General features: G+C 46.6%; 1 long non-coding RNA gene across 1 annotated transcript; it reads right to left on the bottom strand.

The window, feature by feature from the left end:
* Positions 1 to 37,947: 37,947 nt before the first annotated feature.
* LOC132536219 (uncharacterized) lies at positions 37,948 to 46,456 on the bottom strand. The gene is made up of 3 exons (XR_009547879.1): positions 46,438 to 46,456; positions 42,408 to 42,471; positions 37,948 to 37,978 (listed from the first exon to the last, which is right to left on the bottom strand). It is a non-coding gene; the product is annotated as an uncharacterized LOC132536219 (long non-coding RNA).
* Between the last annotated feature and the right edge of the window lie 25,633 nt (positions 46,457 to 72,089).

Raw genomic sequence — 72,089 nt, 5'->3', positions numbered from 1 at the left:
ATGACTAATTGATTGACTGATTGATTGCCTCCAGGGTTATTGTCAGGGCTAGGGGCCTGCACCACGAACCCACTGCTCCTGCAGACCATGTTTTCCCCTTTGGCTGCCCTTGTTGCCTGAATTTTGTTGTGGTTATTCTTATCGTTGTTGTTGCTGTTACTGTCCTTGCATAGGACAGAAAGGGAGAGAGGAGTGGAAACACAGAAGGGTGAGAGAAAGGTAGACCCCTGCAGGTCTGCTTCACTAGATAAACAAAAAGCATGTACATTTATTTACAAAGTGGATACACCGACACATGTGTACATGTGTATTACCTGTATATTTTCTCTATGAGTTTATATATATATATATATGTATATATATATATATGTATGTATGTATTTATTTATTGCATCCAGGGTCACTGCCGGTGCTCAATACATATACCTGGAATCCACTGCTCCTGCAGACCATTTATTCTCCTTTTGCTGCTCTTGTTCCTTGATCACTGTTGTGCTTCTTCTTATTGTTGTTGTTGTTACTGTCCTTACATAGGACAGAGAGAAAGGGATAGGGGAGGGGAAAGTCAGAGGTGGAAGAGAAAGAACCCCTGAAGATCTGCTTCACCCCCTGTAAAGCTACTCCCCTGCAGGTGGGGGTCTGGGGGCCATACCACAGATCCTTCTGCCTGTCCCCTCGTTTCCTCCACCACCTCTTAACCCTCTGACATTCTGCCCAACCTCCCTGGATTTCCTTTTTACAGCAATATGACCTGTCTATTTTTTGAATCCTCAATATCCTGAGGATCAGTCTTGGAAATAGTGTCATGAGAAGACACAGGGGGATCTCTGGAATCAGAGAGCGCCTGGAACAGCAGCTGGGGCTCTAGAGCCAGGGCATGGTCCAACTACCCATCCACCCTCCACGGAGGCCACCTGCCTGCAACTTGGTTCTGCTCCCTCGCAAAAAGATTTTTCCCTTGTTTCACTGAGAAACAGGCATCACACAGGAGAGTCAGGCAGTGGAAAAAAAAAAAGCCTTTTTTTATTTTTTTACCCTACTGATGGACCAGCTTCTGGGAAGTACAGGTTTTGAACCTGAAAACGCTGTCTGCCTCTGCCTGTCTCTGAGTCCACTGGAGGAGCCACTGCCCCAGGCAGTCCTTGTGCTCAGAGTGGGGTGTTTTCGCCAGTCCTAGGCTTGCACAGCGCACTTGGGATTGGGTTGCCTGAGATCCAAATGTTACATTGTAGATTGTTTGCAGTTCCGGGTCCCCAGGACATTGGACAGACCCAACTCCTCTGGGGATACCCAGAGAAAAAGACTCTTCCCATCCTTAGTGCAAATGGAGTGGAGGGGGAGGGGAGAGATGTGCATGTGTGGGATACTCATGCCCAGGTGTGTGTGAGGGGCCCTGACAGGGGGTAGAAGGGGGTTGAGGGGCAGAAGGAGACTGTTTGGGGGGCAGGCTGCAGGCAGGGGAGCCCCTGCATAGGTGCAGGGCTGTGTGTGCCTGTGGTGGCAGGGCGTTAGGGCAGGTCCCCCTGCAGGATGGTGAAGATGGCAGCAGGGCCCCCAGGGCTGGAGGGCAGCAGCAGGCTGGCAGGAAAGGAGGCAAAAAGTAGATGACAGTTGGGGAGCTGGGGGACAGGGGGCAAGGGGAAAAGGGGGCATCCTTGCGGAGGAGGGGGAGGGGGCTGGACTGGAGAGTGGGTGGAGCTGGAGGCAGGCAGGTCCCAAGAATCAGGAACTGACAGGGCCAGATACCTGCAGCCACCCACTGGATAGCAGCTGCAGCAGCCAGAGCAGCAGCCCTGGCTTGCCTAGGCCAAGGGCCCTGAGTGAGTCCCTCTGAGGATGAGGAAGGGGACGGGGAGGGGTAGAGGGAGGGGGAGGAGGGCCGCTGTCAGCAGGCAACGGGGTCTACAGGGGCCTCCAATATGGAGGCCTGTGTCCAGGTGGCTGCCCGCCAGAACCGGGGCAGCTCAGGCCTCCCAGGGCCCTGGGGGGTGTCTGTGGGTTGGGGGCTGTCAGTCAGTCAGTCTGTCTGTGTGTCAGTGCACTTGCTTGGACAGGGGCCTGGCGGCCCTTGGACCCCAGCCCTGGGCTGTCAGATGCCGGCCCCGCCCCCAGACACGCCCCCACCGTGCCCCTTGCCTCACAGCCCTGCCCACCTGCACTGGCTGTTGCCTGGGTCTCTGGCTCTGGTGGCTGGCCACCACACCTCAGATCAAGTTCAGGGTGGGTGTCATGGCTGCTGCCACCACCAGTGCCTCCCTAGGGGTCAACTGGGTGGGCGGGGTCCTCGTGGCCTAGCAACCTCTCGAGCTGTCTGTGATGTCTCCCCCCCCCCAGGATTCTGTGCGCATGCGCACTGGCACTGGGCAGCCCAACTGTCCTGCCACTATGTCAGGCGGCAGCAACCAGACCCCTGGGCCCTGGCACAGAGGGACCGAAGAACGGGAGGACAGCGCTGACCGTCGACGGACCTCGGGGCTGGCAGCCAAGAGAGCAAAGGAGGAGGTGCGCCCAGGAGCCAGGGAACCGGGCTACAGCTACCTACATGCCTGCCTGCCTTGCTGGATGCCGGTATGCTACCTCTGTCCATGTGGGTTTCTCAGTTCCTCTCCTGTCCTCTCCTGTCCTCTACTGTTCTCTCCTGTCCTCTCCTGTCCTCTACTGTCCTCTCATGTCCTCTCCTCTCCTCTCCTCTCCTGTCCGCTCCTCTCCTCTTTTCTCTACTCACTTCCGGGTGCCCTGATCACCAGCTAGAGCGCTTTTGACATTTCACCTGTGACAGCTGCCCACACCCCCCCCTCCGCGTCCCTGACGTGACCCAGCTCACAGGCTCACCTGCTCACCCCACCCACACCCACACGCCCCACCACATTCCCTGGATCAGCTCCTCTGCCCTATTCAGCCAAACTGCCCAGTTGGCAACGTATCTGTGCAGGCTTGACTGTCTTTATCATTCAAGGTTATATCTCCTTTTGTACTTAGCTTGGTTGATTGTCGATGGATATTTGGATGGATGGATGGATGGATGGATGGAAGGATCGAGTGATGCACGGGTTGATCGATTGGTTTTGTAGAGGCAGAGAGCCATCTAGGGGTACTTGAGACCTCTGGCATAAGAGCCCTTGTCTTCTGTCGAATGTAAAACATTAACACCTCAATAAATAAATGAATAAATGTATTAAATAAACTGGGTTAAAAAAACGCGGTGTCTTTTCCCTTTCTGAATATGGTATGCTGTGAGGATCATAATAAGGAAAGCATTGTTCTGAGCAGCCCCTTGAAATATTGGGATATTTCATTTTGCCTTCTTCTTCTTCTTCATCATCTTTTTTTTTTTCTTTGCTTTCTATTATCTTGATTTATTTTTTGGAATGGACAGTCAAGAATTGAGAGACAAGGGAGGGATAGAGATTTTGAGAACCAGAGAGATACCTGCAGCACATCTGCACCACTTGTAAAGATTTCCCACTGCAGGTCGGAACCAGGGTCTTGAACCCAGGTCCTCCTACAGTTTAACATGAGTGCTTAACCAGGTGAGGCACCACCTGCTAAGCTTAATGTGACATTTTTTTAGCAATGAAAAGAAATTCTCTTGGCTAGGTAAGAAACAAATAAAATAAATATAAGTAAATAAAAGTGCTTTTACGTTTACACAGTGGAAACACACACTGGGACATATTCTTGTATAATACTTGTATTATTTATTTATTTATTTATTGCCACAAAGGGTTATTGCCATAGCGCAATGCCAGTACCACTAATCCACTGGTCCTCTGTTCCATTTTTCCCCTTTTGCTGCCCTTGTGGCTTGAATATTGTGGTTATTAATAATATTATTATTGTTGTTGTGATAGTTACTGTCCTTGCGGAGAACAGAGAAAAATGGAAAGAGGAGGTTAAAGAGAGATGGGGGAGAGAAAGATAGGCCCCCTGAAGATCTGCTTCACTAAATAAATAAAGCACATTTTCATTTGACTCAGTAGAAACACAGAGACACGTATACATGTATAATACCTGCATTTTTTATTTATGTATTCTTTATCTAATGACTAATTGATTGACTGATTGATTGCCTCCAGGGTTATTGTCAGGGCTAGGGGCCTGCACCACGAACCCACTGCTCCTGCAGACCATGTTTTCCCCTTTGGCTGCCCTTGTTGCCTGAACTTTGTTGTGGTTATTCTTATCATTGTTGTTGCTGTTACTGTCCTTGCATAGGACAGAAAGGGAGAGAGGAGTGGAAACACAGAAGGGTGAGAGAAAGGTAGACCCCTGCAGGTCTGCTTCACTAGATAAACAAAATCATGTACATTTATGTACAAAGTGGATACACCGACACATGTGTACATGTATATTACCTGTATATTTTCTCTATGAGTTTATATATATATATATGTATATATATATATATATGTATGTATGTATTTATTTATTGCATCCAGGGTCACTGCCGGTGCTCAATACATATACCTGGAATCCACTGCTCCTGCAGACCATTTATTCTCCTTTTGCTGCTCTTGTTCCTTGATCACTGTTGTGCTTCTTCTTATTGTTGTTGTTGTTACTGTCCTTACATAGGACAGAGAGAAAGGGATAGGGGAGGGGAAAGTCAGAGGTGGAAGAGAAAGAACCCCTGAAGATCTGCTTCACCCCCTGTAAAGCTACTCCCCTGCAGGTGGGGGTCTGGGGGCCATACCACAGATCCTTCTGCCTGTCCCCTCGTTTCCTCCACCACCTCTTAACCCTCTGACATTCTGCCCAACCTCCCTGGATTTCCTTTTTACAGCAATATGACCTGTCTATTTTTTGAATCCTCAATATCCTGAGGATCAGTCTTGGAAATAGTGTCATGAGAAGACACAGGGGGATCTCTGGAATCAGAGAGCGCCTGGAACAGCAGCTGGGGCTCTAGAGCCAGGGCATGGTCCAACTACCCATCCACCCTCCACGGAGGCCACCTGCCTGCAACTTGGTTCTGCTCCCTCGCAAAAAGATTTTTCCCTTGTTTCACTGAGAAACAGGCATCACACAGGAGAGTCAGGCAGTGGAAAAAAAAAAGCCTTTTTTTATTTTTTTACCCTACTGATGGACCAGCTTCTGGGAAGTACAGGTTTTGAACCTGAAAACGCTGTCTGCCTCTGCCTGTCTCTGAGTCCACTGGAGGAGCCACTGCCCCAGGCAGTCCTTGTGCTCAGAGTGGGGTGTTTTCGCCAGTCCTAGGCTTGCACAGCGCACTTGGGATTGGGTTGCCTGAGATCCAAATGTTACATTGTAGATTGTTTGCAGTTCCGTGTCCCCAGGACATTGGACAGACCCAACTCCTCTGGGGATACCCAGAGAAAAAGACTCTTCCCATCCTTAGTGCAAATGGAGTGGAGGGGGAGGGGAGAGATGTGCATGTGTGGGATACTCATGCCCAGGTGTGTGTGAGGGGCCCTGACAGGGGGTAGAAGGGGGTTGAGGGGCAGAAGGAGACTGTTTGGGGGGCAGGCTGCAGGCAGGGGAGCCCCTGCATAGGTGCAGGGCTGTGTGTGCCTGTGGTGGCAGGGCGTTAGGGCAGGTCCCCCTGCAGGATGGTGAAGATGGCAGCAGGGCCCCCAGGGCTGGAGGGCAGCAGCAGGCTGGCAGGAAAGGAGGCAAAAAGTAGATGACAGTTGGGGAGCTGGGGGACAGGGGGCAAGGGGAAAAGGGGGCATCCTTGCGGAGGAGGGGGAGGGGGCTGGACTGGAGAGTGGGTGGAGCTGGAGGCAGGCAGGTCCCAAGAATCAGGAACTGACAGGGCCAGATACCTGCAGCCACCCACTGGATAGCAGCTGCAGCAGCCAGAGCAGCAGCCCTGGCTTGCCTAGGCCAAGGGCCCTGAGTGAGTCCCTCTGAGGATGAGGAAGGGGACGGGGAGGGGTAGAGGGAGGGGGAGGAGGGCCGCTGTCAGCAGGCAACGGGGTCTACAGGGGCCTCCAATATGGAGGCCTGTGTCCAGGTGGCTGCCCGCCAGAACCGGGGCAGCTCAGGCCTCCCAGGGCCCTGGTGGGTGTCTGTGGGTTGGGGGCTGTCAGTCAGTCAGTCTGTCTGTGTGTCAGTGCACTTGCTTGGACAGGGGTCTGGCGGCCCTTGGACCCCAGCCCTGGACTGTCAGATGCCGGCCCCGCCCCCAGACACGCCCCAACCGTGCCCCTTGCCTCAGAGCCCTGCCCACCTGCACTGGCTGTTGCCTGGGGCTCTGGCTCTGGTGGCTGGCCACCACACCTCAGATCAAGTTCAGGGTGGGTGTCATGGCTGCTGCCACCACCAGTGCCTCCCTAGGGGTCAACTGGGTGGGCGGGGTCCTCGTGGCCTAGCAACCTCTCGAGCCCTCTGTGATGTCTCCCCCCCCCCAGGATTCTGTGCGCATGCGCACTGGCACTGGGCAGCCCAACTGTCCTGCCACTATGTCAGGCGGCAGCAACCAGACCCCTGGGCCCTGGCACAGAGGGACCGAAGAACGGGAGGACAGCGCTGACCATCGACGGACCTCGGGGCTGGCAGCCAAGAGAGCAAAGGAGGAGGTGCGCCCAGGAGCCAGGGAACCGGGCTACAGCTACCTACATGCCTGCCTGCCTTGCTGGATTCCGGTATGCTACCTCTGTCCATGTGGGTTTCTCAGTTCCTCTCCTGTCCTCTCCTGTCCTCTACTGTTCTCTCCTGTCCTCTCCTGTCCTCTACTGTCCTCTCATGTCCTCTCCTCTCCTCTCCTCTCCTGTCCGCTCCTCTCCTCTTTTCTCTACTCACTTCCGGGTGCCCTGATCACCAGCTAGAGCGCTTTTGACATTTCACCTGTGACAGCTGCCCACACCCCCCCTCCGCGTCCCTGACGTGACCCAGCTCACAGGCTCACCTGCTCACCCCACCCACACCCACACGCCCCACCACATTCCCTGGATCAGCTCCTCTGCCCTATTCAGCCAAACTGCCCAGTTGGCAACGTATCTGTGCAGGCTTGACTGTCTTTATCATTCAAGGTTATATCTCCTTTTGTACTTAGCTTGGTTGATTGTCGATGGATAGTTGGATGGATGGATGGATGGATGGATGGATGGATGGATGGATGGAAGGATCGAGTGATGCACGGGTTGATCGATTGGTTTTGTAGAGGCAGAGAGCCATCTAGGGGTACTTGAGACCTCTGGCCTAAGAGCCCTTGTCTTCTGTCGAATGTAAAACATTAACACCTCAATAAATAAATGAATAAATGTATTAAATAAACTGGGTTAAAAAAACGCGGTGTCTTTTCCCTTTCTGAATATGGTATGCTGTGAGGATCATAATAAGGAAAGCATTGTTCTGAGCAGCCCCTTGAAATATTGGGATATTTCATTTTGCCTTCTTCTTCTTCTTCTTCATCTTCTTTTTTTTTCTTTGCTTTCTATTATCTTGATTTATTTTTTGGAATGGACAGTCAAGAATTGAGAGACAAGGGAGGGATAGAGATTTTGAGAACCAGAGAGATACCTGCAGCACATCTGCACCACTTGTAAAGATTTCCCACTGCAGGTCGGAACCAGGGTCTTGAACCCAGGTCCTCCTACAGTTTAACATGAGTGCTTAACCAGGTGAGGCACCACCTGCTAAGCTTAATGTGACATTTTTTTAGCAATGAAAAGAAATTCTCTTGGCTAGGTAAGAGACAAATAAAATAAATATAAGTAAATAAAAGTGCTTTTACGTTTACACAGTGGAAACACACACTGGGACATATTCTTGTATAATACTTGTATTATTTATTTATTTATTTATTGCCACAAAGGGTTATTGCCATAGCGCAGTGCCAGTACCACTAATCCACTGGTCCTCTGTTCCATTTTTCCCCTTTTGCTGCCCTTGTGGCTTGAATATTGTGGTTATTAATAATATTATTATTGTTGTTGTGATAGTTACTGTCCTTGCGGAGAACAGAGAAAAATGGAAAGAGGAGGTTAAAGAGAGATGGGGGAGAGAAAGATAGGCCCCCTGAAGATCTGCTTCACTAAATAAATAAAGCACATTTTCATTTGACTCAGTAGAAACACAGAGACACGTATACATGTATAATACCTGCATTTTTTATTTATGTATTCTTTATCTAATGACTAATTGATTGACTGATTGATTGCCTCCAGGGTTATTGTCAGGGCTAGGGGCCTGCACCACGAACCCACTGCTCCTGCAGACCATGTTTTCCCCTTTGGCTGCCCTTGTTGCCTGAATTTTGTTGTGGTTATTCTTATCGTTGTTGTTGCTGTTACTGTCCTTGCATAGGACAGAAAGGGAGAGAGGAGTGGAAACACAGAAGGGTGAGAGAAAGGTAGACCCCTGCAGGTCTGCTTCACTAGATAAACAAAAAGCATGTACATTTATTTACAAAGTGGATACACCAACACATGTGTACATGTATATTACCTGTATATTTTCTCTATGAGTTTATATATATATATATATATATATATATATATATGTATGTATTTATTTATTGCATCCAGGGTCACTGCCGGTGCTCAATACATATACCTGGAATCCACTGCTCCTGCAGACCATTTATTCTCCTTTTGCTGCCTTTGTTCCTTGATCACTGTTGTGCTTCTTCTTATTGTTGTTGTTGTTACTGTCCTTACATAGGACAGAGAGAAAGGGATAGGGGAGAGGAAAGTCATAGGTGGAAGAGAAAGAACCCCTGAAGATCTGCTTCACCCCCTGTAAAGCTACTCCCCTGCAGGTGGGGGTCTGGGAGCCATACCGCAGATCCTTCTGCCTGTCCCCTCGTTTCCTCCACCACCTCTTAACCCTCTGACATTCTGCCCAACCTCCCTGGATTTCCTTTTTACAGCAATATGACCTGTCTATTTTTTGAATCCTCAATATCCTGAGGATCAGTCTTGGAAATAGTGTCATGAGAAGACACAGGGGGATCTCTGGAATCAGAGAGCGCCTGGAACAGCAGCTGGGGCTCTAGAGCCAGGGCATGGTCCAACTACCCATCCACCCTCCACGGAGGCCACCTGCCTGCAACTTGGTTCTGCTCCCTCGCAAAAAGATTTTTCCCTTGTTTCACTGAGAAACAGGCATCACACAGGAGAGTCAGGCAGTGGAAAAAAAAAAAAAGCTTTTTTTTATTTTTTTACCCTACTGATGGACCAGCTTCTGCGAAGTTCAGGTTTTGAACCTGAAAACGCTGTCTGCCTCTGCCTGTCTCTGAGTCCACTGGAGGAGCCACTGCCCCAGGCAGTCCTTGTGCTCAGAGTGGGGTGTTTTCGCCAGTCCTAGGCTTGCACAGCGCACTTGGGATTGGGTTGCCTGAGATCCAAATGTTACATTGTAGATTGTTTGCAGTTCCGGGTCCCCAGGACATTGGACAGACCCAACTCCTCTGGGGATACCCAGAGAAAAAGACTCTTCCCATCCTTAGTGCAAATGGAGTGGAGGGGGAGGGGAGAGATGTGCATGTGTGGGATACTCATGCCCAGGTGTGTGTGAGGGGCCCTGACAGGGGGTAGAAGGGGGTTGAGGGGCAGAAGGAGACTGTTTGGGGGGCAGGCTGCAGGCAGGGGAGCTCCTGCATAGGTGCAGGGCTGTGTGTGCCTGTGGTGGCAGGGCGTTAGGGCAGGTCCCCCTGCAGGATGGTGAAGATTGCAGCTGGGCTGGCCCAGGGCCCCCAGGGCTGGAGGGCAGCAGCAGGCTGGCAGGAAAGGAGGCAAACAGTAGATGACAGTTGGGGAGCTGGGGGACAGGGGGCAAGGGGAAAAGGGGGCATCCTTGTGGAGGAGGGGGAGGGGGCTGGACTGGAGAGTGGGTGGAGCTGGAGGCAGGCAGGTCCCAAGAATCAGGAACTGACAGGGCCAGATACCTGCACCCACCCACTGGATAGCAGCTGCAGCAACCAGAGCAGCAGCCCTGGCTTGCCTAGGCCAAGGGCCCTGAGTGAGTCCCTCTGAGGATGAGGAAGGGGACGGGGAGGGGTAGAGGGAGGGGGAGGAGGGCCGCTGTCAGCAGGCAACGGGGTCTACAGGGGCCTCCACTATGGAGGCCTGTGTCCAGGTGGCTGCCCGCCAGAACCGGGGCAGCTCAGGCCTCCCAGGGCCCTGGGGGGTGTCTGTGGGTTGGGGGCTGTCAGTCAGTCAGTCTGTCTGTGTGTCAGTGCACTTGCTTGGACAGGGGCCTGGCGGCCCTTGGACCCCAGCCCTGGGCTGTCAGATGCCGGCCCCGCCCCCGGACACGCCCCCACCGTGCCCCTTGCCTCAGAGCCCTGCCCACCTGCACTGGCTGTTGCCTGGGGCTCTGGCTCTGGTGGCTGGCCACCACACCTTAGATCAAGTTCAGGGTGGGTGTCATGGCTGCTGCCACCACCACTGCCTCCCTAGGGGTCAACTGGGTGGGCGGGGTCCTCGTGGCCTAGCAACCTCTCGAGCCCTCTGTGATGTCTCCCCCCCCCAGGATTCTGTGCGCATGCGCACTGGCACTGGGCAGCCCAACTGTCCTGCCACTATGTCAGGCGGCAGCAACCAGACCCCTGGGCCCTGGCACAGAGGGACCAAAGAACGGGAGGACAGCGCTGACCGTCGACGGACCTCGGGGCTAGCAGCCAAGAGAGCAAAGGAGGAGGTGCGCCCAGGAGCCAGGGAACCGGGCTACAGCTACCTACATGCCTGCCTGCCTTGCTGGATTCTGTTATGCTACCTCTGTCCATGTGGGTTTCTCAGTTCCTCTCCTGTCCTCTCCTGTCCTCTACTGTTCTCTCCTGTCCTCTCCTGTCCTCTACTGTCCTCTCATGTCCTCTCCTCTCCTCTCCTCTCCTGTCCGCTCCTCTCCTCTTTTCTCTACTCACTTCCGGGTGCCCTGATCACCAGCTAGAGCGCTTTTGACATTTCACCTGTGACAGCTGCCCACACCCCCCCTCAGCGTCCCTGACGTGACCCAGCTCACAGGCTCACCTGCTCACCCCACCCACACCCACACTCCTCACCACATTCCCTGGATCAGCTCCTCTGCCCTATTCAGCCAAACTGCCCAGTTGGCAACGTATCTGTGCAGGCTTGACTGTCTATCATTCAAGGTTATATCTCCTTTTGTACTTAGCTTGGTTGATTGTCGATGGATAGTTGGATGGATGGATGGATGGATGGATGGATGGATGGAAGGATCGAGTGATGCACGGGTTGATCGATTGGTTTTGTAGAGGCAGAGAGCCATCTAGGGGTACTTGAGACCTCTGGCATAAGAGCCCTTGTCTTCTGTCGAATGTAAAACATTAACACCTCAATAAATAAATGAATAAATGTATTAAATAAACTGGGTTAAAAAAAACGCGGTGTCTTTTCCCTTTCTGAATATGGTATGCTGTGAGGATCATAATAAGGAAAGCATTGTTCTGAGCAGCCCCTTGAAATATTGGGATATTTCATTTTGCCTTCTTCTTCTTCTTCTTCTTCTTCTTCATCTTTTTTTTTTTCTTTGCTTTCTATTATCTTGATTTATTTTTTGGAATGGACAGTCAAGAATTGAGAGACAAGGGAGGGATAGAGATTTTGAGAACCAGAGAGATACCTGCAGCACATCTGCACCACTTGTAAAGATTTCCCACTGCAGGTCGGAACCAGGGTCTTGAACCCAGGTCCTCCTACAGTTTAACATGAGTGCTTAACCAGGTGAGGCACCACCTGCTAAGCTTAATGTGACATTTTTTTAGCAATGAAAAGAAATTCTCTTGGCTAGGTAAGAAACAAATAAAATAAATATAAGTAAATAATAGTGCTTTTACGTTTACACAGTGGAAACACACACTGGGACATATTCTTGTATAATACTTGTATTATTTATTTATTTATTTATTGCCACAAAGGGTTATTGCCATAGCGCAGTGCCAGTACCACTAATCCACTGGTCCTCTGTTCCATTTTTCCCCTTTTGCTGCCCTTGTGGCTTGAATATTGTGGTTATTAATAATATTATTATTGTTGTTGTGATAGTTACTGTCCTTGCGGAGAACAGAGAAAAATGGAAAGAGGAGGTTAAAGAGAGATGGGGGAGAGAAAGATAGGCCCCCTGAAGATCTGCTTCACTAAATAAATAAAGCACATTTTCATTTGACTCAGTAGAAACACAGAGACACGTATACATGTATAATACCTGCATTTTTTATTTATGTATTCTTTATCTAATGACTAATTGATTGACTGATTGATTGCCTCCAGGGTTATTGTCAGGGCTAGGGGCCTGCACCACGAACCCACTGCTCCTGCAGACCATGTTTTCCCCTTTGGCTGCCCTTGTTGCCTGAACTTTGTTGTGGTTATTCTTATCGTTGTTGTTGCTGTTACTGTCCTTGCATAGGACAGAAAGGGAGAGAGGAGTGGAAACACAGAAGGGTGAGAGAAAGGTAGACCCCTGCAGGTCTGCTTCACTAGATAAACAAAAAGCATGTACATTTATTTACAAAGTGGATACACCGACACATGTGTACATGTATATTACCTGTATATTTTCTCTATGAGTTTATATATATATATATATATATATATATATATATATATGTATTTATTTATTGCATCCAGGGTCACTGCCGGTGCTCAATACATATACCTGGAATCCACTGCTCCTGCAGACCATTTATTCTCCTTTTGCTGCTCTTGTTCCTTGATCACTGTTGTGCTTCTTCTTATTGTTGTTGTTGTTACTGTCCTTACATAGGACAGAGAGAAAGGGATAGGGGAGAGGAAAGTCAGAGGTGGAAGAGAAAGAACCCCTGAAGATCTGCCTCACTCCCTGTAAAGCTACTCCCCTGCAGGTGGGGGTTGGGGGCCATACCGCAGATCCTTCTGCCTGTCCCCTCGTTTCCTCCACCACCTCTTAACCCTCTGACATTCTGCCCATCCTCCCTGGATTTCCTTTTTACAGCAATATGACCTGTCTATTTTTTGAATCCTCAATATCCTGAGGATCAGTCTTGGAAATAGTGTCATGAGAAGACACAGGGGGATCTCTGGAATCAGAGAGCGCCTGGAACAGCAGCTGGGGCTCTAGAGCCAGGGCATGGTCCAACTACCCATCCACCCTCCACGGAGGCCACCTGCCTGCAACTTGGTTCTGCTCCCTCGCAAAAAGATTTTTCCCTTGTTTCACTGAGAAACAGGCATCACACAGGAGAGTCAGGCAGTGGAAAAAAAAAAAGCCTTTTTTTATTTTTTTACCCTACTGATGGACCAGCTTCTGGGAAGTACAGGTTTTGAACCTGAAAACGCTGTCTGCCTCTGCCTGTCTCTGAGTCCACTGGAGGAGCCACTGCCCCAGGCAGTCCTTGTGCTCAGAGTGGGGTGTTTTCGCCAGTCCTTGGCTTGCACAGCGCACTTTGGATTGGGTTGCCTGAGATCCAAATGTTACATTGTAGATTGTTTGCAGTTCCGGCTCCCCAGGACATTGGACAGACCCAACTCCTCTGGGGATACCCAGAGAAAAAGACTCTTCCCATCCTTAGTGCAAATGGAGTGGAGGGGGAGGGGAGAGATGTGCATGTGTGGGATACTCATGCCCAGGTGTGTGTGAGGGGCCCTGACAGGGGGTAGAAGGGGATTGAGGGGCAGAAGGAGACTGTTTGGGGGGCAGGCTGCAGGCAGGGGAGCCCCTGCATAGGTGCAGGGCTGTGTGTGCCTGTGGTGGCAGGGCGTTAGGGCAGGTCCCCCTGCAGGATGGTGAAGATGGCAGCAGGGCCCCCAGGGCTGGAGGGCAGCAGCAGGCTGGCAGGAAAGGAGGCAAAAAGTAGATGACAGTTGGGGAGCTGGGGGACAGGGGGCAAGGGGAAAAGGGGGCATCCTTGCGGAGGAGGGGGAGGGGGCTGGACTGGAGAGTGGGTGGAGCTGGAGGCAGGCAGGTCCCAAGAATCAGGAACTGACAGGGCCAGATACCTGCAGCCACCCACTGGATAGCAGCTGCAGCAGCCAGAGCAGCAGCCCTGGCTTGCCTAGGCCAAGGGCCCTGAGTGAGTCCCTCTGAGGATGAGGAAGGGGACGGGCAGGGGTAGAGGGAGGGGGAGGAGGGCCGCTGTCAGCAGGCAACGGGGTCTACAGGGGCCTCCACTATGGAGGCCTGTGTCCAGGTGGCTTCCCGCCAGAACCGGGGCAGCTCAGGCATCCCAGGGCCCTGGTGGGTGTCTGTGGGTTGGGGGCTGTCAGTCAGTCAGTCTGTCTGTGTGTCAGTGCACTTGCTTGGACAGGGGCCTGGCGGCCCTTGGACCCCAGCCCTGGGCTGTCAGATGCCGGCCCCGCCCCCGGACACGCCCCCACCGTGCCCCTTGCCTCAGAGCCCTGCCCACCTGCACTGGCTGTTGCCTGGGGCTCTGGCTCTGGTGGCTGGCCACCACACCTCAGATCAAGTTCAGGGTGGGTGTCATGGCTGCTGCCACCACCACTGCCTCCCTAGGGGTCAACTGGGTGGGCGGGGTCCTCGTGGCCTAGCCACCTCTCGAGCCCTCTGTGATGTCTCCCCCCCCAGGATTCTGTGCGCATGCGCACTGGCACTGGGCAGCCCAACTGTCCTGCCACTATGTCAGGCGGCAGCAACCAGACCCCTGGGCCCTGGCACAGAGGGACCGAAGAACGGGAGGACAGTGCTGACCATCGACGGACCTCGGGGCTGGCAGCCAAGAGAGCAAAGGAGGAGGTGCGCCCAGGAGCCAGGGAACCGGGCTACAGCTACCTACATGCCTGCCTGCCTTGCTGGATTCCGGTATGCTACCTCTGTCCATGTGGGTTTCTCAGTTCCTCTCCTGTCCTCTCCTGTCCTCTACTGTTCTCTCCTGTCCTCTCCTGTCCTCTACTGTCCTCTCATGTCCTCTCCTCTCCTCTCCTCTCCTGTCCGCTCCTCTCCTCTTTTCTCTACTCACTTCCGGGTGCCCTGATCACCAGCTAGAGCGCTTTTGACATTTCACCTGTGACAGCTGCCCACACCCCCTTCCGCGTCCCTTACGTGACCCAGCTCACAGGCTCACCTGCTCACCCCACCCACACCCACACGCCCCACCACATTCCCTGGATCATCTCCTCTGCCCTAATCAGCCAAACTGCCCAGTTGGCAACGTATCTGTGCAGGCTTGACTGTCTTTATCATTCAAGGTTATATCTCCTTTTGTACTTAGCTTGGTTGATTGTCGATGGATATTTGGATGGATGGATGGATGGATGGATGGAAGGATCGAGTGATGCACGGGTTGATCGATTGGTTTTGTAGAGGCAGAGAGCCATCTAGCGGTACTTGAGACCTCTGGCATAAGAGCCCTTGTCTTCTGTCGAATGTAAAACATTAACACCTCAATAAATAAATGAATAAATGTATTAAATAAACTGGGTTAAAAAAAACGCGGTGTCTTTTCCCTTTCTGAATATGGTATGCTGTGAGGATCATAATAAGGAAAGCATTGTTCTGAGCAGCCCCTTGAAATATTGGGATATTTCATTTTGCCTTCTTCTTCTTCTTCTTCTTCTTCTTCTTCTTCTTCTTCTTCTTCTTCTTCATCATCTTTTTTTTTTCTTTGCTTTCTATTATCTTGATTTATTTTTTGGAATGGACAGTCAAGAATTGAGAGACAAAGGAGGGATAGAGATTTTGAGAATCAGAGAGATACCTGCAGCACATCTGCACCACTTGTAAAGATTTCCCACTGCAGGTCGGAACCAGGTTCTTGAACCCAGGTCCTCCTACAGTTTAACATGAGTGCTTAACCAGGTGAGGCACCACCTGCTAAGCTTAATGTGACATTTTTTTAGCAATGAAAAGAAATTCTCTTGGCTAGGTAAGAAACAAATAAAATAAATATAAGTAAATAAAAGTGCTTTTACGTTTACACAGTGGAAACACACACTGGGACATATTCTTGTATAATACTTGTATTATTTATTTATTTATTTATTTATTTATTTATTGCCACAAAGGGTTATTGCCATAGCGCAGTGCCAGTACCACTAATCCACTGGTCCTCTGTTCCATTTTTCCCCTTTTGCTGCCCTTGTGGCTTGAATATTGTGGTTATTAATAATATTATTATTGTTGTTGTGATAGTTACGGTCCTTGCGGAGAACAGAGAAAAATGGAAAGAGGAGGTTAAAGAGAGATGGGGGAGAGAAAGATAGGCCCCCTGAAGATCTGCTTCACTAAATAAATAAAGCACATTTTCATTTGACTCAGTAGAAACACAGAGACACGTATACATGTATAATACCTGCATTTTTTATTTATGTATTCTTTATCTAATGACTAACTGATTGATTGATGGATTGCCTCCAGGGTTATTGTCAGGGCTAGGGGCCTGCACCACGAACCCACTGCTCCTGCAGAACATGTTTTCCCCTTTGGCTGCCCTTGTTGCCTGAACTTTGTTGTGGTTATTCTTATCGTTGTTGTTGCTGTTACTGTCCTTGCATAGGACAGAAAGGGAGAGAGGAGTGGAAACACAGAAGGGTGAGAGAAAGGTAGACCCCTGCAGGTCTGCTTCACTAGATAAACAAAAAGCATGTACATTTATTTACAAAGTGGATACACCGACACATGTGTACATGTATATTACCTGTATATTTTCTCTATGAGTTTATATATATATATATATATATATATATATATATATATATATATATGTATGTATTTATTTATTGCATCCAGGGTCACTGCCGGTGCTCAATACATATACCTGGAATCCACTGCTCCTGCAGACCATTTATTCTCCTTTTGATGCTCTTGTTCCTTGATCACTGTTGTGCTTCTTCTTATTGTTGTTGTTGTTACTGTCCTTACATAGGACAGAGAGAAAGGGATAGGGGAGGGGAAAGTCAGAGGTGGAAGAGAAAGCACCCCTGGAGATCTGCTTCACCCCCTGTAAAGCTACTCCCCTGCAGGTGGGGGTCTGGGGGCATACCGCAGATCCTTCTGCCTGTCCCCTCGTTTCCTCCACCACCTCTTAACCCTCTGACATTCTGCCCAACCTCCCTGGATTTCCTTTTTACAGCAATATGACCTGTCTATTTTTTGAATCCTCAATATCCTGAGGATCAGTCTTGGAAATAGTGTCATGAGAAGACACAGGGGGATCTCTGGAATCAGAGAGCGCCTGGAACAGCAGCTGGGGCTCTAGAGCCAGGGCATGGTCCAACTACCCATCCACCCTCCACGGAGGCCACCTGCCTGCAACTTGGTTCTGCTCCCTCGCAAAAAGATTTTTCCCTTGTTTCACTGAGAAACAGGCATCACACAGGAGAGTCAGGCAGTGGAAAAAAAAAAAGCCTTTTTTTTTTTTTTACCCTACTGATGGACCAGCTTCTGGGAAGTACAGGTTTTGAACCTGAAAATGCTGTCTGCCTCTGCCTGTCTCTGAGTCCACTGGAGGAGCCACTGCCCCAGGCAGTCCTTGTGCTCAGAGTGGGGTGTTTTCGCCAGTCCTAGGCTTGCACAGCGCACTTGGGATTGGGTTGCCTGAGATCCAAATGTTACATTGTAGATTGTTTGCAGTTCCGGCTCCCCAGGACATTGGACAGACCCAACTCCTCTGGGGATACCCAGAGAAAAAGACTCTTCCCATCCTTAGTGCAAATGGAGTGGAGGGGGGGGGAGAGATGTGCATGTGTGGGATACTCATGCCCAGGTGTGTGTGAGGGGCCCTGACAGGGGGTAGAAGGGGGTTGAGGGGCAGAAGGAGACTGTTTGGGGGGCAGGCTGCAGGCAGGGGAGCCCCTGCATAGGTGCAGGGCTGTGTGTGCCTGTGGTGGCAGGGCATTAGGGCAGGTCCCCCTGCAGGATGGTGAAGATGGCAGCTGGGCTGGCCCAGGGCCCCCAGGGCTGGAGGGCAGCAGCAGGCTGGCAGGAAAGGTGGCAAACAGTAGATGACAGTTGGGGAGCTGGGGGACAGGGGGCAAGGGGAAAAGGGGGCATCCTTGTGGAGGAGGGGGAGGGGGCTGGACTGGAGAGTGGGTGGAGCTGGAGGCAGGCAGGTCCCAAGAATCAGGAACTGACAGGGCCAGATACCTGCAGCCACCCACTGGATAGCAGCTGCAGCAGCCAGAGCAGCAGCCCTGGCTTGCCTAGGCCAAGGGCCCTGAGTGAGTCCCTCTGAGGATGAGGAAGGGGACGGGGAGGGGTAGAGGGAGGGGGAGGAGGGCCGCTGTCAGCAGGCAACGGGGTCTACAGGGGCCTCCACTATGGAGGCCTGTGTCCAGGTGGCTGCCCGCCAGAACCGGGGCAGCTCAGGCCTCCCAGGGCCCTGGGGGGTGTCTGTGGGTTGGGGGCTGTCAGTCAGTCTGTCTGTGTGTCAGTGCACTTGCTTGGACAGGGGCCTGGCGGCCCTTGGACCCCAGCCCTGGGCTGTCAGATGCCGGCCCCGCCCCCGGACACGCCCCCACCATGCCCCTTGCCTCACAGCCCTGCCCACCTGCACTGGCTGTTGCCTGGGTCTCTGGCTCTGGTGGCTGGCCACCACACCTCAGATCAAGTTCAGGGTGGGTGTCATGGCTGCTGCCACCACCAGTGCCTCCCTAGGGGTCAACTGGGTGGGCGGGGTCCTCGTGGCCTAGCAACCTCTCGAGCTCTCTGTGATGTCTCCCCCCCCCAGGATTCTGTGCGCATGCGCACTGGCACTGGGCAGCCCAACTGTCCTGCCACTATGTCAGGCGGCAGCAACCAGACCCCTGGGCCCTGGCACAGAGGGACCGAAGAACGGGAGGACAGCTCTGACCGTCGACGGACCTCGGGGCTGGCAGCCAAGAGAGCAAAGGAGGAGGTGCGCCCAGGAGCCAGGGAACCGGGCTACAGCTACCTACATGCCTGCCTGCCTTGCTGGATGCCGGTATGCTACCTCTGTCCATGTGGGTTTCTCAGTTCCTCTCCTGTCCTCTCCTGTCCTCTACTGTTCTCTCCTGTCCTCTCCTGTCCTCTACTGTCCTCTCATGTCCTCTCCTCTCCTCTCCTCTCCTGTCCGCTCCTCTCCTCTTTTCTCTACTCACTTCCGGGTGCCCTGATCACCAGCTAGAGCGCTTTTGACATTTCACCTGTGACAGCTGCCCACACCCCCCCTCCGCGTCCCTGACGTGACCCAGCTCACAGGCTCACCTGCTCACCCCACCCACACCCACACGCCCCACCACATTCCCTGGATCAGCTCCTCTGCCCTATTCAGCCAAACTGCCCAGTTGGCAACGTATCTGTGCAGGCTTGACTGTCTTTATCATTCAAGGTTATATCTCCTTTTGTACTTAGCTTGGTTGATTGTCGATGGATAGTTGGATGGATGGATGGATGGATGGATGGATGGATGGAAGGATCGAGTGATGCACGGGTTGATCGATTGGTTTTGTAGAGGCAGAGAGCCATCTAGGGGTACTTGAGACCTCTGGCACAAGAGCCCTTGTCTTCTGTCGAATGTAAAACATTAACACCTCAATAAATAAATGAATAAATGTATTAAATAAACTGGGTTAAAAAAAAACGCGGTGTCTTTTCCCTTTCTGAATATGGTATGCTGTGAGGATCATAATAAGGAAAGCATTGTTCTGAGCAGCCCCTTGAAATATTGGGATATTTCATTTTGCCTTCTTCTTCTTCTTCTTCTTCTTCTTCTTCATCTTCTTTTTTTTTCTTTGCTTTCTATTATCTTGATTTATTTTTTGGAATGGACAGTCAAGAATTGAGAGACAAGGGAGGGATAGAGATTTTGAGAACCAGAGAGATACCTGCAGCACATCTGCACCACTTGTAAAGATTTCCCACTGCAGGTCAGAACCAGGGTCTTGAACCCAGGTCCTCCTACAGTTTAACATGAGTGCTTAACCAGGTGAGGCACCACCTGCTAAGCTTAATGTGACATTTTTTTAGCAATGAAAAGAAATTCTCTTGGCTAGGTAAGAAACAAATAAAATAAATATAAGTAAATAAAAGTGCTTTTACGTTTACACAGTGGAAACACACACTGGGACATATTCTTGTATAATACTTGTATTATTTATTTATTTATTTATTGCCACAAAGGGTTATTGCCATAGCGCAGTGCCAGTACCACTAATCCACTGGTCCTCTGTTCCATTTTTCCCCTTTTGCTGCCCTTGTAGCTTGAATATTGTGGTTATTAATAATATTATTATTGTTGTTGTGATAGTTACTGTCCTTGCGGAGAACAGAGAAAAATGGAAAGAGGAGGTTAAAGAGAGATGGGGGAGAGAAAGATAGGCCCCCTGAAGATCTGCTTCACTAAATAAATAAAGCACATTTTCATTTGACTCAGTAGAAACACAGAGACACTTATACATGTATAATACCTGCATTTTTTATTTATGTATTCTTTATCTAATGACTAATTGATTGACTGATTGATTGCCTCCAGGGTTATTGTCAGGGCTAGGGGCCTGCACCACGAACCCACTGCTCCTGCAGACCATGTTTTCCCCTTTGGCTGCCCTTGTTGCCTGAACTTTGTTGTGGTTATTCTTATCACTGTTGTTGCTGTTACTGTCCTTGCATAGGACAGAAAGGGAGAGAGGAGTGGAAACACAGAAGGGTGAGAGAAAGGTAGACCCCTGCAGGTCTGCTTCACTAGATAAACAAAAAGCATGTACATTTATTTACAAAGTGGATACACCGACACATGTGTACATGTATATTACCTGTATATTTTCTCTATGAGTATATATATATATATATATATATATATATATATATATGTATGTATGTATTTATTTATTGCATCCAGGGTCACTGCTGGTGCTCAATACATATACCTGGAATCCACTACTCCTGCAGACCATTTATTCTCCTTTTGCTGCCTTTGTTCCTTGATCACTGTTGTGCTTCTTCTTATTGTTGTTGTTGTTACTGTCCTTACATAGGACAGAGAGAAAGGGATAGGGGAGAGGAAAGTCATAGGTGGAAGAGAAAGCACCCCTGAAGATCTGCTTCACCCCCTGTAAAGCTACTCCCCTGCAGGTGGGGGTCTGGGGGCCATACTGCAGATCCTTCTGCCTGTCCCCTCGTTTCCTCCACCACCTCTTAACCCTCTGACATTCTGCCCAACCTCCCTGGATTTCCTTTTTACAGCAATATGACCTGTCTATTTTTTGAATCCTCAATATCCTGAGGATCAGTCTTGGAAATAGTGTCATGAGAAGACACAGGGGGATCTCTGGAATCAGAGAGCGCCTGGAACAGCAGCTGGGGCTCTAGAGCCAGGGCATGGTCCAACTACCCATCCACCCTCCACGGAGGCCACCTGCCTGCAACTTGGTTCTGCTCCCTCGCAAAAAGATTTTTCCCTTGTTTCACTGAGAAACAGGCATCACACAGGAGAGTCAGGCAGTGGAAAAAAAAAAAGCCTTTTTTTATTTTTTTACCCTACTGATGGACCAGCTTATGGGAAGTACAGGTTTTGAACCTGAAAACGCTGTCTGCCTCTGCCTGTCTCTGAGTCCACTGGAGGAGCCACTGCCCCAGGCAGTCCTTGTGCTCAGAGTGGGGTGTTTTCGCCAGTCCTAGGCTTGCACAGCGCACTTGGGATTGGGTTGCCTGAGATCCAAATGTTACATTGTAGATTGTTTGCAGTTCCGGCTCCCCAGGACATTGGACAGACCCAACTCCTCTGGGGATACCCAGAGAAAAAGACTCTTCCCATCCTTAGTGCAAATGGAGTGGAGGGGGAGGGGAGAGATGTGCATGTGTGGGATACTCATGCCCAGGTGTGTGTGAGGGGCCCTGACAGGGGGTAGAAGGGGGTTGAGGGGCAGAAGGAGACTGTTTGGGGGGCAGGCTGCAGGCAGGGGAGCCCCTGCATAGGTGCAGGGCTGTGTGTGCCTGTGGTGGCAGGGCGTTAGGGCAGGTCCCCCTGCAGGATGGTGAAGATGGCAGCAGGGCCCCCCGGGCTGGAGGGCAGCAGCAGGCTGGCAGGAAAGGAGGCAAAAAGTAGATGACAGTTGGGGAGCTGGGGGACAGGGGGCAAGGGGAAAAGGGGGCATCCTTGTGGAGGAGGGGGAGGGGGCTGGACTGGAGAGTGGGTGGAGCTGGAGGCAGGCAGGTCCCAAGAATCAGGAACTGACAGGGCCAGATACCTGCAGCCACCCACTGGATAGCAGCTGCAGCAGCCAGAGCAGCAGCCCTGGCTTGCCTAGGCCAAGGGCCCTGAGTGAGTCCCTCTGAGGATGAGGAAGGGGACGGGGAGGGGTAGAGGGAGGGGGAGGAGGGCCGCTGTCAGCAGGCAACGGGGTCTACAGGGGCCTCCACTATGGAGGCCTGTGTCCAGGTGGCTGCCCGCCAGAACCGGGGCAGCTCAGGCCTCCCAGGGCCCTGGGGGGTGTCTGTGGGTTGGGGGCTGTCAGTCAGTCAGTCTGTCTGTGTGTCAGTGCACTTGCTTGGACAGGGGCCTGGCGGCCCTTGGACCCCAGCCCTGGGCTGTCAGATGCCGGCCCCGCCCCCAGACACGCCCCCACCGTGCCCCTTGCCTCACAGCCCTGCCCACCTGCACTGGCTGTTGCCTGGGTCTCTGGCTCTGGTGGCTGGCCACCACACCTCAGATCAAGTTCAGGGTGGGTGTCATGGCTGCTGCCACCACCAGTGCCTCCCTAGGGGTCAACTGGGTGGGCGGGGTCCTCGTGGCCTAGCAAACTCTCGAGCTCTCTGTGATGTCTCCCCCCCCAGGATTCTGTGCGCATGCGCACTGGCACTGGGCAGCCCAACTGTCCTGCCACTATGTCAGGCGGCAGCAACCAGACCCCTGGGCCCTGGCACAGAGGGACCGAAGAACGGGAGGACAGCGCTGACCTTCGACGGACCTCGGGGCTGGCAGCCAAGAGAGCAAAGGAGGAGGTGCGCCCAGGAGCCAGGGAACCGGGCTACAGCTACCTACATGCCTGCCTGCCTTGCTGGATGCCGGTATGCTACCTCTGTCCATGTGGGTTTCTCAGTTCCTCTCCTGTCCTCTCCTGTCCTCTACTGTTCTCTCCTGTCCTCTCCTGTCCTCTACTGTCCTCTCATGTCCTCTCCTCTCCTCTCCTCTCCTGTCCGCTCCTCTCCTCTTTTCTCTACTCACTTCCGGGTGCCCTGATCACCAGCTAGAGCGCTTTTGACATTTCACCTGTGACAGCTGCCCACACCCCCCCCTACGCGTCCCTGACGTGACCCAGCTCACAGGCTCACCTGCTCACCCCACCCACACCCACACGCCCCACCACATTCCCTGGATCAGCTCCTCTGCCCTATTCAGCCAAACTGCCCAGTTGGCAACGTATCTGTGCAGGCTTGACTGTCTTTAGCATTCAAGGTTATATCTCCTTTTGTACTTAGCTTGGTTGATTGTCGATGGATAGTTGGATGGATGGATGGATGGATGGATGGATGGAAGGATCGAGTGATGCACGGGTTGATCGATTGGTTTTGTAGAGGCAGAGAGCCATCTAGGGGTACTTGAGACCTCTGGCATAAGAGCCCTTGTCTTCTGTCGAATGTAAAACATTAACACCTCAATAAATAAATGAATAAATGTATTAAATAAACTGGGTTAAAAAAACGCGGTGTCTTTTCCCTTTCTGAATATGGTATGCTGTGAGGATCATAATAAGGAAAGCATTGTTCTGAGCAGCCCCTTGAAATATTGGGATATTTCATTTTGCCTTCTTCTTCTTCTTCATCATCTTTTTTTTTTCTTTGCTTTCTATTATCTTGATTTATTTTTTGGAATGGACAGTCAAGAATTGAGAGACAAGGGAGGGATAGAGATTTTGAGAACCAGAGAGATACCTGCAGCACATCTGCACCACTTGTAAAGATTTCCCACTGCAGGTCGGAACCAGGGTCTTGAACCCAGGTCCTCCTACAGTTTAACATGAGTGCTTAACCAGGTGAGGCACCACCTGCTAAGCTTAATGTGACATTTATTTAGCAATGAAAAGAAATTCTCTTGGCTAGGTAAGAAACAAATAAAATAAATATAAGTAAATAAAAGTGCTTTTACGTTTACACAGTGGAAACACACACTGGGACATATTCTTGTATAATACTTGTATTATTTATTTATTTATTTATTGCCACAAAGGGTTATTGCCATAGCGCAGTGCCAGTACCACTAATCCACTGGTCCTATGTTCCATTTTTCCCCTTTTGCTGCCCTTGTGGCTTGAATATTGTGGTTATTAATAATATTATTATTGTTGTTGTGATAGTTACTGTCCTTGCGGAGAACAGAGAAAAATGGAAAGAGGAGGTTAAAGAGAGATGGGGGAGAGAAAGATAGGCCCCCTGAAGATCTGCTTCACTAAATAAATAAAGCACATTTTCATTTGACTCAGTAGAAACACAGAGACACGTATACATGTATAATACCTGCATTTTTTATTTATGTATTCTTTATCTAATGACTAATTGATTGACTGATTGATTGCCTCCAGGGTTATTGTCAGGGCTAGGGGCCTGCACCACGAACCCACTGCTCCTGCAGACCATGTTTTCCCCTTTGGCTGCCCTTGTTGCCTGAACTTTGTTGTGGTTATTCTTATCATTGTTGTTGCTGTTACTGTCCTTGCATAGGACAGAAAGGGAGAGAGGAGTGGAAACACAGAAGGGTGAGAGAAAGGTAGACCCCTGCAGGTCTGCTTCACTAGATAAACAAAAAGCATGTACATTTATTTACAAAGTGGATACACCGACACATGTGTACATGTATATTACCTGTATATTTTCTCTATGAGTTTATATATATATATATATATGTATATATATATATATATATGTATGTATGTATTTATTTATTGCATCCAGGGTCACTGGCGGTGCTCAATACATATACCTGGAATCCACTGCTCCTGCAGACCATTTATTCTCCTTTTGCTGCTCTTGTTCCTTGATCACTGTTGTGCTTCTTCTTATTGTTGTTGTTGTTACTGTCCTTACATAGGACAGAGAGAAAGGGATAGGGGAGGGGAAAGTCAGAGGTGGAAGAGAAAGAACCCCTGAAGATCTGCTTCACCCCCTGTAAAGCTACTCCCCTGCAGGTGGGGGTCTGGGGGCCATACCGCAGATCCTTCTGCCTGTCCCCTCGTTTCCTCCACCACCTCTTAACCCTCTGACATTCTGCCCAACCTCCCTGGATTTCCTTTTTACAGCAATATGACCTGTCTATTTTTTGAATCCTCAATATCCTGAGGATCAGTCTTGGAAATAGTGTCATGAGAAGACACAGGGGGATCTCTGGAATCAGAGAGCGCCTGGAACAGCAGCTGGGGCTCTAGAGCCAGGGCATGGTCCAACTACCCATCCACCCTCCACGGAGGCCACCTGCCTGCAACTTGGTTCTGCTCCCTCGCAAAAAGATTTTTCCCTTGTTTCACTGAGAAACAGGCATCACACAGGAGAGTCAGGCAGTGGAAAAAAAAAAAGCCTTTTTTTATTTTTTTACCCTACTGATGGACCAGCTTCTGGGAAGTACAGGTTTTGAACCTGAAAACGCTGTCTGCCTCTGCCTGTCTCTGAGTCCACTGGAGGAGCCACTGCCCCAGGCAGTCCTTGTGCTCAGAGTGGGGTGTTTTCGCCAGTCCTAGGCTTGCACAGCGCACTTGGGATTGGGTTGCCTGAGATCCAAATGTTACATTGTAGATTGTTTGCAGTTCCGGCTCCCCAGGACATTGGACAGACCCAACTCCTCTGGGGATACCCAGAGAAAAAGACTCTTCCCATCCTTAGTGCAAATGGAGTGGAGGGGGAGGGGAGAGATGTGCATGTGTGGGATACTCATGCCCAGGTGTGTGTGAGGGGCCCTGACAGGGGGTAGAAGGGGGTTGAGGGGCAGAAGGAGACTGTTTGGGGGGCAGGCTGCAGGCAGGGGAGCCCCTGCATAGGTGCAGGGCTGTGTGTGCCTGTGGTGGCAGGGCGTTAGGGCAGGTCCCCCTGCAGGATGGTGAAGATGGCAGCTGGGCTGGCCCAGGGCCCCCAGGGCTGGAGGGCAGCAGCAGGCTGGCAGGAAAGGAGGCAAACAGTAGATGACAGTTGGGGAGCTGGGGGACAGGGGGCAAGGGGAAAAGGGGGCATCCTTGTGGAGGAGGGGGAGGGGGCTGGACTGGAGAGTGGGTGGAGCTGGAGGCAGGCAGGTCCCAAGAATCAGGAACTGACAGGGCCAGATACCTGCAGCCACCCACTGGATAGCAGCTGCAGCAGCCAGAGCAGCAGCCCTGGCTTGCCTAGGCCAAGGGCCCTGAGTGAGTCCCTCTGAGGATGAGGAAGGGGACGGGGAGGGGTAGAGGGAGGGGGAGGAGGGCCGCTGTCAGCAGGCAACGGGGTCTACAGGGGCCTCCACTATGGAGGCCTGTGTCCAGGTGGCTGCCCGCCAGAACCGGGGCAGCTCAGGCCTCCCAGGGCCCTGGTGGGTGTCTGTGGGTTGGGGACTGTCAGTCAGTCAGTCTGTCTGTGTGTCAGTGCACTTGCTTGGACAGGGGCCTGGCGGCCCTTGGACCCCAGCCCTGGGCTGTCAGATGCAGGCCCCGCCCCCGGACACGCCCCCACAGTGCCCCTTGCCTCAGAGCCCTGCCTACCTGCACTGGCTGTTGCCTGGGGCTCTGGCTCTGGTGGCTGGCCACCACACCTCAGATCAAGTTCAGGGTGGGTGTCATGGCTGCTGCCACCACCAGTGCCTCCCTAGGGGTCAACTGGGTGGGCGGGGTCCTCGTGGCCTAGCAACCTCTCAAGCCCTCTGTGATGTCTCCCCCCCCAGGATTCTGTGCGCATGCGCGCTGGCACTGGGCAGCCCAACTGTCCTGCCACTATGTCAGGCGGCAGCAACCAGACCCCTGGGCCCTGGCACAGAGGGACCGAAGAACGGGAGGGCAGCGCTGACCGTCGACGGACCTCGGGGCTGGCAGCCAAGAGAGCAAAGGAGGAGGTGCGCCCAGGAGCCAGGGAACCGGGCTACAGCTACCTACATGCCTGCCTGCCTTGCTGGATGCCGGTATGCTACCTCTGTCCATGTGGGTTTCTCAGTTCCTCTCCTGTCCTCTACTGTTCTCTCCTGTCCTCTCCTGTCCTCTACTGTCCTCTCATGTCCTCTCCTCTCCTCTCCTCTCCTGTCCGCTCCTCTCCTCTTTTCTCTACTCACTTCCGGGTGCCCTGATCACCAGCTAGAGCGCTTTTGACATTTCACCTGTGACAGCTGCCCACACCCCCCCTCCGCGTCCCTTACGTGACCCAGCTCACAGGCTCACCTGCTCACCCCACCCACACCCACACGCCCCACCACATTCCCTGGATCAGCTCCTCTGCCCTATTCAGCCAAACTGCCCAGTTGGCAACGTATCTGTGCAGGCTTGACTGTCTTTATCATTCAAGGTTATATCTCCTTTTGTACTTAGCTTGGTTGATTGTCGATGGATATTTGGATGGATGGATGGATGGATGGATGGAAGGATCGAGTGATGCACGGGTTGATCGATTGGTTTTGTAGAGGCAGAGAGCCATCTAGGGGTACTTGAGACCTCTGGCATAAGAGCCCTTGTCTTCTGTCGAATGTAAAACATTAACACCTCAATAAATAAATGAATAAATGTATTAAATAAACTGGGTTAAAAAAACGCGGTGTCTTTTCCCTTTCTGAATATGGTATGCTGTGAGGATCATAATAAGGAAAGCATTGTTCTGAGCAGCCCCTTGAAATATTGGGATATTTCATTTTGCCTTCTTCTTCTTCTTCTTCTTCTTCTTCTTCTTCTTCTTCTTCTTCTTCTTCTTCTTCATCTTCTTTTTTTTTTTCTTTGCTTTCTATTATCTTGATTTATTTTTTGGAATGGACAGTCAAGAATTGAGAGACAAGGGAGGGATAGAGATTTTGAGAACCAGAGAGATACCTGCAGCACATCTGCACCACTTGTAAAGATTTCCCACTGCAGGTCGGAACCAGGGTCTTGAACCCAGGTCCTCCTACAGTTTAACATGAGTGCTTAACCAGGTGAGGCACCACCTGCTAAGCTTAATGTGACATTTTTTTAGCAATGAAAAGAAATTCTCTTGGCTAGGTAAGAAACAAATAAAATAAATATAAGTAAATAAAAGTGCTTTTACGTTTACACAGTGGAAACACACACTGGGACATATTCTTGTATAATACTTGTATTATTTATTTATTTATTTATTTATTGCCACAAAGGGTTATTGCCATAGCGCAGTGCCAGTACCACTAATCCACTGGTCCTATGTTCCATTTTTCCCCTTTTGCTGCCCTTGTGGCTTGAATATTGTGGTTATTAATAATATTATTATTGTTGTTGTGATAGTTACTGTCCTTGCGGAGAACAGAGAAAAATGGAAAGAGGAGGTTAAAGAGAGATGGGGGAGAGAAAGATAGGCCCCCTGAAGATCTGCTTCACTAAATAAATAAAGCACATTTTCATTTGACTCAGTAGAAACACAGAGACACGTATACATGTATAATACCTGCATTTTTTATTTATGTATTCTTTATCTAATGACTAATTGATTGACTGATTGATTGCCTCCAGGGTTATTGTCAGGGCTAGGGGCCTGCACCACGAACCCACTGCTCCTGCAGACCATGTTTTCCCCTTTGGCTGCCCTTGTTGCCTGAACTTTGTTGTGGTTATTCTTATCACTGTTGTTGCTGTTACTGTCCTTGCATAGGACAGAAAGGGAGAGAGGAGTGGAAACACAGAAGGGTGAGAGAAAGGTAGACCCCTGCAGGTCTGCTTCACTAGATAAACAAAAAGCATGTACATTTATTTACAAAGTGGATACACCCACACATGTGTACATGTATATTACCTGTATATTTTCTCTATGAGTATATATATATATATATGTATATATATATATATGTATGTATGTATGTATTTATTTATTGCATCCCGGGTCACTGCCGGTGCTCAATACATATACCTGGAATCCACTGCTCCTGCAGACCATTTATTCTCCTTTTGCTGCTCTTGTTCCTTGATCACTGTTGTGCTTCTTCTTATTGTTGTTGTTGTTACTGTCCTTACATAGGACAGAGAGAAAGGGATAGGGGAGGGGAAAGTCAGAGGTGGAAGAGAAAGAACCCCTGAAGATCTGCTTCACCCCCTGTAAAGCTACTCCCCTGCAGGTGGGGGTCTGGGGGCCATACCGCAGATCCTTCTGCCTGTCCCCTCGTTTCCTCCACCACCTCTTAACCCTCTGACATTCTGCCCAACCTCCCTGGATTTCCTTTTTACAGCAATATGACCTGTCTATTTTTTGAATCCTCAATATCCTGAGGATCAGTCTTGGAAATAGTATCATGAGAAGACACAGGGGGATCTCTGGAATCAGAGAGCGCCTGGAACAGCAGCTGGGGCTCTAGAGCCAGGGCATGGTCCAACTACCCATCCACCCTCCACGGAGGCCACCTGCCTGCAACTTGGTTCTGATCCCTCGCAAAAAGATTTTTCCCTTGTTTCACTGAGAAACAGGCATCACACAGGAGAGTCAGGCAGTGGAAAAAAAAAAAAGCATTTTTTTATTTTTTTACCCTACTGATGGACCAGCTTCTGGGAAGTACAGGTTTTGAACCTGAAAACGCTGTCTGCCTCTGCCTGTCTCTGAGTCCACTGGAGGAGCCACTGCCCCAGGCAGTCCTTGTGCTCAGAGTGGGGTGTTTTCGCCAGTCCTAGGCTTGCACAGCGCACTTGGGATTGGGTTGCCTGAGATCCAAATGTTACATTGTAGATTGTTTGCAGTTCCGGCTCCAGCCACTGAGGTCTCTACCTCCTTCCCACTTGTCCATGTTCCATGGGCCAGAGCAAGGACATGGCTGAGTCTGCTGTCAGCCCAGGAGGAGACAGTAGCAGAGACTAAAGATGGCGCATTTCCGATTTCTGGATGGCTATTACTGTGATCAGCACATTTCACTGCAAAATTCAAGGTGACACCTCTACTACCATAGGACCTCAGCTACTAGCCTTTTACTCCTTAGCCCAGCACTTCCCAGACAGATGCCAAGTGTGGGGACAAATGGTCATGGAATAGCCACACATTATGCTGACACTGGTATCTGTGCAACATGTGCACGTCAGAAGGTCACAGGTCAAAACTGGCCTCCTGGGGAAATGAAGGTCACTGTTCAACCTGACTGCCCTTTCTCTTTTTAGGATGATTTAGTGCTACACTGTCTACTAAGAACTTCAGAAAATATAACATTCAATGAATGGTCTTTCAAAGAGAAGTGACATTTTTAAACAATCAAGTGCACATTTTCCAAAATAAAAAGTACAAAATTTCTAAAATGTCAGAATATGCTTTTATCATAGTTAAAAAATGAAAACCTGTGTACACTACTACCACACCTGAAAATTATACAAGTTTAAGGTCGGGAGTCGGGCGGTAGCACAGTGGGTAAAGCACAGGTGGCACAAAGCAGAAGGACGAGTGTAAGGATCCCAGCTCCCCACGTGCAGTGGAGTCTATTCACAAGTGGTGAAGCAGGTCTGCAGATGTCTATCTTTCCCTCCTCATCTCTGTCTTCCCCTCTTCTCTCCATTTCTCTCTGTCCTATCCAACATCAACAAGAATACCAACTACAACTAAACATGGGCACAAAAGAATAAATAAATAAAAAGTTAAAAAGCTCAGAAAGGCAATAAAAAAGATAGAAACAGGGAGACGGGTAGTAGAGCAGTGGGTTAAGGGCATGTGGCTGAAATGCAAGGAGTGGCGTAATGATCTGGGTTCTAGACCCCAGCTCCCCACCTGCAGGGGAATCACTTCACAGGCGGTGAAGCAAGTCTGCAGGTGTCTTTCTGTCCCCCTCTCTGTCTTCACCTTCTCTGTCCATTTCTCTCTAACCTATCTAACAAGGACAACAACAATAATAACTACAAAAATAAACACAACAAAGGCAACAAAAGGGAAAATAAAAAATTTTTAAATGCACCTTAAAAAATCTTCTTTAAAAAAAGATGGAAACAATTATTTCAGTCCCAAATCACTGAGCATGGGAGTTTTTTTTTTTTAATATTTTTCAATAGTGACGCACATTTTTATGCTACTTATAAATACAATCAACATTAGAGTTTCTTTTGCACCTCCTAGATAGTAAATGAACAAGTGTAATATTTTTATGTATTTATTGACTACCTGTACTTTTTCTGTACCCTATTCATAATATTTGAAATCCTCTAGAGGCCAATGTGTCATTTTCTTCTTGATGTTTTATTGTTGTCGTTAATGCTATGGATTCTGCTCATTAGCTATAGGACTCTATCATCATTATCAGCTATTCATTTTATTCATATATAATTTATATATCATTTATGTCATTTTTTATTAGCTACAGGACTCTAACATCATAATCAGCTGTCTTTACTTTATTTATTCATTTTGAATGTATGTAGAGACAAAGATGAAAAACCGAGGTGCAGAATTGTTCTACTATTTGTAAAACTTTCCCCCCTCCCCGCCTCACGGGTGGAGACTGGGGTTGGAACCAAAGTTACCAACATGGCAACTTAAGTGCTCTACTGGGTGATACACAAACTGCCCACTTTTCTCAATTTTTAAGAACTTCCCATAGTCTTGAATACTCAGATTGTCTCCAGGCATGTCACTCATCTGACTTCCTTATCTTTCACTGTCCCTGCTGGGGAGCCAGCATAATGGTTCTGCATGTCACAGGCTTTCATGCCTGAGGCTCTGAAGTCCCTGGTTCAATTATCAGCTCCACCATAACCTGGAGCTGAGCAGTGCTCTGTTTTTTCTTTTTCTTTCTCTCTCATTAAAAATATAAATTACATATTTATATTTTTAGGGTGCAGGCAGTGGCACACCTGGTTGAGCGCATATGTTACAGTGCACAATGACCCAGGTGCAAGCCTCTGGTCTCTGCCTGAGGTGGGGAAAGCTTCAAGAGCAGTGAAGCGGGGCTACAGGTGCCTCTCTGTCTCTCGCCTTCTCCATCTCCCCCACCCCTCTAGATTTCTCTCTGCCCTGTCCAATAATAAGTAAATAGTCTGTTAAAAACATATATATGCACTTTAATTTCTAATATTAAATTGTATGCTAATCTCAAGACACACAGCTATGCTTATATAGCTATATAGTTGGTAAGTCAAAATATGGAACCAACCTAAAACAGACAACTAGATAACTATGTTAGAATGGGGCATGGCTGGTGATGCACACAGCTGACACTGCTCTTACCATACACAGGAACCTGGGTTTGAGCCCCTGCTCCCCACCAGCAAGAAGAATGTTTAATGAGTGGTGAAGTACGTTTAAAAGTCCATCTCTCTCTTTTTTCTCTTTTTATTTAATTACCCCCCCAAGATAATTGCTGGGGCTCAGTGCCTGTACTACAAATCCACTGTTCCTGGAGGCTATTTTTTCCTTTTGTTGCCCTTGTTGTTTATCTTTGTTGTAGTTAATATTATTGTTATTTCTGTCATTGTTTTTGGACAGGACAAAGAGAAATTGAGAGGAGAAGACAGAGAGGGGGAGAGAAACACAGACACATGCAGACCTGCTTCATCCCCATGTAAAGTGACCCTTCTGTAGGTTGGGAGTGGGTGGCACCAATGTAGATTCCTAAACTGGTCCATGAACTTCCTACCATGGGATCTTAACCCACTACACCTGTCCCCTTCCTTTTTTTCTTCCCAATCACCTCTTAATTTCTCTCTGTTCTAACCCATAAAACAGAAAAATAATGACCATTACTCATTCTACCACACCACTGATAAACTTGGTGATAATAAATAATAATAATAATTTCAGGTATATAGTTAATAGAAAAATATTTTCTAATTTAAAAAAAGAGATAGCACCATGTCCTTTTGGACAAGGAATATAGAAAACTGAAACAAATGAACTTGGAAAAAAGTGAAAGAAACAGCAGCAGCCAAGCTAACTTCTAAGATTTTGTGAAAACTATGGTTGTTCCTCTTGTGGACAGCAGTACAGAACTTTGGCAATAGGTCTGGTGTCACATCATGGCTGTGCATCTTATAATCTTATAAAGCATTACTAAATCCCTAATACAAATGTTAAAAAAGATATTTAGTTATAACTATCATTTTCCTCCTTTATGCCTCTGGTCTTTTTAAAACAGTTTTTGCAGTTTTAACTCAGGAAGACTAAGTGCCATTGCAAAGCAGAATAAATTTAAACCTGTAAGTTATAAAAATGAAAACAACAGAAAATAACTACATATCATACTCAATCAGAAAATACCTTGGGAAGGAAAAAAGACATGCACAGAGCCAGAACAATCTCTACTTATACTAATATGAAAACAGAAAAGAGAAGCATGAAAAGTTGTTTGTGGCTACTAGTGATTTTACAACTGCGTAGTATCAGACACGACTTTTTCCTCTGAGAGAGGAAAGAAAGCACACATCTTCTGCCCACCAGAAGCCACAATTCAAGTGTAAACAAGCATAATGTTAGCAACATTCAAGCAGCAGTGATTCTAAAGAGTTACTGATGAGCTTCAAACCAATGGCAGTCATGATGCTGAGAGTACCATGACGAAAGGAATTCTAGTGGGTCTGAAAAGAGAAGAGTACCAAGCCTCCTTTAAAGGACACTTAGACTTTGATGAAAGCATAATAAAGGGAGGAAAAGCACAGGTGTCTCAATGAGTTCCATGAAGCTTTCCTGACATGGTAAACTAACCTCCAAACCCAGCTTCAGCTCACAACAGCTACATGGCAGCACTCAGGGCTGCTCCTTGCTCCTTCAGGTCCCTGCACCAAACCTTGGTGCTACAAGTCCATTTTGCAAACACAACTGCAGCGACTGGGAGGCATCATAGTGGTTATACAAAAGGTTTTCATGCCTGAGGCTCTGGAGTCCCAGTGGAACCTCTGGCATGACCACAAGCAAAGCTCAGAGGTGCTCTGGTTGTTTTTAAAAGCAGAATTACTGTGACCCAGGAGGGAGCTCAGAAGTCAGAAAGCAGGACCTGCAAGCAGAGGATCCTGAATTTGGTTCCAGCACTGAATGTGCCAGAATGATGCTCTGGTATGTTCTCTTGAGAAGAATTTGACACAAAGAAGTCACTGTTCCAGCAGGTGTAGAGAGCACATTGGTTCTGCAAAAATACTCTCACACCTGACACTCCAAAGTCCCAGGCTCAGCAGCTCATACCATCATAAAATGAGCCAGAGTTGAGCAGTGCTCTGGTAAAACAAACAAACAAACAAATAATACAGAGAGACAGAGAGAAGGAGTGAGGAATAATAAAGAAAAGGGAATTTATAATAAAGAAAAGTAATATCCATGATGTAGAAAACTGAATTTTCACTAATTTGTAAAGAGCAGCTATGCCTATAACTGGCATCTAAAGTCAACCTATCCTCATTCCAAGACACTGTTTTGCAAATGCTACCTGTGAAAAACAGTTTAAAATAATGTGGAAAATGAACCCTTTAACACACATAGTTCACCAAGTAGAGCAGGCTGCCCAGAATTGGGCCCTGGCCCTACATGGGAAGAGAATGGACCAGGAGAAGTTTGAATGTAGTCAGTACACCATCTGTCTCTCTTCACCTCTCTTGTCCCTCTGTCTGAATGAAAAAAGCAGCCTAGAAGTGGTGAAATCAAGCATACAGGAGGTCCTAGATCCACAAAGTTAATAATGCTTGAAGTATAAATGCAGCACAATTCCACTTAACTAGAGAGGGACATTCACTGATGGAATGAAAAACCATAAATGTAAATAAAGCCCTCACACTTCAGGATTATGCAGTACATAAAACAATCTTAAATGTTTCTTAGAACACTGAGTTCCTTAGCAAAAACTTCTCATACAACTATGTGTATGTGTATATATACAGATACACACTTCCTTACAAGCTGAGATTCATTCATGATGCTACCTAATCAAGGATGGTTTTTGTATTGCTACAGCCTTTGAATATTTCCTATGACTAATAGCACTAAGTTAATACTTTAAATTCTTGGAGATAAAATAATTCTAGCAGAGACACCAGATGTACTGCAAAACCTTTCTAGAAGCGATTTCAGAAGAGTATTAATCCTTACTGTGTTAGGGCATTCATAGTCCAGAATAAATGGAGTTTTCTCATGTGTGCCTGGAATGGTATTCTAATCTTTTTTTTTAAATTAATTTTATTTATTTTTTGAGAGCAATGCAGAGAGAGAGACACACACACACAGAGAAACACCAGAGCACTGCTCAGTTCTGGCTTATGGTGGCATGGGGGATTGAACCTGGGACTTAGGAGCCTCAGGCATGAGATTCTGTTTGCATAACCATTATGCTCTCTCCCCCACCCGGTATTATTAACTTTAAGAGAAAGGAAACAACAGTAACTCACTCCCTGGCCCATTTTGGAAAAGGTTGTTACCCACTAGATGATGAGACAAGGACCGGCAGAGTAATTGAATTCCAGCCAAAGCCAAATGGGCAAAATCTAAAACACATGAGGTATTTGTAAAATTAAGAACAATACATTTAGGGAAATAAAAATAAATGACTGAGAGGCTATTACTATGCACTATATACTGATCTAAAAACTGTATTCTACATAACTTCAGTTTAATCCTAACAATACATAAGTGAGCCACCTGAATTAGGAAAGTAACATCTGTCCATAAAATCTAGTTTAAATTAAGGACAGTAGAAGTTCTTTGTGTGGAAAACTAGAGTTTAGTGCTTAGTCCCCAGAGTCTGCAGATGGGGTGCAGGGAGTTCAGTGGACTCCGGTGGAAGACAAGGTGTTGCAACACATTTTGAAAAAGGGAAGATATCAATTTCTGAAACACTGGTTTATGAATCTACCTCAACTCAAAACAGCCTATTGTTAATCTTCAAAATTCCTTTCAGTTTTTTTTTCTACTTGAGAAAGAATGATTTAAAAATAGTAGTTATCAAGTGGGCACAATTTCTCCCCGTCTCTGACAGTCACCTGCACACTGACTCGACAGCCATCTTAGCCTTTCTGCCACCCTTGGGCAGAGTGGGTATCTCCAGCACCCACTCTTCCTCTTCCTGTTACAGCACAAGGCCTGGTCTTGTTGCAACAGGCCAAGCCCAGTCTAAATTCTGCCTTGTATCTGGCTTTTTTCTTGCTAATTTTTTTAAATGAAGGGAAAGGGCATTTAAAAAATATAATTATTGGTTTATTCCCTTTTGTTGCCCTTTTTGTTTTATTGTTGTAGTTAATGTTGATGTTGTTGTGGGATACAACAGAGAGAAATGGAGAGAGGAGGGGAAGACAGAGAGGGGGAGAGAAAGATAGACACTGGCAGAATTGCTTCACTGACTGTGAAGAGACTCCCCTGCAGGTGGGGAGCCAGGGCCTTGAAACTCTTCCTTATTTCTTAAGTTCCATCTATAAGTGAGATTGCCAAATACTCATCTTTCTCCTTCCAACAAATGGTACTAAACATGGCCACCTGAAGTTCCATACAGCAGGACGCAAGAGGATGATTTCTCCATCTTCAATGGGTGAGTAGACTTCCCTTGTGTATATGGACCACAAGCATTTAAAACACTCCCCTCTGTTAACCTTCGGGGTTGCTCCCGGATTTGGACCCACCTGTGCACTCATCACTTTGGAGACCTATTTGTCTCCTTTTGCATGGCAGTTTTTTAATTCCTCTGCTTATTTCCTTTCTGTGTGTGCCTAAGTTGGGCGCACGCTCGTGCGCGCGCGTGTGTGTGTGTGTGTGTGTCTGTGTATGTGTATTTCCCACAGCTAGAAGGCATTGCTGTCTCAACTTACCTGACACCAACATTTCATTCAAATGCTTCTAATGTAACATTGACTCTGACTGGCCCGCTCTGGGCTTCCAATGTGGGAAAGGGCCCACAGTCCCTGTGTGACACAGTGTCTATCTGTCTGCAATCACAAGGCCAGCACTGCCACCTGGTCTCTCTTTAGTGGGGATCAGTCAGATTCCTCTCTTTGACATCAAATGGGCCAGATTCCTTAGTTCTCATTTCTTTTGTTTTTTTATACTTTCCTTCTCTTCCCTCCTTCATGTCTCTCTCCCTCTCCCTCTCTCTCTTCCTCTCTCTCTCTCTCTATATATATATATTTGTATACTGCCACATGTATTTATGACCAGAAAGCACCTCATCAATACCCTTTGCTACCTTGTGTGAGTTGAGTAACTATTGCAAAGTTACCAGTCACCAGCAGACTCTAGCAAGTGTTCAGACTGGTCAGGACAGGCAATGCAGACAGGTTGTTTATGGTGACTTCTCAACTGAAGTTGAACAGCCAAGGTTTTAACACAATGGCTCCCTTAATATTCTGTGATGTCTGAACTTAATCCACTGTGGGAGCCTGGACTTGTCGGTCCTCTAGCTACAGCCTGAGCCTTTCACGAACAGGAGGTGATGAACACCTTGCTGCTTTCAGAAATTCCAAAAGGGACCAGGGTGAATCTGGGATAACAGAGAGTACATGTTCTCCAGCATGAAGACTGAGTACAAATCCCTGGGCCCTTTACAAGGGGAAATGCGAGGATTTATGATATGTATACATTTCACTTTCTTGCACTCTGGTCTGGTAAGAGACACAGTGCACAGAGACAGAGTCCTGTGTGAGAGAGGCTCCAGAGACAAAGAGGAGGAGCCACTATCTACCTACAGCCACTGAAAAATAAACACCCTCCCTAGCAGTGAGCTGGGTCTGATTTCACAACAGGAAGTGTCCCCAAGTTGGACTGTGGGTGGGTCTTGGTCCCTGCCTGTACCACCCCCTCACCCCTACAGGTGGCTTTCAATGTCAGGAGCCACATCAGGATGGCAGTCATGGGCCCAGAGGGGACACTTGCAGAATGGCTGGGGTTCACCAGTGCTCCCTGCTGGTTCCTACTCAGTGTCTGGGCCTGAGGACACACTGACCTGAGTTCTCCTCAGAGGTCTGCTCCAGATGGCAGGGCTCTGCGATGATGGGGACAGAAGTGGAGTCTTGTGGTCTCCGGCTCAGCAGCTCAATAGTTGGCAGCTCACTCATTTCCTATCCACAGTCTTGTTGATGCCCTACAGCGAGAACAGTCAACATGCAGACTCAGGCTGAAGAATGGTACCAATCAGGCCAACTCACCTTAAGCTAGTGCCCACATGGTGCCTTAGGTCCTCCCACTGGGCCTCAGGATGGAGCCACTGTGTCTGTGGGAGGATCACTGCACTCAGCCAGGGAAACCCTACAGAAAGCAGGTGCCCAGGCATAGAAATTGCTGAGTCCATGGGAGCAGGCTTCCCAGGTTCCCTTGCTTAGAATGCAGACATCCCTTGGTACAGGGTGCAATAGGAACTTTATATTACGTGATATCTGGGGTGACATTGCACTGGGTTTGTCTTTCTTCCAGTAGAGGAGGGAGATAGATCAAAAATAACAACAAGAGGCTGGGAGGTGGGGCACCAGGCTGAGTGCACACATGACCATGTGCAAGGATCTGGGTTTGAGTCCAAGTTCCCAACATGCTTAGAGATGAAACACGCTGCAGGTGTCTATCATTCTCTATTCTCTTTTTTCCCCTCCAATATATCTTTATTCAATAAAATAGACAAAAAAAAAAAGGAAAATGACTGACAGGACCAGTGAATTCATGGTGCCAGTAACCAGCTCCACTGAGTTACAGGATAGCAGAGAGAGAGAGAGGGAGAAAGATAAAGATAGGGAGAGGGAGAGGGAGAGAGAGAAAAGCAGCAACACAACACTGACAATTATTTCCATCATGTGATGAGGATTAAGCTTGAACCTGGATCTGGCACAGGAAAAGCAGGTGACTGTGCAGTAAGAGGGCTCTTCTCCTGGGCCCATTAGTAACTTCTGATAGGATCGTGCCTGAGAACACTCCTGCTCATCCATGCCCAATACCATTGAGAGCTTTATATCTATGGCAGATTATTGTCAGTTCTGACACTAAATGTGTCCTTCTTTAGAAAAGATTTGATTTATTATTTCTTGTGAATAAAGATAAGAGATATTGAGAGGAGAGATAGGGGGTAGAGAGATAGACTGGAGCCTGTAGTTCTGTTTCACTGTCCATCAAGGTTCCCTGTTGCAGGTGGGGGCTAGGGACTTGAACCTGGATGCTTGTGCACTGTAATCTGTGCGCTCTACCAGATATGCCACTGCCTGTAAACTTACATTGCCCTTCTAAACTGTTCCTTTACAGAGATCTGTTAAGAAGTCAAACAAATGAAGGTAGGAACACTGATGGCTGCTGTGATTAAATAACTGCAATGCATTGTGTGGAATTGCTCTGCTCACTATACTGACACATGAGGTCAGTCTAAGAGACTTTAAATGTTTCTTTTCTTTTATTATTTACTTAACTGCTATGTCTTGTGACCCACTATTCCAGAAGATCTTTTCTTTTGAATCCTTTAAAAAGAGACAAGGTGGCCGGGCGCTAGTGCAGCAGGTTAAGTGCACATGGTGTGAAGCTCTAGGACTGGCCTAAGGATCCGGGTTCGAGCCCCTGGCCCATAAGTGGAGAAGCGGGTCTGAAGGTGTATGTCTTTCTCTGCCCTCTCTCTCTTCCTCTCCTCACTAGATTTCTCTCTGTCCTGTCTAACAACAATGATAGTAATAACAAAAACTATTATAATAACAATAAAGAACAAGAGCAACAAAAGAGGAAAATAGCCTCTAGGAGCAGTGGATTCATAGTGCAGAGCACAGAGCCCCAGCAATAGCCCTGGAGGCAGAGAAAGAGAGAGAGAGACAGAGGTTTTGAGATAAGAGATCCAGGCTCACTGCAAGCCTCCACTGATCATGGAGTCTCCCCTCTGTGCTGTTTGAGCTGATCTGATGTGCACCTAGGGTGTGAACCTGGGGCTACCTACACAATAAAATGAACTTTGCTGTGGGAGCTCTGTGCCAGTCCTAGAGTGTCCTTCTCCTTGTCAGGGCTACAAAAGAACAGCAGGCACCTTGCTCTATGCTCCCATCCCACTGCTCCTCCCAGCCCATGAAGTCACCAAAGAGAGAACACAGGGGACTGAAAACCCAGAAGCCAAGTACAAAGCCAGAGCTGACACAGGGAGTAACTGTGCATAAAAACAGTGGCTAGTACTTCATGCTCAGGATTGCTTTCCCTTGCCCTTCCCAAATTAGAGAAAGACAGTTTGCTGTGGTGTGGATTTGAGTTTTAAAAATGTGGTACATTTCTTTTTCTTTTTTTTTCCTAAAATGTTTTCTTAAAGACATTTTAAATTATTTATTTATTTATTTCCTTTTTCTTGCCCTTGTTGTTTTTATTGTTGTAGTATTTATTATTGTTGATGTTGTCATTGTTGGATAGGATAGAGAAATGGAGAGAGGAGGGGAAGACAGAGAGGGGGAGAGAAGGACAGACACCTGCAGACCTGCTTCACTACCTGTGAAGTGACTCCTTTGTAGGTGGGACGGTTCATTTCTTAATGAGAGAAAGAGAGAGAGTAGAGAAAGGAGGAGGAGGAGAAGGAAAGAAAGTTGCAGAACATCATTCTGGATGGGTGCCCCGACCAGCAGGGCGGTGAACAGGGGCTAGGAACCTAAAAAACCTGCAATGAAAGGGACACAAGACACGAACAACGAAGCAAGACAGGTTTCTGATCAAGCTGCAAAATTTGATTGTGTTCACAGGCATTATAAGGCTTTAGGGAAGGAGAGGGAATGCTGGAGGAGGGGGAGGGGGAGCAAACTTCAAAGCAGAATGTTCCTTGCAACAAATGGCAGAAACCAAACTGTGTGTTGACTCACTTGATTACTGATAAATGGTTTACCTGAGGGAAAATGGCCTGCCCATGGGGGAATTAACACTTGTCTCCAGGGATTCCATTGTCTCAAAGCTTATCATCTATTAAGCAGAGAAATGGCTCCTGGCAGATGGGCACTGAGGATGCTGCACTAAGCAGCTCACAGTCCTCTGACATTGCTCTAGCTTGCAGTCTGGGAAATGGAGCTCATTTCTGAGGTATAGAGAGGAAAGTATCTTTCAACTCTGATCTTCTTGAGAATTTAACTTGGACTGTAAATGCACATCACTAAGAGGGCTGGGAACTCAGTCTGAGAAACACCAAGTGTAGGTGTTCAGCACATGAACACCTGAGCCTGGACACTAGCCTCTCGCTATGTTCAAATGCTGAGGACAATTTCCCATGGAACCGGGGTTCAAGAAATACTTCTGTGTAGACTCAGAGGTGTGACCTCATTTGAAAGGAGTCTCAGAAATACAAGGGCCTTTTTTGTAAAGAAATATACTAGCAAGGGCAACCAAAAGGAATAAATAAATAAATAGACTAGCGGAATCCCATACTGAAAATAAAAAGCTGTGAGGAATAGAGAGTGTAATCTGTATTTCTTTAAACATCAAGAAAGAAAGACATGATTAGTGAAGTAAATGAATAAATCAATTAACATTTTTTTCTTTTCCTGTTTTTTTTTTTTGCCTCCAGGGTTATTTATTCCTTGGGCTTAATAAGAATCCACATTTTCTGGCGGCCTATTTTTTAATTTTATTGGATAATACAGAAATTGAGAGTGGAGAGAGAGGGAGAAAGATGGACACAACTGCAGACCAGCTTCCACTATTGTGAAGCAACCCCCCTGAGGTGGGGAGTGGGATAAACCTTGATTCTTGCATAGGTCCTTGTGCTGACTACTATGTGTGCTTAACAGGGTACAGCGCCAGCCCCCTCAACATATATGTTTTTTAATTTTTTATTATCTTTATTTATTTATTGATGGGATAAAGACAGTCAAAAATTGAGAGGGAAAGGGGTGATATGCAGGAAGACACCTGCAGCACAGCTTCACCACTCATGAAGCTTTCCCCCTGTAGGTGGGGAACAGGGGCTTGAACCTGAGTCCTTTAGCATTGTAACATGTGCTCTCTAATGGGTGTGCCACCACCCAGCCTCTCTCTCAAAACATTTTTTCAAGACAGCACTTCTTGGTGAAAAAAAATAGAGAGAAGACTTCACCTCTCTGGCTAGCAACCATCAAGCATGGCTAGAGGTGCAGAGGTGCAGGTCTGAGGTTTGTTTTTTTTTGTTTTGTTTTGTTTTTTCCTGAGAACATGTAGCCGAAAATGTGGAAAGGGAATGAAAAAGACACTGGGAACAGGTGAATTTGGGACAGGGGTATTGATGCCTTTACATTGTACAATGCCTGTTTTCTATTTTCATTATTTTAATAAAGCATTTTACCTAAAACAAATTACACTGTGATGACAAAATGAATAGAAAGACCCAACAACTATATTGTTCCCAAGATTTACAAATTGGTATATTCTTCAGTGTATTAAAGAAAACTTTTAGGAAGTCAGGTTTGACTTTTGTGCCACAGTAAGGGCTGGTCAGGATGGATGAAATGTGTGAAGACAATAAAGCTGAATACTAAACAGCAGCTATTGAGAGAGTTTTGAACTGCTATTTTAAATCTAACCATCCTAACTTAGAATATCTTGACACTTACCCATCAATGTGTCTGGAGTCTCATTTTCCTTAGAAGTCAGACACATCTAATGCTGTGCAGGAACCTTGAATTAAAAAAAAAAAAAAAAAAAAACTGGAGTTACAACCCACCTTTCACAAGATCTACTTGAAGAAAACTTGTTTTTAGCTTCCCTAAGGTTCACAAAGAATGAATCAACTAAAAATATAAATTCTTTTAGCTCCACAGACTTCACTATGGTTGGAGAGTAAACATTGCTGATTTCATTAACTCTTTAACTGAATGCATAAGAACAATATATGTTTAAAAGACTAATGTCAACACTTGTATTTCTTCTTGCAGTGTGACTGTTTCCTTGTAAATGAGAGATATATATTCTAGCATCTTTGCAAATCAAGTTTAAATATGTATCATAGTTTAAAATATTTTCTTGCAAGGAAATATATTGTATCTACATAGCAGTCAAAGTGCTCCTTATTGTAGGGGCGAGGAGTAAATGCCTTGAAAGTGTGAGCAACTTTCAAGAGTAGAGACCATGTCTCGAATGATCTAGAATTAATGTTAACTAGGCAAAAAACTGAGGTGGTAATTACTAGGCAGAGGGTCCCAGGACAGGCAGGGAGTAGGGATGAGGACATCTCCTTGGTTGGAGAGAGGGGAGAGAGTTTAGGGAATCATTCCAGCCAGATGGGTGCTGGGTATGCCGTCTCTCTGTTTCTCTATCCTTGCCTTTGCCTCTGTCTCCATATATATAAAATCAGGCATCTCATAAAAAATATTTTAAAAGATAAATATAGCTCTGAGCATGATCTAAAGAAATGCATTTCTGAAAAAACTGATCAAATTATTAATCTGAGTCTATATGAGAAATAGTCTCATTATTAGTAAGGTACACCAAAGTCATTAAAGGCAAATACTGGGGGCTGGTGGTAGACAGTAGGTAAAACACATATGGCTCAAAGCACAAGGACTGGCATAAAGATCCCAGTTTGAGGCCCCAGAACCTCACCTGTTGTTGGTATGTTTCTAATTCTACTTCTAAAAATCTTTTCTGTTTCATTTGGTTTAAATACCCCCTGCTTAACACTGCATTCTATTTACATAACACTGTATTCTATTTACATAACCTCTGTTAACATGCACCACCCTCCCTCCAGGGCATTGGTGGTTCAGTGGTAGAATTCTTGCCTGCTCCGCCCCCTCTCCTTGTCATACCCTGATTTTCACCAGTCACTTTTCTCTCCACCCTCTGTATGTCACATCTTGTTTACACCCTACTTGGAAAGTATATAAAGACAACATTGTTCGTTTTAGTGAGTTGTGAGTTGGTAGTTGTGTTAGTTTAGCTTAGCTTGGTATAGATTGCGCTGCATCCTGCATGAATAAAGAGATACTGCATACAGCTCAACCATGAGTCCCTTGTCATCTGTTACCCGCCCGTGAAGCCAGCCCTTCGAAAACAACAACCTGAGTATGTGGGAGGTCACTTCACAAACAGTGAAGCAGGTCTGCAGGTGTCTTTCTCTCCCCCTTTCTGCTTCCTGTCCTCTTTAAGATTCTCTTGTCTAATCCAACAACATCAGCTATAACAACAACAACAACAACAAGGGCAATGAAATGTGAAAAACAGCTTCCAGGAGCAGTGGATTTGTAACAGATGACAAGGGACTCATGGTTGAGCTGTATGCAGTATCTCTTTATTCATGCAGGATGCAGCGCAATCTATACCAATGTGGCGCAAAATGCAAGGACCTGCTGAAGGATCCCAGTTCGAGCCCCCAGCTCCCTGCCTGTAGGGGAGTCGCTTCACAGGCGGTGAAGCAGATCTCCAGGTGTCTTTCCCCGTCTGTTCCCCTCCTCTATTTCTCTCTGTCCTGTGTAACAATGACGACATCAATACTAATAACTACAACAACAATAAAAAAGGGCAACCAAAGGGAAAATATAAAAAAAATAATAAAAACAAATGGGAAAAGATACACTGAAATGCCCAGCAGCATATGGCTAGCGGGCATCTCTAGGGGATACTGACACATATTATGAGGCCAGTCACCGCAATGAAGATGTAACTGGGGCGATGCAGGGCCATCCCGCTGTACTGTGGTGCACTGCGGCACCCAGGCTACTACAGACCCGCACGGATGGGGGACACTGAGCTGCACCCAGGGCCAGCATGGACGGGCACCACAGTATCACCAGGGCCACGCGCATCTGCATGAACAGGGATTGCTGTCAGGTGGCTTCTTGCTGATACAAGGGGAGAAGTTCTGCTCATCCAACAGGGTTCCCAGGGCCTGGGAGTTCCTGGTAATGCCATGGAATCCCAACCAGGGGACTCGCCCATCAGCAAGGACACCTGTGAACAAGACACTGAGCTCTGGGAGGAGCAGAGGAGGAGGTTCCTGTCTGCTCAGTAGAGGCTTGGAGAGAATGGAGGACAGCTAAATATGGGGCCTGGGGCAGGTCCACTTCCTACTGAGGCTCAGTAGGACAGACAGGAGGGGACAGCAAACTCCTATTTAATACATCAGGGGATTCTCCTACATCATCATGGGAATATTTGTTTATAGATGAGTTGATACACGCATCCTGGTTTTCCTACCTGAGACCCAAGACTTCTAAAATGGAACCCAAATATAGTCTCTTACAAAGGCTTTCGGCAAGAACGCTCTATTCCTTGATGGAACAGAGCCTTTGTGCAATCTTACAATAGTGACTCCAGAACACAGACAGTCAGAAAAGGAGTCTCATCCCGAGAAGGACTGTCAGGCTCAGCTGTATTGTTAATTACAGATAGACATGCCCTGGTGTAGACTCTGATTTTCTGTGACTGATGACAATAGATGGTCTATTTTATTTTTGCGGGGGCAGGGCAAATGGAGATGATTAAACAAGTTAATTTAATGCAACTTCATCCTTCATCATCTGTTAAGGCAAGATTCAAGTACAGTTTCCTCAGGTTTCAGTGAAGTAAGAATGTTATTGACAACAACAACAAGAACAAAAAGCTGAACTATATGTTAATAAAGTAAGAGTCATCTTAATAAAAGGTATGTTATACGATTTTCATTCTTGGTGTAAGATCTTTTTTCTCAAGATAGAGACAGAAAAACAGAGGGGCGAAGAGACAGACAAATAGACAGACAGAGAGACAGAGAGAGAGAGATGGTGCCAAAGCTTTTTTCAACATGGAGGGTCTAGGCTTGAGGCTTTGTCATACAAAAGCAAGGTAGTGCTTTATCTAAGAGAGCCTTTTGCCCTTCCACTGATGCAAAAGCTTATCGAATCTTTTTTTTTTTTTCTGTAGTAGGAATATTAGAAGCATAACATGGAATCATGGGGGAATATGAAGCTGTTGAATTAAAAACAAATAGTCCTGACAATCAACATCCAGTCAATATGTGAGAAGTAAGTCAGTGGAGTGAGGTCAGAGCCACATTCTAGCTGAGTCAAGGCCACTTCAGCCCAGGCTGTGCTCAGTCCATTTCACCCCCCCAATACTCTCTGTGCATGGGAGTTCCCCACTACAAGTATGGATTGACAGGCCTGGCAGTGCATCTGCTCCCAGGGTGGCCAGGATACTGGACACACACTGGGGTGGGGAAGGTGTCTTCCCAGGCCCTAAAGGTCCTGCTCTAATGACAGAACAATGCACCTACAGAGCAGCCCATGGAGGACAGGATCTGGGCATCTGGAATAAAAGCCACCTCTAGCCTGTGGACAACACGAGACCCAGGGAGTCATTTCATCTGGGAATCAAAGTCAGCACATAGCATCCAATGCTCATGTTCAAGCTGATAATTGTAGGGCCTGTAAATTATCTCTTAAATATCCATGTCACCCCTGGCAGAAAAAGGGTTGGCCACACTGACCTAGAGCAATTCCCAAAATAAAATACCTTTCTAGAAATGACTTGGGATGAGAATTGGGTCCCTGCCTGTAACCTTCCCTGAACCCCCGCACCCCCCACATGCGAATGGTCCTGTGTCATGATCCTGCTTCAGAAAGGGAGACATCCCAGAGGAGGCATTTTGGGAAGGCTGGGGCTCACCTCTCCCCTGCTGGCTCCTTCTCTACTGCCTGGCCTTGCAGACCTGCTGCCCTGGGGTCTCTGAAGTCATCTGCTCCAGATGGAAGGGTTCCTTAAGGGTGGGAAAAGACCATGAAATGGTGAGTCCAGATACAGTACCTGAGGGGATTCTGAATGATCCTTTTACATTTACCATTTTTTTCTAGGTTACCTCAGTAAATCATAAGGGACAGGGACCTGTGAAAACACCATTTGTAAGGATGACAATTAACTGAGGGAAACTGTTATTTGTTTATGCTGAGGAACTTTTTATTTTTCCCCCAAGGGCTGTTGCTGGGGCTTGGTGCCTGCACTATGAATCCATTGTTCCTAGAGGCCATTTTTCCCATTGTTGTAGTTGTTATAGTTGCTGTTGTTGGATAGGACATAGAGAAATCGAGAGAGGAGGGGAAGACAGAGGGGGAGAGAAAGAAAGACAGACACCTGCAGACCTGCTTCACTGCCTGTGAAGCGTGGCCCCTGCAGGTGGGGAGGCTGCAACTAGAACCTGGATCCTTAACCTGATCCTTGCACTTCTTACCATGTGCGCTTAACCTGCTGTGCTACCTCTTGGCCCCCAGGAATGATGTTTTGCAAGACTGTAGTCATCTGATGGGTTCACATTCATATCTCCCTAAACTACGTGTAGAAACTCTCACCCTGAGCCATATGCTATCTCCCTTGAACACAGGGCTTTGGGCATCTCCCCTGCTTTTAGAAAATTTCTTTGATTCTTGTAGGAATTTCCAGTTAGTAAACATCACTCCCTTTTTTTGAAAAAAATATGTATCATTGGATAGAGACAGAGATAAATTGAGAGAGGAGGGGATACAGAGAAGGAGAGAGCCAGAGACATTTGCAGGCCTGCTTCACTACTCCAGAAGCTTCAACAGGGGCTTGAACCTGTGTGCTTGTGCACTGTAATGTGTGTGCTTTTTCAGGACATGGCCACCTGGCCCTCAAACTCACTTCCTTACAAGGAGTATGATGACTGACATCAGGAAGAGCCTGATCAACATTATGGAATTTAATAAGCAACATTATTTCTATATTTAGGCTGTAGAGACACTAAGAATTCCTTTTGCTTCCTATGCCTTTACAGTTTCCCATAAACATAAATATCTATAGTTTCCCTAGTAAACCAACTGCACAGCATGCAGGTGGTATACCCATTAGAGTACAAATGTTATCAAGAGCAAGGACCTGGGTTCCTTTCCCTGCTTCCACCTGCTCTGGAGAAGCTTCATGGGCTATGACGCGGTGCTATAGGTGTCTGACTCTCTTCCTCTCCACCCTCTCCAGACAGGAATGCCACTCTTGTTTTTGCTGCACAGACCTGCAGTGCAAGAAATTGGGAAGAAATAAGTTCAACTCCACAAAATACTGATGTCCTTATTTCCTTTTTTTATCTGTGGGCCTCCTGTGCATGATTACACTGTGCCAGATGACCCGTGTTTTCTTTTGTTTTTCCCTTTTAATGTTCAGAAGAGAACGAGAGAGAATAACAAAGACTAAAGCTTCATGCTTGAGCCATTGGCTTTACAGACAAGTAGATGAAAAGGTTTTAAATGTAAAAGTCATGACCACATGGAAAACCAAGATGGAGGTCTTAGGAGAAAGTAACCACGAAGCTGTTCCTGGGCCAGCCTAGAACCAGTGACTTCTTGTCTCTGCTGGTGGCTCTCCTGGATCTGTGCAAGTAGGCAGACACCCACAGGCTAAGCAGGGACACTGAGTGCTTGATCCTGAAGCTCCTTTCAAACTCGGAGAGACAGAGAGAAGCACTCTGTCATTCTCCCCTCTGCTCTTAGCCCAACCCATGAGCTTCTGCAGCTCTGTCCTCATCTGGCAGCTCAGCAAGGGTGGGGAGAGGGGCCTGAGCACTGTGTGTGCTGACTGACCCTGGAAACACCACACCACAGGCAGGAAGGTCCTGCCCTCAGAGCTGAGGCTCAAGTGTGGCTGCACTCTTCACTTCTGGGTTTACAAATGTCATTCAGAGAATGCTGAGCGTTCCTTTCCTGTTGCTGAATTTCTGATATTTATACTTTGTTACACTTAATGTATATACTACATTGCTAAACCTCATACATTAGTAGAAATGATGAACTTTTTAATTCGGGCCTTCTAAATTATTTCAGGCCTTCACAGAAAAGAACACATGATTGAAAAAAATATTTCAATAGCTTTTTCATAAAAGAATGAAATAAATAAATTTATTTAGAGTTTCTTTCAAGTATTTATTTAGGATGAGAGGAATAGATCACCAGGTAGCCTATTTCAAAGCTCCATTTGTTGATTGATGAGAGAGACAAGAGATAGAATGACACATGACACAAGCGTATGCAGTGCCACAGACAAGACCTGAGATTTATGTTGCTGAGTTGTTTCTACCCAGTGCCAAAAACCATTCTGTAGCTGTCACTTACCTCTGTACTTATCCACCAAGCATAATCCTATTTATCCCAAAGGATACAACATCATCTTTACTTTCCTAGGGGATACTTCATTGAGTATATGTCCCATAACTTTTTTTTCCCCTCCTCCAGGGTTATTGCTGGGCTCGGTGCCTGCACCATGAATCCACCGTTCCTGGAGGCCATTTTTTCCCCCTTTTGTTGCCCTTGTTGTAGCTTCGTTGTGGTTATTATTATTGCCCTTGTTGACGCAATTCGTTGTTGGATAGGACAGAGAGAAATGGAGAGAGGAGGGGAAGACAGAGAAGGGGAGAGAAAGATAGACACCTGCAGACCTGCTTCACCGCCTGTGAAGCGACTCCCCTGCAGGTGGGGAGCCGGGGGCTCGAACTGGGATCCTTGCGCCGGTTCCTGCGCTTTGCGCCACATGCGCTTAACCCACTGCGCCACCGCCCGACCCCCGTCCCATAACTTTTTTATCCAGTCATCTGTCAAAGGGCATTTCGGTTGCTTCCAAATGGGGGCTATATAGGTCCTAAACTGGAGAAATGTGGGCTGTGGTTTTTCTAGTTGTTCAGGAAGCTTGATGGACGCCTGTCTTTTATTTATCACACAACCACCTCAACATTATGCCTCTGCCAGGCATCATTCACAGTTTTGGATGAGACCTTGGTTTGCAAGACTATATGTTTCAGACATGTCCATGCAGCTTCCAGGGGAAGTTTCCAACACTGTCCAGGTCCCGGACCCCTAGGTGCTAATGACCGTCCACCACAAGTGGCTACTAATGAATTCTTATCTGCATCTTCAGATTGGCCTACATATTTAAGTTATTTTCCTGAGGAAATGAAACAGTGTCCTATTGTAAGAACTAAAAAAAAAAGAAAAGAAAAAAAGGCCCAATTCTCATGCAACCAACTTTTGAATGGGGAAGACAGAAATTCAACAGAAGAGACTACCAATCACAATGTGATTCTAGACTCCTGGAAATATTACCCAGGAAAAAACAAAGAGGGAAGTGAGGGAGTAAAGGTGAAAGATGAAACCTGAATGACACTGTGGAGAGGACAAACAAGGAAGGCTCCTTGGAAGAGCTCATTTGAAAGGAGACTTATTTGAATTTAATTTCTTTTTTTTTTTCAGAGCTCTGCTCAGATCTGGCTTATGGTGGTAGCAGGGTTTGAACCTGGGACCCTGAAGCTTCTGACATAAATGTCATTTGCATAGCCATTATGCTATCTCCCTGGCTCTTGATTTATTTTAATCACTGCAGGGAATAACCCTGGCCCTGCCATCTGCACAGTGCCACTGAATGGCCCTAATGCCCAACTGTATAATATTTAAAATAATTTTTTAGAGAGAGCAGTTGGAGAAAGAGAGTCAGAATCATCACAGCACCTGTCACCACCCATGATGAGACTGAGGCCATGTATGGTGCTGATGCTCAAATGCAGGGATTCAAACATGGAAGGCATGCACTCTAAGAGATGAGCTATCTCCAGTCACCAAAATGTAAACACACTTTGAATTCATCTAAAATGCCACTGTGAATAACTGCAGGAACGATATAAAATTGAGGGGGAAAATTACACTTCTCACTGATATTTTTAGCTAAAATTGGTGTTACGTTCTGGACCCAGACATGAACATGTTTATGTCCACAGTGTCAGTGAGACAAGCCCCACTCCTTCATTTAGACATGGTTCAAGTCAGTCACATCAGGTTCTGTTTTTAAAGGAAAAATGGAAAGACTCTAAGTTACAGAACAGCCTGACATGTGCTTCCAAAGAACATGAGCTGCTCAGAAGGGTCCCCAGAACAACAATCCACACAGTTACTGTGGTGCTGATCTCCACATCTCGGCTTCCTCACCAGCCTGGCCACCACCACAGGCAATGCTCTGTCTTAATCTTATCTTCATATTCACTGAGCATGCTCTTACCAAACCAGATGTGTGTGGGCACTCACAGGACTAACTGACCCTACTTCTCTAAGTTGATGTCAATGTCCCTGAAGCCCCGAGGCTGTCCCTCCAAATAAATGTGCAGCACAGGGAGTTTCACCTGGAGCTATTCAGCACTGAGCTCAGTCCCCCAGAGGAAGTCCATCCTGTGACAGAACAGAATCTCTGGGGTCTAAAAACTCCTCAGATGGTGCCCACCTGCAGCCAGGCTTCATCTCTGCACAATGATGAGCTAAGAACGCTGTGCTCTGCACTAATCTCTGCTCCCTCACCTCAATAATAGTAACTCTGAGCTTCCTTCAGAAGTATGTTTAAATTCTAATATGCAGTTCATTCTGACGGAAGAGAACTTCTAACAGCTGCTGGGAAAATGCAAGTGCATCTGCGTGTATCTTGGATGCTGAATCCCAGGCCCCAGACTGTTCAGTTATTTCCCTAACGTGTTCAGTCCTGGCTATGCTGTGTCATGTTCATAGGTAAGGCCTGTAGGACTCCAACATCAGAAGCTAACTCAGTAGGAATCAAAAGGTTTGGGCTCTGTGTGTGCATATGTGTGTGTCTACATCCACACTTCACTACCCCTGGCTTGTGTGATGAGAGGGCTCAGGGCAAAAGCCATGGCTCAGGTGCTAGCTCATCTGGTAGAGAGCACATGATACCATAGTAGAGGACCTGGGTTCAAGTCTCTGGTTCCCTCTTGAAGGCGTAAGAACTCAGGAGCAGGTGAGCAGTGTTGCATGCGATCATCTTCTCTCTTTATTTTGAATAGAGAGAGAAACTGAAAGTGGAAAGAGAGATTATAGAAAGGGAGAGACACCTGCTGATCTGCTTAACTGCTCTGTGAAGCCTCCTTTCCCCCCGGGTGAGGACCGGAGGCTTAAACCTGGGTCCTTGTACATTATCTTAGCTGAGCTCTATAGTGTGTGACACTGTTTCCCCCATCCATCTGGGTGCTCCATCGAATGAAAAATGGGAAAAGAAGAAGATAAAGAACGGCCTCTAGGAATGGTGGAGTTGGGCAGGTGTGGAGTCCCAGCCCTGGAGGGACAAAATGAAGCACAGAGTAAAGGCCGTCTCACACTAAACATTTCCGTGAACTTTCAAAGGTTCAGTGTTCACCTCACTGTTGCCTTCCTTCTAGCTTTTGCTGTTTGTCTGTTTTCCTTTTGCCATCATCTTAATGGGGGCCTCCAGGTTTATGGGAGAGTTGACATAAGGGCACAATCCCAATCACTGTCTCTGTAACCTATGGAGATACCCGGTCTCCTGCCCTCAGAAAGCAGAAGCGCCTTTGAAGAAGCTTCTGGAAGCTCCAGGTGGGAATCAGTGACGTCAAGGTCATAGGCATGTGGCTGAGGTCTCAGACCCACATCACTGAGTGCACCCCTTCTTACCATCCAGCAGGACGGGATCCACCTGTGCACTGTGACTCCTGGTGGACTTGGGGTGTGGTCTCCAACCCGGGTCCCGGTGCCTCCTCTCAGAGCAGAAGTGCAGACCCATGTGGAACCATGAAATCAGGCAGGAGCAGGAGTGGGAGCAGGAGCAGGAGGCAGAGGCTCAGGGCATAGAGAGAGCAGGGGTGAGTCTTTCCTGGATGAGTCATGGTGTTGAGGGAGAGAAGGCACAACCCAGAAATGGGAGTGGTTACAGCTGTAGGTGGGGCCTTTGGCTTTAAAGGTGGTGAACCTTGTGGGGCTTGCTCTCTTTCTGGGGAATACCATGTGATCAAGGAGAAAGTGAGTGAGTTCATTCCTCTCCCTCTCCCTCTCTTGTACACTAACATGTTTCGTTTTCTCTACAGTTTAGTTTACTTGGATAACCATGCTCTCTTTTTAGTTCATTGTTGAGATTGGCGTGAGGCACTTTCAGAATGGGGGCAGATGCCCCCCCCCCACATTATCTCTTTAACAATTGTGTGGGATGGAGGGGCTGTGAGTCAGTGTTGGGATCCCCAATAAAGGCCCAGCAGTGTCACTTCACTCAGGTGACCTGGACTGTGTCCTCCTGGCCACCATCACAGGGAAGACTGAGGGGCTGCTGCAAGCAGGGGCAGGTCTTGTGTCAAAGCCCAGCAGCTCCCCCAAGAGCTCCTGTGAAGGGGAGACCCAGGTCCCCAACCAGCACTGGCCCAAGTCAAGGGCCAGGAAGACACCAAGGTCATGACCTCAGAGGTTACAGGGGCCTTTGATTTTTTTTTTTCTCAGCTGCTCACTCCCTGCTCAGCTCTGGCTGATTCTGGTGCTGAAACAGGATTTGGGATCTCAGAGCCCCAGGCTTTCAAGTCATTTGCACAACAATTCTGCTGACTGGCCAACCCATTACAGGGACATTGGCAATGCAGATTGGGATCACAGTGAGACTCCAGCTCACACATCAACATACCTTTAAGATCTGGGGTCTGGGAAAGTGTGGGCAAAGGGAGCCCTGAGAAGTGACACTGCTGTTGCGAATGCAAACTGGTGCAGCCCCTTTGGAAAGCTGCAGGAAGAGTCCTCAAACAAACAAAAAGGGCAGTGCCTTAAGATCCAGCAATACCATCCCTAGGCTTCTATCCAAAGACATGGAAGCACTGGTTCTCAAAGATATCTGAGCCCGGGGGCCAGGTGGTATTGCAGCAGGTTAACTGCACATGGCAGCACAAGGATCCTGGCTTGAGCCCCAGGCCCCCTGCTCCACACATGCAGGGAGGGGTCGCTTCACTGGGGGTGAAGCTGGTCTGCTGGTGTCTGTCTTTTTCTCTCGACTCTCTCTTCCCCCTCCTCTCTCAATTTCTCTTTGTCCTTTCCAACAACAGCAATGCAACAATGGCATCAAAGTTGGAAAAATGTCCTCCAGGAGCAGTGGATTTGTAGTGCAGGCACCCAGCCCCACAGATAACCCTGGAGGCAAACACATAAAAAAAAAAAAGGTATCTGAGCCCCATGTTCTCAGCTGCACTGCTTACAGTAGCCAAACAGGAAAGCAAATAGCCAATAACAGATCACTGAATAAGAAGTTATGGGAATAGGTATTAATCATTCTTGAAAGTTCTGTAGAATTAAATGAATCTTTTTTTTACTGGAAACAATGAATAGTGTTGTTTCTAGTCATTAATGTAGGAACACAAGCAGAATGACTTCTGGTCCACTGGGTTATCAAGCAAACTTACCAACATTGATCATGGATGTTTAATAGTGAAATCTGGCCTAATAGTGAAAATATCTAATAGTGAGACCTGGTATCAAGTGCTTTTTTCTTTTTTTTCTTCAATTTTTAAAATTTATTTATGTTTATTATATATTTTCCCTTTTTATTTATTTTTCCCTTTTTATTGCCCTTGTTCTAGTTGTTGTTGTTATTGATGTTGTCATTGTTGGATAAGATAGAAATGGAGAGATGAGTGGAAGACAGAGAGTGGCAGAGAAAGATACACACCTGCAGACCTGCTTCAAAGCTTGTGAAGGGACTCCCCTGCAGGTGGGGAACCCAGCAGGCGGTGGTGGTCAAAGCAGGATCCTTACTCAGGTCCTCATGCTTCATGCCACCTGTACTTAACCCACTACACTATACCACCTAAGTCCCATCCATTGCTTTTTTTTCCAGTCCTCTTTTATGATTAAATTCATGAATAACTCCGAATAAACACTGTGACACGTAACTTTTTAGTATATTCTTGTGAGAGTTTGCTTCCTACCTTGATGTTCATTACTCAATTTCTCTCTTGTAGTACACAAATGGGCAGAGAGGTAGAGAAATAACTGCATTTGTATGTATAGATAGAGACATGTAGAAATAGGGAACGTTAAAGCAATACTATGTCGTTATTTATCTACTAGGGAAACATATTTCAGAAACTTTATGTCTTGTACTTCTGATACATTTTTGAACTAGAAGTTTAGACACTTCTGCTTTATTCTAAGGAATCTGAGGATCAGCAGAATTGCTGTGACTTGAACTGCAGCTCTTTCCCTTCTACATTTTTTCCCTCTTTATTTTCATGGAGGTTAAGGGAGCCTTCCTGTGGTTATCAAAGAAAGAACATGCAGAGAAAAAGTCAATCGACTGTGAGAGATGGTTAGGTCTTCTCTTCAAAAGAACACGAATAGAACAACTGTTTAGTACAAACATTCTTTTTATAAATTGTTATCTGTGACCACCTGTGGCCAGTAGTTTTGTATTCTTTAGGTCAGCTCCCTGCAGTGCCTCCCAGTCCTCCAGCAGAGACCCTCATACTCCCTTCCTCCTTTCCTCCTTTAGACAATGGAGAGATTGTGAGCTCTGAAGCCCAGCCCAGGGGTGGGGAGACAGTTCTGCTTCAGATATAAAAGATGGGAGAATGCTGAGGGGGACATGCTGCTGCCTGTAGGCCACTGTGGGTGGCACGCCCTTTTGCAAAAGAATAAATAAATGCCTTGCTTCAATTCCTATTTTTTGCCTTGACAACTATTTTTAATTGGACATCATTTCCAACACTAGGAACCCAGGGATGCTGATGGCTCACCCCACTCCTGCCACCTAACAACATCCCATTTGTTCTTTCTCTCTGAATTTAAAGTCTACTGAGAAATTGAGAGGAAGGGGAGAGATAGAGATGTGGAGAGAAAGAGACCACCACAGACCTGCCTCACCTCTCCTCCCCATGCAGGTGGGGAACCACCAGGCCTCCAACCCTGGTCCTTGTGCAGGGAAGTCTGGGAACTCCAGCAGGTTCCTCACAGCCCAGCAGCCCAGCACAGGTGTTCAGATCATTTTTCCAGGAAGGGGTTGGAGCAGTGCAAGAAATGGAAGGGGATACACCCATGACACAAACACAGGGGGAGCAAAAGCAGAGCTCCAGTACCCTTCTGTCTCTGTGGCCACCTCACCAGGACAGGGAACTTGGCGCCTCAGCCTCGTAAACCTGGTGCCATGCCCAGTGAACCGTCTTTTACCTCTCTCTAGCTCCTGGGAAGGAAGCTCCCAGGAACAGATCCTGGGAACAGACTGCAAACACCCTGCCCAAAGTAACAACTATTCCAGACCAAGGGGCAGTGCAATGAGAGTAAGGCCAGCCCAGGAGGGGCCCTGCTGTGTTATGTTGCCACCTTTTGGTCACAGAGCAGAATGCACCTTACAGCCAACCAAAGGGCTCCCATATTTCTCCCAAATTTCTCTTCACTTTCTTTTCCAGACACAGATCCAGGGAGAAAAACATACAGAGAAACACCAGAACACTGTCAGCTCAAGCTCAAGGGGTGCGGGGGAACTGAAACTGGGCTCTTAAAGCCACAGGTATGACAGGCTTCAGCAGAACTCCTAAGCACAAGTTCTTCTTATTTTATTTTATTTTATTTAAAGAACTCACAAAGTTTTATACCACATTCAAATATGGGTCACACAAGGTATGTTGCTTCTCCTCCTCCTCCTCCTCCTTCTTCTTCTTCTTCCTCTTCCTATTCTTCCTCTTCCTCCTCTTCCTCTTCTTCCTCTTCTTCTTCTTCTTCTTCTTCTTCTTCTTCTTCTTCTTCTTCTTCTTCTTCTTCTTCTTCTTTTTAACCAGGACACTGATCAGCTCTGGACTATGGTAGTCTTAGGGATTGAAAATGGGACCTTGGAACTTCAGGCATGAAAGTATTTTTGCATAACCACTATGCTCTCTACCCCCACTCTCTTTTATTTTAAATAGTTGTATTTTATTGTATTATTATATTTAGTTATGGGGAGAGAGAAAGATGTCAATGCTCTCCCAGTCGAAGGGCTTCTTTGAAAAATATTTTTATTTTCCATTACTTTCTTAAATAGCTTTACTAATGAGAGATAGGTATAAAGACAGAAAGATGATAACTAGGCAGTCACTTCTGCCCAAGCCCTACTTATTTATTTACTACTTTATCACATTTTATTTTATTGTTATGTTTAGTAATGAAAGCTAGAGAAATGGAATGATACAAAAAGTGTGAGAATGGGCAGGGTTAAATAACATAATGCTGATGGAAAGAGACTCATACTGGAAGCTCTAGGGTTCCTGCCTCACCATGATGCAGAGCTGAGCAAGGCTCTGGTAAAAAAATAAATACTTAATAAATAAGTGTGTGTGTGTGTGTGTGTGTGTGTGTGTGTGTGTGTGTGTGTGTGTGTGTGTATCAGAGTGAAAGCACAGCACTGCTCAGCTCAGACTTATGCTGGAGAGCTGGGGATTCAACCTGAAGCCTTGGAACCTGAAGCATGAAAGCTTTCTATGTAAACTTTAAGTTAGCTCCCCAGCCTCCAAGTTTAGATGTTATTAACTGGCAAAGATCCTGAACACAATATTAAGAAGAAAAAAAAGTAAAATCGATTATAGTGGTAACGCCATTATGTTAAGAAAAGACATCTGGGGAGTCAGCGGTAGCACAGTGGGTTAAGCACACATGGCACAAAGCACAAGTACCAGCATAAGGATCCTGGTCCAAGCCCCTAACTCCCCACCTGCAGGGGGGGTCGCTTCACAGGCAGTGAAGCAGGTTAACAGTTGTCTATCTTTCTATCCCCCTCTCTGCCATCCCTCCTCTATGCATTTCTCTCTGTCCTATCCAACAACAATAACAACAACAGAGAAAATAGTTTTTTTTTAAAAAAATAGGAGTAGGAAAGAACAGACAAACTGTGAGAGACAGAGTACGATTATTGTTTATATTTGGAGGGTGGATGAATGGGGATTTGTGGTTTTTTCTAATTTGGTCTATAAGTGGTAAAAAAAAACTGAAAAAAAAAGACTGAGGAGATAGCATAATGGTCATACAAAAGCACCACTATACTCCATATATCTCTCCTTCTCCTTCCTCTCCTTTTCTGTATTTCCCTTCCCTTCCTTTTCCTTCTTTAGCTGACCACTGCTTAACTCTGGCTTATGCTGTTGGAGACTGAATCTGGAATCTCTGGTGCCTCAAGCACTAAAGTCTTCTGCATGAACTACTAAGTAGTCCCCCCAATTTCACTCAGAGAGGCAGGCACTCCCCCTTGGTGCTGTGACTCTCATTTTTTAATAAATGTATTTGATTTAATAGCACAGAGAGAAATTAAGAAGGAAGGAGAAATAGAGAGGGGAGAGACAGAAACACACCTATAGCACTGCTTCACCACTCCTAAAGCTTTAACCCCTGCAGGTAGGGGCTGAGGGCTTGAACTAGGGTCCTTGCACATGGTAACATATACACTCTACTGGGTGTACCTCTGCCCAGCCCCTGGTTCTATGGTACTCCTATGTGGTACCAGGGTTCATCTGGGCCAGGAGCACCCTACTAGGTATGCATCCGACCTCTCTCAGCCCCTAGCAAAGATATTTAAATATTATATGGAGCAGAGCATGGTGGGTGGTGCAGCCAGTTGAGCACACAGGTTACCATGTACAGTGACCTGGGTTCAAGGCCCAGGTCCCCACCTCTGGGGGGAGGTTTCATGAGAGGAGAAGCAGTGTAGCAGGTATATTTCTCTCCCTATATCCCCTTTCATTTTCAATTTCTCTCTGTCTCTACAAAGAAGAAAGTAAATAAATATTTTTTTTAGATTTTTATTTATTTCCCCTTCTGTTGCCCTTGTTGTTTTTTATTGTTTGTGTACTTATTATTGTTGTTATTGACGCCAGCATTGTTAGGGCAGAGAGAAATGGAAAGAGGATGGGAAGACAGAGATGGGGAGAGAAAGACACCTGCAGACCTGCTTTACCACCTGTGAAGTGACTCCCCTACAGGTGAGGAGCCAGGGGCTCAAACCTATATCTTTATGCTGGTCCTAGTGCTTTGTCCCACATGCAATTAACCCACTGCAGTACTGCCAACTCCCATAAATAAATATTTTTAAAAAACTTTTAAAAAGACTAAGAAACAAAGATTTTGCTAGGCAGGTGAAATAGCTCACTTGAATAGTGCATTGGCTTTTCCATGTGTCTAATGCAGGTTTGAACCCTGCCCCCACTTCACTGAAGCAAGCTTTAGTGCTGTTATCTATCTATCTATCTATCTAACAATCTATCTATCTATCAATCAATCTACCTATGTATCATCTATCTCTATCACAACAAAGAATTATTATGGTTATTCTGGGAAATGGCATAATTCAGAAATAGGATTGACTCATTGCTCAGAATCCTTCAAAGCAGATGCCAGGATCTGACTCCTGAAACGAGTCAGAGATGGGTGAGCTTATAGCAGTAGCGGAGTGGACTCTCTCTATGATTCTATCTCTCTCCCTGTGCCTCTATCCCCTTCCTTCACTCTCCCTTCCCACTATCTCAGAATTTATAGTTGATGGCTTATTTTTGTAATTGTCTATTCTTGCCTTTCCATTTTTCATTTCTCTTTTCATAATGTCTGTTGTTGTTTTTACAGTGGTGGTGTTGTCTGGCTAACTGGTTTTGATTGAACTGCATCAATCTCTGCTTCAGCTGCTATTATACACTCTGGGGTTTGTGACTTCATCTGAGAAAAGACTCTAGTGTGCCCTTATACTCACACACACAACAACTTAAGAATGATAGGACAGAAAACTACAAACCACATCAATGAAAAAATAAAGAAGGTAAAATTGAGAGCAAATAAAACTGTTAGCACAATGAATCAGGACAAGACCCCAGAACAGAGTCCAGATAAATCAGAAGTAATTATAGATTAGAAAGGTATGCAAACACTAATAGACATGATGATCACAGAAATGAAGACAACTATGGAGGAAAGGACAATCAGAAATAGGGAAACAACAGAGGAGACCCTCAAGGAAAATACCAGCTACCTCAAGGTAATTAGAGAACTGAAAGCTGACATAGCTGAGCTAAAAGGCCAACTAGCAGAACAAGTTACTGAGCTGAAGAAGGAAGGTAAAGGAAGGGAACGAAGATTAACAGAAGCAGAAGAAAGAATTACCAGACAGAGAGGATGAGCTAGAGAAATATAAGAAGGATGTAAAAGAGCTAAAAGAGAGATTGAGAGACACTGAAAACAATAACAGAGACATATGGGATGATCTCAAAAAGTAACACTTCATAATTGGCCTACCAGAGGAAAAAAGAGAGGAAGGGTAAGAAAATATCCTAGAGGAATTAAGAGAGAAAAACTTCCCAGCTCTCAACAACAGAAAGGACATTAAGATTTCAGAGGCCAGGAGAGTCCCAAACAGGATAAACCCAAACCTGAAGACACCATGACACATCGTAGTTACAATGAAAAGAAGTAAGGATAAAGAAAGGATCCTGGGTGCTGAGCAGCAGCACAGCCAGTTAAGTGCACATGACCTGAAGTGCAAGGACCAGCATAAGGATCTGTGTTTGCGCCCCTACAGGGGGTCACTTCACAGATGTTAAAACAGGTCTGCAGGTGTCTATCTTGTTCTCCCCCTCTATCTTCCCCTCCTTTCTCCATTTCTGGCTGTCCTATCCAACAACAATACTACTAACAACAATAATGATAATATTGCATTTGCCAGTCCCAACCTAATCAATGTAACGAGTACCACCTCAGCATGCTTCACTTCAGACTGTGTCAAGAGACTTCAGGTGTGGAATGACAACCTTCAGCTTCATTACTTGGGTGAGACCTTTCCTTCCATAGTATTCTCTAATTCCATCCCAGGAGGTTCACTCCCAACAAAGTCCCAAAACCTAGATATAGATCAGGTCCCATGAGATAGAGCATATGTTCACACCATCCTTAAACTAGGGCAAAATATATACCTGAAAGCATAAGTACACAACAGTCTGCAGTGAGTCAGTATAAAGTTCCTAATGAAATAGTATCTAATTAGACTTAGATACCCTCCTCACCTCCTTCCTATTACAGTTCTCTTACTCACTCCAAAGCTAACCTTAACAAAGCAAGGACTGCAAACCTGAATAAGGGCAAGAGACTGGCTTACGTTAATGATGACTCTTTAGTCACTATCAGGCCACCCCATCAGCTGGGGCCCTATTCGGGGAGTCCTGAGTTTCTCAAACAGACATGATGGGCCTAGACATCAAATAATTCCCTCTCTCCATTGTTACCAGTCATCTCTATCAAAAACAACCCTATGTGGGCCCCCCATTGGACCTTGTCCTCACCTTGGATCAACAATGGTAGAGAATGTTCTATCCTCCCTTTGGAGGATGGACAACATAAGCTATGCTACACCTAAGGAAGATCGGTCCTGATATTGGGGCAGCTTGGAATGCTCCTACTCGTGACCACAGAATGTGAGCTCAGATCTACAGGGATGCAGAATTCACATAGACTCCTAAGTTGAATATTGGCCCCAGTCCATATCAAATTGATGGGGTTTACAGTCAACAATATTTATACCCCTTTCCCATATTAGGGAACTACTCTCTTCCCTGATCCAGCTTTCTGTCCCTTTTCCAGCCATGACATCACCTCCCCAGACAATACTGGGATCCACTTGCATATCAGATTTCAGGCTCAGAGGAAAAATTAAAAACAAACTAGTATAGCTACAGGACCTTTGAAATATTACTAAAATATGCCTATTAGCTATCTCCAAAATGGAGGGCCCGCCTCCCCAACACGCCATCTGCACTAATCCAGCCTTTCACATGTATCCATAAACTAGGGAAAATATATACCTGAAAGCAGAAGTACACAAGAGTCTGCAGTGAGTACCCCCCAACACTTCATCTGCACTATTCCAGCCTTTAGGTCCATGACTGTCAACAATTTGTTTGGCTTTGTATGTTAGTTCTCTTTTCTGCCACCAGGTTCCAGATGTCAGCATGATGCTGACCAGACTTCCCTGGACAGACAACCCCACCAATGTGTCCTGGATCTCTGCTTCCCCAGAGCTCCACCCTAATAGGGAAAGAGAGAAGCTGGCTGGGAGTATGGATCTGGATCGACCATTCAACTCCCATGTTCAGCGGGGAAGCAATTACAGAAAACAGACCTTCCACCTTCTGCATTCCACAGTGATCTTTGGTCCATACTCCCAGAGGGATAAGGAATAGGAAAGCTGGCAGGGGAGGGGATGGGATATGGAGTACTGGTGGTAGGAATTGTGTGGAGTTGTACCCCTCTTATCCTATGATTTTGTGAATATTTCCTTTTTTAAATAAATTAAGAACGTGAAGAAATTTTTAAAAATTAAACATTTTGAAAATTGCCTCCCTGCAGAGATTTTTTTTTTTTTTGGCTTCCAGGGTAACTTCTAGGGCTCAGTGCCTGCACTACAAATCCACACTGTGGATGTGCCTAGGTGAGAAAGGATTAAGAGGCCCAGAGGTAGTCTGAGCACTAACTACTGTGCCAGGACTGTGGGGCTGCTCACCCTTTCACCATGAAATTTAAACAATACATTGCATGGCCCGGCTGCCACATACAAATACATACACTACAGTGCCTAAGGATACCAGGGAGTAAGCCCCGTGACCTTGCCTGCAGGGGGGAAAGCTTCACAGATTCTAAAGCAGGGATATGGGAGTCTCTGTCTCCTTCTTCTCAATTTCCTTCTCTAGAAAAATAAATATTGAATTAACAAAATAAGCACTAAGGTGAGGAGCTTACCCTGCAGTCCTTAGAGCCTGGCTTCTGGTAATTGAAACATGGGAACAGGAGAAGGTGATTCCAGGGTTTAGAAGAAGCCTTTCCAACTATAACTGACTTCTAGAGAAAGTATTCTGTAAAACTTTGGAGGATTGAGTTAATGGGATGACAGAAAGGCAAAAAGATAACTGAAGGGAAGGTTAGAATGTCCCCAGTCGTCACAAGCAAGGTCCCATCAGTGTAAATCAATCTGAGAAAGTCCAGAAAGAGCTTTGAAGAATAGACTCTGTGGGGTTGTAGGCCTCAAAAATATTTTTATTCTATCTCTTTGAGTAAAAAACAAGAAACCCGTGATTTTACGATTTAGCTTTCATGGATGCAGGCCTACCGACCAGTTTAGAGAAACAAATACATTAACTGGGTATTTTGAAAGGAGGCACTGGTGATCTGTTTATATATCCTCTGTGCAGCTCTACTTGTAGGCCAGTATCTGAAGAGAGAAAATCATGCAGGCAAAGAGCTGCAAGGAGGTGGCAGGTGCCGGCACTGGTAGTGACAGAGAACCATTAGCTGTAGGAGATTTGATTTCACTTTGTTTAAAGCCCCCTCATGGCTACCTCTACAGAGTATTATTTAATTTAGTTTTTGTTTGCTTGCTTGCTTTTTTGTTGTTTTTGTTTCAAACAGAGCACTGATCAGCCATGGCTTATTGGGAATTAAACTTAGGGCTTCATGTATCTTGGGACTGAATGTTTGGAGCTTTAATGCTAGTACCATCTCCCCAGCCCAACACACTCTCTATTCTTTTGAAATTACCTTCTGAATATTTCTGAATGAATCCTGTTATGGCTGGCTTTTATACCACAGCCTCTGTTCAGGTGCTTAAAATATCTATGTTCAACATCTTCTCACACCATCCAGTTCCATGTTGTGCTACCTCTGCAACTGCTGCCTGTGACTTCTGAAGGATAGTTCTTGCGCAACTGCCCAAATCCACCTCAGTCCTCAACCATCCAGCTCAGTGTTCCTGTCGCCAAAAAGAAACCTGCTGACAGCAGCTTCTCTCCTCATGAACTAAGCTTTCTACTTTTCACAACACCTCAGTCAGTGCCCATCTGCCACACAGCTGAGCAGCTACCAGTCCCCGCAGGTTCCAGCAGGTTCACTAAACTCAATGGTCACAGGCAGAAATACTTAGGAGACAGCATTTCAAATGCATGAATGAGCACCACAACATCTGCAAACTGGACACAGCCAGGTGGGCTCTCTAGGGCAGGGAGAAGCCTGTCTGCCTGCCTTGTCTGCAGCATCTACACTAGGCTCCCTTCTCACCAGCGCTGAGCTGGCCTGGCTGAGGCTTCACTTCTGTCCCGAGGCCCTGCTGGACATGGTCACTTCCCTGCTGCTGGACAACTCTGCCCCAGACAGCCTCCCACTGGATCCTAAAATATCCAGGCTTAGCACCCATGGGAGGAGAGGCAGGAGCCCAGCAATGCCCAGGGGGGACTAATGGCCACATGCCTCTGAAGCTCCAGTCGCCATTCCTTGTACAGGAACATTTCTGAACCAGAAACTAACTAGGACAGAACTGTCTGTGGGATCAAAAGTTGTTGGCCTGTTGGCCTCTGTGTCCAGAAACAAGGATGAGCTGTCACAGTTGACCTACTAGGAGAAAATGGACTGAACTGATTTCGGCAAGAGTGGCAAGAAAAAGCAGAGAAGATCCTGGAAGACTGACCTAAAAGGAAGACTCAAATTGTTTACAGTGATGCTGTATCTGTGTTGATGGATGGATTGGGGATGTTTTTAGATTTCTCTAGTGTCTCATACAATCCAGGAAGTGATGCAGTCAGTGTATGGATTAGGCATGGAGTCTACTATGATAGTGGGAGGTGGTAGAATTGGGATTCCCATTAGAAAGAAACTCCATTTCATCCCACAGTGTCTTAGCATCCCTACCTGCCTCAGAGCCAGGTTATGCTGAAAGAAGACAGGAATGTTTTTGACCAGTATTTTTTTAAATTTCTATTTATTTATTTAAAAAAGGATATGTTAACAAAACCATAGGATAGGAGGGGTACAACTCCACACAATTTCCAACACCAGATCTCTATATCCCATTCCCTCCCCTTAAGGAAGACAGGAATGTTTTTTACTATTATTTTTAAATTTCTTAGGAGACATTTTATCCATACCATTCTAATACTCTCCCATCAATAATTATATGTTGAAAAAAGTGTATTGGCTTGCTATGTATTATAACCAGACTAAAATGTCTAATTAAATAATTTATTATTATGACTTTTTTTTTACCACCAGGGTTATTGCTGGGGCTCTTGGCTGCACGATGACTCCATTGCTCTCCACAGTCATTTTTCCCTTTTCTAATTTGCTGCGCCAGAGAGATACAGAGACGGGGAGAGAAGGATAAAGGCAGACATCAGCAGCACTGCTCCACCACTTGGGAGGTTTCGGGGTGTCTCTCTCCTTCTCCGGCAGGATGTTCTCCAGGGGAAAGGTAACAGGCTGGTTCTTTCTCGCTCACGACAGGGGTGACACGAAGTAAAAGACACCAGGGGACTCTTAGCGTGAATCTAGAATCTGAGTCCTTAGAGTCCCAGAATCCTAGAGTCCGTTTATTAGCAAAACTGACATGAGTTAAATAGAAAAGCAATGGAGGTAATTATTGTTGCAATATGACAGCAATTACAGGTTTCTTAACAGTCAGCATGCCCCTAAGGTAGGGGGTTGGTATGACAGGAATTGATGAGATACAAGACAGTTATTTTCCATAACACAAGCAACTTAATTATCCAAAGGTATTTGAGAGAGGCATAGGGGTTAAACCCGTAGGGTGAGAGAGAGAGAAGATGGATATCAAAAGGCCATATAGTTTGGCATTTCTCTTGTCTGGGGTCTGAGGTGTGTGATGAAGTGTGTGATAAGATGTGTTCTTCTGTGATCAGAAGGTGACTTTGAATGAGTGAATCTGTGGCCATGTGGCCTGCAGTTAATGGAGGGAAGTACTGGGGTATCTGTGGGCCTGAGAGTCAAGAAGGAAAGAACCAAGTCTGAGTTTCCCCCCTTATGCTCACCTCGGTTGACAGAGATTTACCAAGAGGTTATCTTCTCAGACCTCCATCCAAAGATGGGGGTGGTTCTCCCTAAGCTCTATCAGGCTCACACATGTTCCCAACAGGGAGGTGTTCTACACTCCCTCCCTCCACCCAGGATTAGGGTCCAGGGACTTAAATCCAGGTAGTGCCTGGGCTCCAGGTGCACCACTGCTAGGCCCCTGGTGATTCTTGCAACAAATACTGTCCATTCAAAAGGCTGAAGCCTGACAGACAGTATGAGACAAGACTCAGTGCCCTCTCTGCTTTCTGTCTTTGCTCATAGAGGTGTCCTTGGAGGTAGGACTGTATGTCAAGGGACAGGGCGTTCTTTCTACAGGCATTCTGGCTGTGAAAGACGAATAACACAATATATCTGGATTCCACCTTCGAATTCTTAAATTCTGTTAAAAGTAGCAAAGGCAAAACTCATACATCAGCCCATGAACAGGTATTTCCATGGTGAGGTACATCATTCGCCTCCTGGACGTAAGACTGGTTGGGCTTTCTTCCTTCTCTCCTTCTATAATGCTCTCAACTAGCAAGTCGGCCAGGTGGCCTCCTGGCTCTCCACCTCCTCTCAGCACACAGAGTGGCCACTTGAGCTCATCATTACACACACTGCTATGTCACAGGTCTATTTGCTGGGAGAGGGTGGGTTATCCCCGGCCCTTGTACAATCTGTCATCAGACACCATCCATCACAGTTTCTTGGTGGCAGTGGACCAGAACAGTGACATCATCACCATCATCAATGATATGGAAACTTAGCTGCAAGCACTCCACCATATACCACACGCCCATGGTCCCATCTTGGCCAAATCTACTCCTCCTCAGTGCCTTGAGCTCACCCCTGAATCTGTGATGGCCTCTGGGGACAGGGCCGCCCCAAACTGCTCCTGTACAGTAGCTACTATCCAGGAGACCCCCTTCTTCCCTGAGAACATAGTGGTGGAGGACAAGCTGTTTCATTCTGGTTCTAGAGAAGTTGAAGGCCACCAGTACATCCTTAACCTTCTATCAGGCCCTGTAGACTGTCTGCCTTCAAACTTGGGGGAACATCACATCAGATGTCCAAGAGTTTAGGATTGCTATCTAAGGCAGTACCTGAAAGACTGTTTCCAGCAAGCTATCTGACTATTTCTCACACATAACTGTAAAAACCAGAGCCACAGGGAAGCCAGTGCTCCTGGACATTTACTGTCTTATTTTTTTTATATTTACTTATTCCCTTCTTTTATTGTTGTAGTTACTATTGTTGTTGTTGTTGATGTCCTTGTTGTTGGATAGGACAGAAAGAAATGGAGAGAGAAGAAGACAGAGGGGGAAGACAAAGATAGACACGTGCAGACCTACTTCACCAATTGTGAAGTGACTCCCCTGTCACTTCACGATGGAGAGCCGGGGGCTTGAACCAGGATTCTTATGCCAGTTCTTGTACTTCCTGCCATGTGTGCTTAACCTGCTGCGCTACAGCCTAACTCCAGACTCCCGGATATTTACTATCCTAACCTTTTATAGGTTCCTGGGCATGAAAACATGTGCTCTCATCAGGGTGAGCCACCACCCAGCACCCCTGTGGAGATTCTCTGGAGTTGGCTGTCAGGAGCTGACCAGCCCCTGGGGCTCAATCTTGAAACTTGAGGCCAGAAAAGGCTGCCTCCTGCTGGATCCTTTCCCTCTTTCTCATCTGCAGAATCTCCTTTGCAGACAACTATGTAAAGAAAAATGCATGTTCCAATCTTGGCCCCAAATGTATGAGACAAAGTTTTTAATCAATGGCTATATGAATGACATATTAAGATGTAAGAGAGCACTTACTGGTGTTTCTCTAGGTTGTAGGGTAAAAAGCTGTGCATTTAATCACTTCATTATGGGGCTGGCGGTAGTGCACCCAGATAAGCACACACAGTACATGGTCAAGGTCCTTCCAGGTCCTGCTCATCCCTGCAGCAAGGAGGCTTCACAAGTGGAGAAGCATGTCTGTAGGTCTCTCTCTCTCTACATATACATATACATATACATATACATATACATATACATATACATATACATATACATATACATATACATATACATATACATATACATCCTTCCTTTCTCTTCTGAATTTCTTTCTGTCCTATCCAAAAAAATAGGGAATTAGTAAAAAAAAATGTAAAAAAATGGCAACCAGCTGCAGTGGATTCCTGTGCCTGCAATAAGCCACAGCGGTTATAACCCTGGACACAAGGAAGAGAACTGACCCCAAATGTCCTAAGGAAATTCAAACTATTATTGTGGTAGTTAATGCTGGACACATAAAAAGTGTGGTGTAGGGAGTCAGATGAGAGCACACTGGGTTCAGCTCATGTGGCACAAAGCGCAAAGACTGGCTAAGGATCCCAGTTCAAGCCCCAGCTCCTCACTGCTGGAGACACTTCACAGGCGGTGAAACAGGTCTGCAGGTGTCTATCTTTCTTCTCCCCTCTTTGTCTTCCACTCCTCTATACATTCTCTCTGTCCTAACAACAACAATATCAATAACAACAATAATAATAACTATAACAACAACAAAAAACAAGGTCAAAACAAGAGAAAATAAATAAATAAATATAAAAAAACAAAAAAGTGTTGTGTAAATTTAGATCCAGATGTATCTCTAAAGTATGGAATGGAATCATTCCAAAGTTCTGAAAAACATAATCCATAGAAAAAATCATTTTACAAAATATTGAAGACTGCCTCCAGCTGACAGTTAATATCAATCTACATGTATGTTGAATTTCTGATTCTTATTCAACATTATGCACTGTTATAAGTTGATCATTCACAAATTATGTGAATGGATCTGTTAGAAGAATCTCCTTTCTAAGTAAGTACTTGAAGAAAAAAACTTAGTGAGTTTTGTTCATTTTGCTTCCCTGTGTAGGTGATGAGTGCCCTCAAGAGGCTGAATTCCAAAACTGCAGCTAAAGCCAATCTGCCTGAACCTTTTAGAGGTGAAGTGCCAATGAGTCTCTGACAGACAAGGGAAGTGAATAACATCACGGCCACCTGACTGTACTTTACCAGTGTGCCAGCAGCATGAGGGAAATCTTGTATATGTGATCCATTGCTTCCTTAATCTTTTAATTGTTCCTTATGGCAAAGACAAACATCGGTCTCACTTTCCCTGGACTGAGTGAGGAAAAGCATTGTTCAACCATCACATCATTAGTAAGAATGCCATATTTTCCTTCAAACAGTTTATATTAAGGGAAGGTAAGAAAGAAAGAAAAGTCTGAGGAACCACTCAGCCTGGTCAAGCACTCAGATGATGAAGCAGGACAGTGAGAACAGGCTTCTCCCCACCTCTCTCTCCACACAAGCAGACACAGACACAAGCACACTGTCTGGTGCTCAACACCCTGTTTTTTCTGAACAGTGATTCTCTCACTGATGTTAATCTGGGTATTTCTTGTCTGTGATCAGATGGAGTGCATCCTACAGAGCTGTTTAAGACAAGAAGTAATAGAAGGCTGGGATGCACCTAGCTCAGAGCACTAGTTACAACATGCTGGGTTCCAGACACGGGTCCACCCTAAAGAGGAAGAGCTTCACAAGCAGTTGAAGCAGGGCTGCAGATGTCTCTCCTCTCTCCCTCCATCTCTGTCACTCTACTTTTTCTATCTCTGTTCAGTGAACTATGAATAAAATAATAAAAAAAGAAAGTGAAAGACTTTCATGTGTGAGGATCTGGGGTCCTTTCAGAGGTTCAATCCCATCGCCAAAGGCAAGAGCTGAGCATTGCACTTATCTTTCTCATTAAGATAAATAAATTAATTAATAAAAGAGAAAACATACCAAGAAGCTAAGGCATCTATTCTAGGCTACATCAAGTCCTCCAGTGGTTCCTTGAATGTGGGTCTTTTACACTAGAGTTGAAGGACATCAAAGAATGTCCACAACTCATTTGCCAATGGATTCATTCTTTCAAAAATGGTTTTATGAGGATAACATTGCCTGTGTGTGTGTGTGTACACACACACACACACACACACACACACACACACACACACACACACACACGCTCCTGGAAATAGTGTGTCTCTGACAGCATCCATGTGAATATCCTACAGTGATATTTACTCTGTTTAGAATTATATAATTAGATGACCACTGCATGAAATAGGGGCTAGGCTTGTAGCATCTCTATTATTTCCAATAAAAGCCTGGAAGTCTATAGTCATCTCAAAAGGAAAAGATTAAAAGACTCAAAGCTGTAGGTGTAACTGGCTTTAGAGGGGCACTCTGTCAGCTGCCAGTTATGATGATGACCTTTGACCACTGATATCACAGGCCAGGGTCCCTGGCTACAGTGGAATCTTCAGTCTTGGAGACTGAGCTCAACAGTGCACAAAGTGCTGTGCCCAGCTCTCACTTTCGTGTCAAGGAGTGAAGAGTAGAGGATGTCTGCATCTACTGCGCTGGCTGCCCTGCTTAAGGTAGAGTCTGTTCACATGCCCTGTGTGACCAGCAGAAGAGGAGGAGGGTGGTCCCAGGAGGTGCTCTGTGTGATTCCCACTGAAAGAATCTCAGCTTCAGCCCTAGTCATCAACAGTTACTTGTGCTCATGAGATTCCCTTCTGCTGATGACAGAGAGCAGGCTTGACCCCTTAGCATCAGAGTCTTGTGGGCTTACTCCAGGCACAGCCAAGGAATAGCTTAGTACTTCCTTGAGTTGAGAAAAAATTGAATGCTTGGTTTATTCTCGGCTGATCATGGGATTCCTGCCCCCCTCCACCCCAAAGTGATGACTGACTTAAAGAAGATTAGAGTAAGTTTTCCAGAATCCTGTTATCTAAGTGTGTATGTTAACCTGAGACCACAATGGAATGACTTCTTCACACTCTTGGATCGATGCTATCTGACCCCTGTAGGTCACACATAGATCTGTTTAAAATTATTTTTATGAGAGAGGAAGAGTGAATAAAAAGAAGAGAAAAGAAGAAAAGAGGAAAGAAAGGGGTAGAAGAATGGGTAGGGAAAGAAGCAGAGTCACAAAGGCTAAAACCGCAGATGATACTGTGGTTGATTATGCTCTGACAACGCTGTAGACACTGTGCTGCCTTCAGGCCTTGGCCCTGTGTCCCTGAGTTGGTTCTTTAAAACATTTTTCATCCTCTCTCCTTTGACCTCTTAGTGTCCCCTTACATTTTTTTTATCCTTATATTGGGGGTCAGTGTTAATTCACTACAGTGTGATTTGTTGACACAGGGTGTCTGCAGAATACTCTCACCCCCACTCAGGTCCTCTCCCAGCACCAAGCACCAGGGCCCCAATACCCTCACTCCCCCTCACTCCCTTTAGTGTCTCCTTTCTACCAGGTCCTGAGACTCTGCTACTTTCTTGTCCCCTGACACTGAAGTGACAGGCCATGTGCCCTCTCCTTGAAGCAGACCTCCATTACCACCAGCCCTGAGTGACCTCAACTATCACAGGAGCTCTGTCTAGCTCAAGACTCCTGAATTTGGCTACTGAGCCCTTCTAGGGGACTGAGACTCCTCTGTAATGCTTTGTGAGGGCTGACATCAGAATGAGCCCGTGTCCTTCCTGCCAGAGACAAACTGCCCTGTGGGTCTGCTGTGTTGCAGGTCTTCTATGGAGGAGGGCAGTCTGGAAGATAACATCCTCGTGTTGCCTTATGGCCATATCCAGTTCATGGGCACTGGCAAATTCCAGAAGGGTCGGAAGTGGCAGAAAAGGCAGCTGATCCTATATTCCAATGTGCTGCTCATCTCCAACACAAAGTATGTACCTCCCTCCAAGGAGTTGGTATAATGCACCGAAGTCAAAGACTCTGGGGTGGAGGAGTGGGGGGAGTACACATCCTGGAAAAGGATAACAGAGGACCTAGTGGGGGTTGTCTTGTTATGTGAAAAAATCTCAGGGTAAACTGAGAAATGTTATGCATGCACAAACTATTGTAGTTATTGTCAACTGTAAAACATTAATTCCCCAATAAAAAATTAAAGAAAGACACACACCCACCATCTCCTCAGGATAAACCCAGATACTCCCAGATTGCTGGGATGCAAGCTAACAATGCTGTGCTCTATTCCCTCTCCAGGTACAAGAGTCACTTCCGAATCAAGTACTTGGCACCCCTGATGGACATGTGGGTGGAACCCAACATGAGGAAAGCCACAAGAGCCCGCACATCACTGGTCTTAGGCTGGGCTGACCGCAGCTTCGTGGTCTCTTTTCAGTAAGACTGCAGCCAAGCCCTGCCTGTCTCCTCATGACTCTTAGGGGGAGCACAGCTCCATCTGGGGGTCTATTAGCCACAGGTGCTCTGACCCCCACAAGGACAGCTCTGTGCTCTCCATTGGCTCCCACTGGCTCTGATACAAGCAAACACATGTAGCTGCTAAGCCCTTTGCAGGTGGGGGCCAGGGGCTTGAACCCAGGTCCTTGTGCATGGTAGCATGTGCAGTTAACCACCAGCACCACCAAAGGGCCCTAAACCCAATTTCTCCTCCATTTAGAAGATTTCCTTGCCAACCCAGCAAACTGTCAAAGAGCAGGGCCCCTCAGGACCGTGACCAGGACAGGACTCTTGGATCACACAGTCCCACCAATAACAATCAATGATGCTGTTTACACTGGCCAACACTCATAATATGTTTGTGTGAATGTGCATTTTAACTGTTTTTCT

The sequence above is a fragment of the Erinaceus europaeus genome (genome assembly GCF_950295315.1).
Source record: "Erinaceus europaeus chromosome 6 unlocalized genomic scaffold, mEriEur2.1 SUPER_6_unloc_55, whole genome shotgun sequence".
NCBI classification, from domain to species: Eukaryota; Metazoa; Chordata; class Mammalia; order Eulipotyphla; family Erinaceidae; genus Erinaceus; species Erinaceus europaeus.
Note: the sequence above shows the minus strand (reverse complement) of the source record. Positions and strands in the feature narration are given on the sequence as shown.